Source organism: the organism of the source record quoted next, unplaced genomic scaffold, assembly GCF_019419815.1.
Source record: "Pyrus x bretschneideri cultivar Hongxiangsu unplaced genomic scaffold, Pyrus_bretschneideri_v1 Contig30, whole genome shotgun sequence".
Taxonomy (NCBI): domain Eukaryota; kingdom Viridiplantae; phylum Streptophyta; class Magnoliopsida; order Rosales; family Rosaceae; genus Pyrus; species Pyrus x bretschneideri.
The window spans coordinates 1045607-1117695 of NW_025999613.1; the positions used below are offsets into that span (position 1 = coordinate 1045607).

At 36.9% G+C, this 72089-nt stretch overlaps 4 protein-coding genes, 1 long non-coding RNA gene and 2 pseudogenes across 5 annotated transcripts in view; 3 read left to right on the top strand and 4 right to left on the bottom strand.

Annotated features, from left to right (window-relative positions):
- Positions 1-20253: 20253 nt before the first annotated feature.
- Positions 20254-22075, bottom strand: LOC125479927 (glycine, alanine and asparagine-rich protein-like). Its single transcript, XM_048590092.1, has 2 exons — positions 21970-22075; positions 20254-20471 (listed from the first exon to the last, which is right to left on the bottom strand). The coding sequence occupies exons 1-2, from the start codon at positions 22073-22075 to the stop codon at positions 20254-20256; spliced, it is 324 nt and encodes a 107-aa protein (XP_048446049.1).
- LOC125479912 lies at positions 22065-23122 on the top strand (annotated as a pseudogene).
- A 6162-nt stretch (positions 23123-29284) lies between these two features.
- On the bottom strand, positions 29285-34719 carry LOC125479954. The gene is made up of 8 exons (XM_048590135.1): positions 34450-34719; positions 34333-34354; positions 31911-31967; positions 31735-31816; positions 30261-30356; positions 30013-30137; positions 29910-29928; positions 29285-29794 (listed from the first exon to the last, which is right to left on the bottom strand). The coding sequence occupies exons 1-8, from the start codon at positions 34547-34549 to the stop codon at positions 29504-29506; spliced, it is 792 nt and encodes a 263-aa protein (XP_048446092.1). The 5' UTR covers positions 34550-34719; the 3' UTR covers positions 29285-29503.
- A 1033-nt stretch (positions 34720-35752) lies between these two features.
- On the bottom strand, positions 35753-38445 carry LOC125479982. The gene is made up of 3 exons (XR_007260402.1): positions 38144-38445; positions 37931-38027; positions 35753-36307 (listed from the first exon to the last, which is right to left on the bottom strand). It is a non-coding gene; the product is annotated as an uncharacterized LOC125479982 (long non-coding RNA).
- A 15890-nt stretch (positions 38446-54335) lies between these two features.
- On the bottom strand, positions 54336-55919 carry LOC125479928 (annotated as a pseudogene).
- A 1948-nt stretch (positions 55920-57867) lies between these two features.
- On the top strand, positions 57868-60664 carry LOC125479929. The gene is made up of 4 exons (XM_048590093.1): positions 57868-58099; positions 58208-58444; positions 59855-60018; positions 60557-60664. Exons 1-4 carry the CDS (start codon positions 57868-57870, stop codon positions 60662-60664), a joined length of 741 nt encoding a protein of 246 aa, XP_048446050.1.
- Positions 60665-71725: 11061 nt separating this feature from the next.
- Positions 71726-72089, top strand: part of LOC125479930 — a 1373-nt gene continuing 1009 nt past the window's right edge. The window contains exon 1 of the mRNA XM_048590094.1: positions 71726-72065. Within this exon, the coding sequence (XP_048446051.1) occupies positions 71726-72065 (340 nt within the window). The remainder of the gene's footprint in view (positions 72066-72089) is intronic.

The window sequence follows — 72089 nt, forward strand, 5'->3', positions numbered from 1 at the left end:
CCACATGAAAAGAAAACGTGATTCTGAAATTTACGTCGGACAAAGAACTGACCCTCGTGGACGTACTACACCCTCCATTCCTCGGCGAATCTTTGGAGTACATGCGAGAATTTCACAAAAAACACTCCGCCAATGACTTGTACGGCCTGCCCAAGGCATGCCAAGAAGCTCTAGACTTAGCACTAACTTGTTCCGATGCTAAACAGATTATCTAGAAAACCACTGATCCAGCAATAAAAGCTAAGTTCCAGCATATACGTGAGGCTCGAGTCCTCGGTTTTGAGGTCGACCCATACACAGACATAGATATTGCCGAGCTTATTTTCTCCCTTGAAGATCTTCAGCATTTGTGATATCATTTCAAAGTCTTCTCGCCCATTTAGATACATATTTAGACACAAGCAACGCTCGAATAGCCTATGAAGAACGAGCCCGTAAAATGTTGCAGGAACAAAATCAAACATGAGCAACGAAAATCCCCGAAGACGACAACTATAAAGAACCAGGTCCAGGTGCCATTCCCCAGGAGCAAGCATCTGAGAAGACAGAAGATAATCATGTCAAGAATGCTCAAAAGCATGATAGTGCCCTCGATCACCCGAAGGAAGACGATCAGGACCCGATGGGTCATTCAGTCTTTAAAAATATGGAAATCAGCATGATCCATGTTTTACCCGTTGAATTTCGACCAGCCACACACCAACCAAATTTCTTGGACGGGGACGTGGTTGCCAAGGAAGCAACACAAGTCGATTTCATCACCACCGAAGAGGATGGGCAGGCGAGTAAAGACGACAAACTTAAAGCAGCCCTGGCCTAATTATTTCCCCGCTCATTTTTTGTTAATCTCCAACATCTAAAGCCGTTATACATTACGGCTCATATTGAAGGATACCCCATTTTTAAAGTATTTGTCGATTGTGGAGCCACAGTTAACATCATGCCTCTATCTATCATGAAGGCATTACACCGTTTCGACAATGAACTCATACCGTCAGGGATAACAATGAGCAGCTTCATCGACAGCAAGTCTCAAACCAAATAGGTGCTCCCGTTAGAAGTAAGCGTCGCAGATCGCAACCACATGACTACATTCTTTATAATTGACTCAAAGACTGAATATAATGCATTGCTGGGTTGCGACTGGATCTATCAAACGAGCTACATTCCTTCATCGGTATACCAGGTCCTCATTTTTTGGGATGGCAAATCGGTTGTGGTCCACCCAGCCGATAATCAGCCGTTCGAGACCAACATGATTCAAGCCCGCTATTATGACGATCACGTAGGCTACATTACCCTACAGGGTTTCAACGAGGACGAATGATCGACTCGAATCTCAGTTCAGAAAGCCATCAAGGTAGACGTCGAGACTGTGTACCAAGATTCGGCAAGACTTGGCTTGGCAAACCTAATTACCAACAACGATGACTAACACCCAACAAGAAAGATGTCGGGCATCAATTTCATCCACCATGGAACGTTTGCTGGCTTATTGGTATGTTATTTCCAAACATCCACACTCGGGCATAAACTTAATCGAATTTTTGGCCGAGGGAGACAACGACCCAGTATTATCGTTAGATAAAGTTTAGGCCGCACCGGCCGAACTCGAAGATAGTCGACCCCAAGTCAAGGACCCGTTAGAAGAAATAAATGTTAGAACGGCTGAGGACCCTCGACCGTTATTCATTAGTGCGTTGTTACCTCACTTCATGAAGACCGACCTTTGTTAAATGTTACACGAGTTTAAAGATTGCTTTGCTTGGAGTTACCATGAGATGCCGGGCCTCGATTAAAACCTCGTTGAACATGAATTACTCATCAAAGATGGTTGTAAACCCTTCCGACAGCCCCCTCGCCGTTTCTCGACTGAAGTACAGCTCGGCATAAAAGACGAACTAGTTCGACTTTTAAAAGCTGGGTTTATCCGGATCGCTCGATACGTCGAGTGGCTAGCCAATATCGTCCCAGTGCTCAAGAAGAACGACGCCCTTCGCATTTGTATCAATTACCGTAATTTGAACTTGGCCACTCCTAAAGATGAACACCCGATGCCGATCTCAGATTTGTTAATTGATGCTGCAACCAATCATGAAATATTTTCCTTCATAGATGGCCACGTCAGCTACAATCAGATCTTTATCGCTGAAGTTGACGTTCACAAAACCGTTTTCCATTGCCCGAGAGCACTAGGTACATACGAATGGGTCATCATGCCATTCGGCCTTAAGAACGCCGATACCACATACCAACGAGCTATGAATACGATATTCCATGATTTGATCAGTACGGTCATAGAAGTATATATCGACGATATGGTGGTAAAATCGAAGAGCCGCCGAACGTATCTGGATGATCTTCGGCAAGCATTCCTTCGTATACGCCAGCATAATCTCAAAATGAACTCGGCCAAGTACGCATTCGGTGTATCAGTTGGTAACTTATTGGGTTTTCTCGTGCATCATCGTGGCATCGAAGTCGACAAAAATAAAGCTCACGCAATCATTAGCTCTCCACCCCCAATGACCAAAAAACAACTCCAGTCGTTACTCAAGAAGATAAATTTTCTCCGCCGTTTCATAGTTAATTCGACAGGTAAAATGAAAGCGTTCTCTACGCTCTTGAAACTTAAGGACTCAGATAGATTTGAGTGGCGAGAAGACCATCATGCGGTTTTCACGCAAATCAAGGTCTCCCTTGCAATGCCACTAGCACTCGCACCGCCTCGACGAGGTAGGCCTTTCAAACTGTACATTTCAATGGCCGACAAGTCCATCGGTTGCCTCTTCACGCAAGATAACGATGCTGGGGGCGAACAAGCCATCTTTTATCTCAGCCGGAATCTGAATTTGCCTGACATCAATTATTCACCCGTCGAGAAACTTTGTTTGGCTTTGTTTTTCGCTGCGTCAAAACTTCGACATTACATGCTTCCATCAGTTACCCAGGTCATCGCCCAGACAGATGTTATTCGTTACATGCTTACTCGGCGTATCGTCAAAGACTGAATTGGGAAATAGACAATGGAATTATCAGAGTTCAGTTTGCAATACGTACCTCAAAAAGCCATCAAAGGTCAACCCTTAACCGATTTTTTGGCCCAACACCCCTCTCCTTATGGTTTTGGGAGTAGCGAAGTCAACATCGGTTTAGTCGAAACATGAGACAACTACTGGATGATGCACTTTGATGGTTCTAGCACCTCAACCTCGGCTGAGATTGGCATTGTCATTTAATCTCCGGACCACTACTATTGGTACTTTTTTCTCAAGTTAGACTTTAGCTGTACGAATAACTAGGCCGAATATGAAGCTCTCATCATCGGCCTTCACATCCTTCACAACTTAAGAACAGCTCGTGTCCTCGTCCTTGGTGATTCCGAACTGGTGATTAACCAACTAAACGGCATTTTTCGTTGCATGATTGTACTTTGGCGCCCTATCACATGGTTGCCACCTATTTGGCCGAGTCGTTTGAGGGCATTACATTTGAGCACATGTCGCGTGTTCGAAACACTAACGCAGACGAACTCACCCAAATAGCCTCCGGAGCACAACTTCCGGGGGAGAGCTAGGTCGGGCAACATCGATAGGATGACGATCTTACCTGGCCTTAGTTAATCAGCAAGTTCTCTAGCACAACCATGTAATACACACACGAGTGATGTCTTTACCATCATTACTAGAATGAGGAGACCCTGTATAAGTATGTGCTGTCAAGACATTACCAAACGATTAGAAAATGGTGATTATACAATATCTCGACAACCTCAACGACAAACATGACCGTAGGACAAGAGTCCATGCCACAAACTACATGTCATACCAGAATGAGTTATATCAAAAGGGTAAGGATGGTTTATTGTTATTATGCCTCAGACCATAGGAAGCCGACCAAGAAATTGCCGAGGTTCACGAAGGGATTTGTAGGGCTCACCAATCCAGGCGTAAAATGTGTTGGTTACTTCGCCGACACGGCTATTTCTGGTCAAGTATATTGAAGGATTGCATTGAATACACATGAGGATGCATACAGTGTCAAATTCACAGACCTATACAAAAAGTCCCGGCTAAATTACTCCACTCTATTACCAAACCATGGCCATTCAGAGGATGGGCAATGGACGTAATCGGCAAAGTCACGCCGTCTTTCGGAGTAGCAAAACATGTGTGGATAATAGTGGCAACCGATTACTTCACTAAGGGGGGCGAAGCAAAATCATACGTCGAGTTGACAACCAAAGAAGTTTGCAATTTTGTTAAGGAAAATATTGTGACTAGATTCGGCGTACCAGAAACGATCCTAACTGACAACGGCACAATCTTTACAGTTGATAGGTTTAAGGAGTACACGGCAAATCTAAATATTTGACTCGAGCAATCTACGCCGTATTATCCACAGGCGAATAGGCAGGCCGAAACAAGTAATAAGGTTTTGATTGGCATTCTTGAAAAAATGGTAAGAGAGAAACCTGGTATGTGGCATTTGAAGCTAAATGAAGCATTATGGGCCAATCGGACTTCACCCCGATCAGCCACTGGAATGACTCCATATGCGTTAACCTATGGACACGATGCTATGTTACCGGTTGAACTAAGTATAAACTCATTGCGAGTAATCGAACAAAGTAGGTTTTTTCAGTGCCAAATACAGTCAAGCCATGGGACAAGAGTTGGAAGATTTAGAAGAAATTCAGCTTGACACTTATAACTTATTAGTAACGCAGAAGAATATTGTCGAGCGAGCTTATAATCAACGAGTCAGACAAAAGACGTTCAGCGAATGAAAGTTAGTTTGGCAAACTGTGTTGCCTGTAGAAACTAAAGACCCCAGATTCGGCAAGTAGTCGCTGAATTAGGAAGGGCCATTCATAGTCCATAAAATCCTCGGTAAGGGGCTTACCATCTCAATGATCGAACCGGCTTAATTCACAAACTACCAATCAATAGGAAATTTTTAAAGAAATACTATCAAGTCACATGGGAGATGCAAGAATAAAGATCATTTTATTAAATTTATAAAAAGACGTACAAGTACATTTATAACGGGTTCCTAAAATTCTAGGGGGTCGAGGGGAGAAGAGTTTCAAGAGCGACTTTCAACTCCAGCCACCTTACTTTGCTCAGTATGATCCCGGTTTGCCTTGTCTTCTTGTTAAGTTGGAGCTGCTGGATCTGCTTTATGCCAGCCGCGAAATTTACCAGTCGAGCCTTATTCATCTCCAAATCCCTCTCAAGCTCTAAAGCAATAGCCGACCTTTGTTGTTGAAGCTCGGCAATTTGACGTTGAAGCTTAGAGATTTGGCGGTCAAAACCGGTTAGTTGCGCCTTCTTCGTTTTCCACCTCCGACCAGCTGGCTTCATGAGCAATCTTTTCCGTCTTTAGGTCATCCTCGGCTCGGAGAGCTTGTTCAAAAGTGGTAAAATACTACCAGGTCCACTCTAGAAGATAGACAAATAGACGACATTTTCAGTGCTCAAGAAACTGCAGTCTGCAAGGTCGTTCAGGCATTCCTCTACAGAGTCAAGGCCCTTACACTGAAGGACCTAAGAGGCAGAGAGGGATAGAATTTCTTGTAGCTTGGCAAAAGCACGAGATTTGGCTACGGTCTCCGCAGGCTCAGCCGATGCGGCAAGAGAACCAGCTGCTTCAGAAGTGCTTAGAAGAAGAGCGTTAAGCTCGACCTACCACATAGGCTGCACAGGAAAGGATTTTAAGCAGAAGAAAAGTTATAAGGAACATAGCATAAGGGAATTTTCTTTAAACCTGTCGAGAGAAGACTTTGGCCATGTCCTCTGGTTCATTGCTCGAACCTAGAGAGCTCAATGGCCAAGCCCAGTGTTTAAGGTTGCTCCTCAATTCACGCGGCCGATGGAGGTTATCCACGTTCGACGGCCATTGAGGTGGCCGGGAAATATAGATAACACCTTTCGGTGTGTAGAATTGTCGGTGAAATGAATAGTTGGGCACTTGACATTTAATATTTTCTAGGTTCAGACTTGTTATAGTAAAATTAACAAGAGAAAAGGATTGAGCCTTACAAAAGCCGAAGTGACCTCTTGGGGAGGAACATCGAGGCTTTGATCCTACGGATGGATCAACGTCTCTGCCATCGCTTCAGGCTCGACGAGTGGCCTCTTCCCACGATCCACTGTAGGAAGGTCGATTGGGTCGGCCGCCTCAACCACTAGATGGGGATTAATGGTAAAAGTTTTGATTGGCCGATGATGGTTCGCCGACGGAATTTCGTCAATTTTGTCGTCCTAAAATAAAAAGCTGTTAATATTTGTGAATCTGATGAAATGAAGAAAGTTACTAGCGACATAATCATACCTCTTCCAAGATGATCATCAATTGTTTTTTCGAGAAATTTGTCTCAACGGATGGGGCCATTTCTTCTAGGACGGGCGTAGCTGTCGCCCCCCGAACTGTAGATTCTTCGACCAGCGGAGCAGCCATTGGATCAGCCACGGCCCTAGGGACTGGTCGACTGGCTCCGCGGGTTGATGTTGGCTGTTCTTTCGTCGAGGCTTGGATGATCGGAGCAGGAGGAGAGACACTAGGAGCGGTCGTTCCCGTAGTATGACTAGAGCTTCACCTGCCATCTTGATTTCTAAGGGAGGCTGTTTGCTTTGCGGGGTTTGCACGGCAGCTTTGTTTTTCTTGGAAAGGCAGATTTTTTCCTGGCCGTAGCCGCGGTAATCACATCTGCTTTCTTCAACGCTTGACCATCTAAGAAAGCAAGATTAAATTAGTGAGGTTTAGTGACAATAAAATGGAGAAATAGAGGTAAACCCAGCTGTATACCTGGGGTCGTCAATTTGGATTGGAGGGCCGAAGTTTTCTTGGGTCGATCGCTGAAAATTTTGTTGACGACATCTTCGATCGAAACCCCAAAAAAGGCCTGTGTATACTCTTCCTACCAGTCGCTGAAGGTGTGAGTGCCGAGGGATTCAAGAAAAGTTGATCGGAGGCAGAATATGTTGCACCGTTCCTGAAACTCTTTTTTGTAGTCTCTACACTATTTCTCTGAAGAGCCAGAAAGGCGTTCTCAGCTTAGGAGGGAGTGGGAAGTAAGTAAAGGCACCGGACAACCTTGGAGGTAGCCGAGTTGTCGGGCAGTGAAGTGGGGGTGGTAAACCTCCCAACCCGCTCGGCGAGAGTTGCAACTGAGGGGAAGGTCGCGTGTTAACAACATCGACCCCCAATTTTGACAAAGAACAGCATCTTTACTTTCACTCCATGCTGATGTTGGAAGCCTGATGGAAGAGGGGTACTCTTGCCAGAATGAGAAGTCCCAAAAATAGCTGAGACGTCAAAGATAATGGGGTCGAGAGGGCCGAAGGGAAGGATCATGGTATTGGTGGCCGAGCACCAAAGACTTAGTGCTGCCATAAGAAGTTCCTTGTTCATATCTAGCTTCATGGTCGAGAGTCTAATGGCATCATAGATACCAAGAGCCTTCCACTCTTGCCTGAAGAAGTTTTCCATCCGGACGACCCAGGCTACCCAATTGGCGTTGGTCGTAGGCCAGGCTCCTTGAGGCTTTGTTAAGTCCTATTTTGACCAATCAAATCCTTGCAGCAAGGGTGTCAGGCAGTGAGCCTTGAAGAGCATGGTGATGGACGATGGTACTGCATCCTTGAAGAGTGGCCCCAAGATTTGATGAGTGGTGCTCAGATCACTCTTGAAGTGCAGAGTTTTGATGGCGCTCCGGTCGATGAAGGCTTTGCATTTATTGGCCTCGTCAGAAAGCTGTGAGATGAAAGAAGCCATTGATGAAGATTGAAATTGTTTAGGTTTGAATGAGGGATTACTGGTTTAAGAGACTGAGATTTTCTGGGATTTTGAAGGCAGAAATGGCGAGAGGATTTGCAAAGTTTCTGAAGGTGTAAAATGCAAATCGAAGGGACTCAGGTATTTATAGGCATTTCGAAAGGAAGGTCAAACGTTTGATCTTCAAAAGCATTTGATTTTCAAATTTTAGGGCGAAATCAACCGGGAAATCATTAATCATTATGGATATCTTGGGAATCTAAGAGATAGGATCAAGTTTTTCATGCTTTGAGGGTGCACGATTGTGTGTTGCAGCTAATTTAATGCATTAATGTGGAAGAGACGTTTCGGCTGGTACATGTTTTCGAGGATCATGATTAAAGGCTACAAGGTTTGACACGCGACAAGACGTGCAGAAGGATTTAGATTATGCGATCGGTCTTCATAAATGCGCTTGGTGGATGGGGTATGAGGCTTTTCATTATCCCGTAGTTATCTTGTGGGGTTTAATTTCACTTCTTCAAGGTCGAAAATCGGCTAAGGAGTGTTAGGTCGAGGACCTCAGAAGTGAGGGGGCAATGTTTGGGCCCAAAATAATATTATTGGGCCAATCGTGGATTTATGTTCGGCCCAAGGCTTTTCCAAGTATACTATGGGTTACCTGGTGGTCCTGGGTCGTTCAGTGAAGGTGGTCGAGTCTTGTTGCATGAAGAAGTGATGGGTCGAAGTCCCAGTACGATAAGGGGACCTAATGCAATATGGATTCTTGGCCGGCAATGAATACGACCTGAAAAGGGGGGTGAGTTCAAAGTCCTAATAAGAGTAGGATTGGTTGAGATAGAGTCGGATCAGAATAAGGATTCCTAATCCGAGTGTGGTTTCAACTCGATCGTAAGGAGGGTTTGTTGCTATAAATAAAGATCAGAGTACATCATTCAAAGCCTCTCCAATTTAACACATAATTGCCCTGCGCAAACCTCTAAAACATCTTGAGATTTTTTATTTTCTTTTTCGCCAACACATCTTCAGTTTTGATAAACAGCACTGTGAAGGCAACCGCCGAACATCTTTAGTTTGGATAAACAACACTGTTGCCATAGAATCAGCCGACTGAGGAGCATCTTTAATTTGGATAAACAGCACTGCGTCAAGGCCGATTGGTTATCTATCCAAGTCTCGGTCGAGAAGGGTTTTCGAATCCTTAATGACAGAGGTCATCTTATTAGCCTTCTCGGCGAAGTAAGGTGTTACGAGTTATGACATTCGGCGCATTGAACGCCGAGTGATTTTATGATTGGATACTCACAAGTGAGTTTCAGAGTTCAGCATTCTGACGGCTGAACCACATTTACCATCCAGACATACATCTCCTTTGAGTACTTGTGTACATATAATCTGGTGTCGATTCGACGTGCTTATACTCTTACAAATATAATCACTGTGACCGAATCCAGCGCCGACGATTCGTGAACTTCGCAGAACTAGCAGCCTTGTCTTCATACTCGAGAACCCAAAGGCCGAGATTTGTTCCTTCCTCGGCCGCAATTGTAAGATCAAGGAGTCAGCAGTGCGCTCAACGTAACATCAACAAATTTTACTCCTCAGTCGACGAGTTGGCACGCCCCGTATCAACCGAAGGACGTAGTTAGCTCATTAGTTACTCGACCTGCGCGCCACGTAGGTTTTGTAATTTTTAGGGTCAACAATATCATTTCAACAAACTCTCTCCACTATTATTATATATATTTTTAGAAAAAAATTGCATTCATTTTTGCAATTCAAAATGTGGGGTATTGTTGGAGTTTTGAATGGAAAAAACCATGAGTTTATTTTAATCCGCATTGGTGGATTGATTTTTGCAGATTCAAATTATAAATCTTACACCATTAGACTTAACATATTGAATTAAGTATAGATGAAAAAAGTTTGGTATGAATTAGGATACAACCCATAATTAGAGTAGTTAAGACAAAGACCCGAGCCTTGTGATCTCAAAATTAATCCAACCCTTATATATATGTGTGTGTGTGTGCGCGCGCGCGTATGGATATATATATATATATATATATATATATATATATACATACATATATATATATATGTATATAACTATGGGTTTGAATTCAAATCAGACGTTGCAACTGAAATGATCAGTTATCAATCAAATGACGCAACTACAAAAAGTAGTTGTTCATTCTCGTCCAAAAGGCTTAAACAAGTCTATAAATTTACTAACTCGTTCCATCCAAAATATTAACATTTTCACAACTCAATTTTCATATAACATTAATATATTAGAGAGAAACACTCATTACATTCAATGGAATCAAAGCCCTAGTGTAAGGACTTTGATTGTGATAGTTGAATCATGGTGACAGAAGCCTACAAGAACTATTGCATAAGTGTATAAGCTAAATTTCTATTATAAGGACATTGCAACTATTGGAAACCTTTTAGGTCGAGGTGGACTTGGGCTTTGAGAACGTCCTCTTGTCTCCCTTGGTTCAGATTCGTACCAAGTCCTGGAATATCTCGAAAGAGTTAGTTTGTCTTCGGAAATACCCCAGTGATATCAACGACTAGAAGATAGCATGATTGATCAAGGTAATGACTTGCTCAAGTGAAGTGTGGTGTGAAAGCTAGATGATTTGGGTTTATGGCATTCTTGGCTAGATGATTTGGGTTTTCATAAAGTGATAACAAGGCTTCTAATGGAATAGATGTTTAATGGAAAGCTGTGAAAATTACTACGGTTGCATAAATGATGATTCTTGAGACTTGAAGTATGTTTATAGGCTAAATGGAACTCTCTGGGTTTATTTCCTGGGTGGTTTTCTCTCCCTGCGTTACTTTCTCCTCTTTCTCTAATAGCTTATCTTCCTCATTTTGTAAGTGAATGGTTATATTCTAGGCTTCAAAGGAATCTCCCTTTGTGGCTTGGTCTTCCTTTTCCTTTCTCTCTAGCCTTCATACTATTTCCCTTTTGGTGTAAAATAGTTGTATTGTTGAAGCATGCATTCTGCTTCTTCCTGAGGCTCAACTTTCCCAGGCTAGCTTTCCGTAGGTGCTACTTCTGGTAGCGCGCCTTATGGCTTTCACGCGTTAGTTGTCTATGCAAGCTGGGAAAGGAAAGTCAGCATTAAATGGCTGAATTGCTGGGATTAGCATACATTTCGTGCAGGAATCTAGTTTAGTCTTAACTAAGAGGTTTGGCTTACTAGGGAAAGAGGTAAACTAGACTAGTTCTCTCTCAATGTTGCTTGCATGAAATGCAAAAGATATGGGCTTGGATCTTTGGGCCCCTAAGCGCCCAAAGTCTTCCATAACCCCGATACCGCGTAGGCCCAATAGCCTTCCATAACCATCCATGCCACAATTTAACAAGCCCCAAATATGTGACTTAGGCTTAGCATGAATAGTGACTAGCATGAGGAAGCTTGATGTGATGAATAGGCATGCATGGCGTGCTTTATGTGAATATCTAGTTTAATTACCATGGCATGGTATGTCTGTAAATGTATTTCCTTATCGATCCCACACCCTGGCATATGTTTGGGCTTGAATGAAGGCTTATATGACAATTGGGTCTTGAAACGTAGTTGGATTGGTGTGTGATATTTTTGGGCCCAACAACGACCCTGCAAGCCTCTATCATCCATCTGTTAGTAAATTCTTGCTCATTTAATATTTTTCATTTTTATTTGCATTATCCTTAATATTATTAGTAGTTTGTAATTTCTAATAATGTTATCAACAAATCATATTTTCTGTTTTGTTTCCAATAAGAGGGTGTTTGGTTGAGCCACACAATAGGTAACCTAATTTGATATTGAATTCATCATCCATGAGATTTGTATCTAAGACCCCTCACTTTCAAGTGCAGAGGAATACCACCAGGTTGCAATACTGAGTGGTCTAAACATTTCCATTAGAATTTAATAAAGTCTATCTTTGGAAAAGAAAAATTACAATATGAACAAAACATTACAAATGTCAACTGAAATTCTATTATGAGAAGGTGTTTATATTGTGAAATCATTAATATGTATAATTTAACATTTGAATGTGTTATTAAAAGTTATGGCAACATAAGTTTAAACCAAATACCTTTAACTTTGACAATTTGGCCATAACAATACTTCTACTCTAGTTAAATAAAGAATACTGTAAGATAAATAATTTGTCAAGTTTGAGCTAACAAATTATACTCATGTTTACGAAATTAAATAGTAAGAAATGTTACCTTAATCTTGTGCTTCAACCTTTTCACTCTGAGACGGGTGTGATGCTTGTAGAATTGATAAAAATGGATTTTTTTTTTAATATTTGAAACTTGAATGCAATTTGAATTTATTGTATATTTCCACATGAATAAGAGATTAGTTATCGTATTTAGAAAACTTGTTTGGTCACTTTTACTCTTTTTCCTGCACCCATAAATTTAAAAAAGAAAAAAAAAAATGAAATAGTTAATTTGTAAAATGATATAGAGAATGGCGCATAAAAATAAAAAGGCATGAAATGGTGTGTTGGAGTTGTGCCCTAATAACTATTTACATGGTGTTGTATCTAATTCGTTAGACTTTATTCCAAATCCGTATGATGTGAGGAGTTGTTGAAGGTTTTAGTTCTTCTACAACTTTTTTCGTGCGCCACTTTATATTAAAGGTTTAATCTGGAAATAAGCAAAATGTTTTAAGTGAGTTAATTATGCCTAAAATTTCTAAATCTGTTCCCCGTAATCTTGATTGTATGTCACTAAATTTTCTTGATGCATATCTACAAACTTGTTCATCAAACTTTTGGTGAATTCTTATGCTTTTTCTGGTATAATATTCATGCCCATCATAGTGATGATGCATCTGTTTCAATTATTTTGTAACTATTATCTAATGGGAATGTTAATAGTTTAAGCTTAATAATTTATTGCTTTATAGTTTGAACTAATTTAATATCTTCACTATTAAAATACTTTTGCCCAGTTTAACTAGTTTAATATGTAATACTCCTATTTTTCTTCCTAAATTAGGAATAAAATACAATGTTCATGTAGGATAATAATATACAATGTTCATGCAAGATAAATGAGTGTGTGATATCATTTGTGTTGATGACTTTCATCCTCAAGGTACTTTATTATTATACTTATATCTATTAAAATACTAAACTTGGCTCTGATACTAAATTCAAAGAAAAGACTCGGTTAAATAGTCGGATGACCATTATAACAACTACACATAAAACCAAGTTTGGAACTTGACATGTTTAAGCATGACCACTCACCTGCAAGTATAAGGCTATAAGGCTGTACTCAGAGGTACTCTGGTTAATGTCCAGTTATTTGTATGACAAACATTCAACTATAACAGAATGCTCGAACAAAATATGATCGTCAGTTTAGCAAGTTAATAATATAACTACAATAGTATTTCCATGTTTTGGACGAGAAGTATAATTAAACAAACACACTAAAAGAAAGAAATAAAGAAAACTTACTTAAGATTGAAGAATTCTTGAATATGTAAACTTGCTCTTTTATTGATACTATAAAAATTTACAAAAGATAGAAGTTTACAAAGGATGTTAAAAAACTTGGAAGGTTTGCTCTATATGTTTCTTTGTATGCAGGTGTTATTGTGTCTATTTCAGGAAATGATTGTCAAACTGTTTCTGAATGTGAAATTTCTTTATTTTGGTACCTTTTGCTTTTTCATGGATCACACTTGATGCACGTCTTTTTTCTTTGTCTTCCTGGACCACTTTCTTTAGTGTGAAGAAGATTTTAACTTTACATTTTTATCTAGTGACCTGATGGTCCTGATCATCTCCATGTATATTTTGAAAATTATAATATTTTCATATCTTGATGATTAAAAGTGTATAATTTTAGGTGTTTTTATTGGTTTTCTGAAAAATCAACTGAGTTACGATACCGTTATTGCACCCAAGTTTAATACAAATCCGATATTGCCATATTAGAAGGATGGATATGGCAACAACGATTTGTATGCTTACAACTACGCAGGTAGGACTCTGAAACTCTGACAAACAATTCCAAGCCGCATCGGAATCAAAGTAGTTATTAAATGACATTTCCTGCATGCAAAAACTAAAAGTTTCAAGTAACTTTGCCTGCAACCAATTAACATTCAGAACACCAACCAAAGAATTCCTCCACACATGGTGCTGCGGGGAAAGATCAGAATTCCAAAGAACACCACACACGTATCATTGGAAAGCAAATACTTGCACCAAAAGTTTATATTAAAAAGCAAATATGTGTGGACATCGGGTATGGAGCGCATGGTGAATGAATTGGGCAGGCAGCACGTTGTTTATCACCCATCTAGGAACAAGGCATATTACCAGTGACAAGGAAGGCCTCGAAGCCAACTAAAGGGAAGAAATGCAGACTGAAAGAAAAGTCTAAGCCAACATGGAGTTTGGCCACTTGGCCAAGAATCATTGAGGCCCAATACAATACTCAAGGAACTATGTTTACTAACCATCGAGAACCACAATATGAATGAAGTGATTCTTATTATTATTGTTTACTAGATTTAATGATTCATAATCAAAACAACTTGATCACTAAAAGGCAACAGCAAAAGTAGGAATGAGTAAATAAATTGAAAGATTTTTTACTTAACTTGAATGCACTAAAGCTTTTGCCCATTAGTTTAATGGATATTTTTTTTTATCCAAATGAATTACGTATTGACATACATTCAAACATTACATAGATGACCACTTATTCTTACTTGTCAACAAGGTTTGTTTGGTTAGTATTCAAGCTATCCAATGATCAGAAGCCTATTGTTTATCTTTCTTTTTTTTGTCAAACCACTAATTTTATTAAAAATAAAACACACTAATACAAAGTGAAAAAAGTCCGAAGACAATCCACAACATTGTACCCCATTACAAAAGTAAAGTAAGGAAACAAGTCCCAAAAGTAAGCCCAAAACAATACCTAAACCGAAAATCCTGGATCTCGAACCAAAATAGAGAAGCCTTCTGTTTATCTAAAACCGTCTTTTTCATTGTTTGGTAAGATTAATGATCGCAAGGGGGCGACCACCATTTACTTTAAACCCTGGGTCTAGAAGAACAGTAAACCTACTGGAGCTTCTCGAGTGTAAAGGTACAAGTACTAGAGCTTCTCGAGTTTACAAGAATTTGAGATTCACATGTAGCTAGACGCACAAAAATATTCCTGGAGGATCTGGTCGCTCGCTAGGTTTAGGTACAAGAACACCAGACATGGCCACATGCAAAAATGACCCACCATTGCTGACCACTGTCTCTGCTAATATCGTTATCTTTAGAGTCAGCCATCACAAAGTGTGTCTCAAATCTCCCCTTGGTCGTATTCATTTTATCCTTTCTGCTTCCACCAAACAACCTAACCCTAGAAATCTACTTAATTATTATAATATACAGTAACTAACTAGCTTTGGTAGGCCAAAAAGATTTGCAGCTGAACTTAAGTTCAGGTCACATATCGCTAGCAAGAAAGCCCTCGGCAACAACGAAGTTGATTTCACTATATGTTTTGGTAACTGGTGTGATATTCACACTCTTTCATTTGTCATCTCGACACACTTTAAACTATCAAGATTTTAATTGTTTTTAAGTACTTACACTACAAGAAGTGGTGAATGACAAATTAAGAATGTGTATAGCATTTCTCTTGCTATATTTTGTAGCCAACTACATGAATAGGGTTAAAACCGTTCCTTGGAGTTGGAGTCATATTTCCCTAGTTATAAATAGAACTTGCAACACCGTATGTGTCAAACAAAGGGTATGCATGCTTTTAAACTGAAAAGGAAAAACACAAAAATTATATGATGGTTAGGAGTATAGGATGTGGTTTTCTAACTATTAAATCTTGGTTTAAAGATTTAATAGTTAAAAAATCAAAAATATCTGATACTCTAGAGCATCATAAAAATTCCCAAAAAAACAAGTAAACAGCGGGATGATTGCAGACATCTAATAACATAGAATCATGATGAGCAAAGCGACATTGAGTGAGCAAAACAAACCGAAAGTGAGCTATAGCATTCATGTATATATGAAATAAAAATATTGGTTAGGCACGAAGAAGGTAAAGACTAGACTATATACGAAAGCTCACTAATTATGGTAACTAAACACAATACCGAAGTTCAGGCCATAAAAATTAAGTAACACCAAGATTAACAGCTAGGGTTCCTTCCCCAAGAAATTCTACTAAACTTTACAGGACTTGTACTGTTCCACAACCAAAAAGTGGGTATACAGTTTAAAGCCGTGAGCAACCACAGCTAAAAGCTAAAGCAAACATGGTACAAGCTGTGCTAACTCATCTCTGTCTTTTATAATTAACCAGGACTAATAGTGCAGGACAAGTAGGTTGTTAAGCTAATTAAGTAGCTGGAGGTGAAAAAAGATTTAAAGAAAAAAAAAAAAGATTAGTGGTTTATCACCAAATGTAATCATCACCATACCCTCACATGTCAAATATAACTTGGCCTTGAAGACCATTTTGCAGTTGGCCTTACAATTAAATTAATGCAAGTTGTTGCCAATTGTCTCATTAATTTATATGTTAATCTATGTTAGTCTGTTATGAATCTTAAGACAATATCTGACAAGTAAGGTTGGATATGGAATTTGATATTTAGCTTGCCAGCAGACAAGTTGTGATGCTTGGTTAGACCAAATGGCAGGCAATTGCTGCAGAGATTATCATAGTTTTCAATTTCATATATATTATGGAGCAAGAATTGCACTAACCCCGTACAAATCATGCTTTTTAAACATGCTTCCTGACTGATTAAATAAAAATAATATGCAAGATGGTGCAGTCTTTGCTTGGAAGTACAAGAAGCTTAGAGAGTTAAATTAAGGCTGATCATGGTTGGATTTAGCTGCCCTACCTGTATGTTATTAACAGGGCCAAATTAATGCCAGTGAGCTAGCTCACCAAATTGCCGACTACTATTAGCTAGTGCTTCAACTGCATAGGGTTCTCCCTATTCAAGTTGCACCTTCAACTTTTAGAACTAGTCCTTACGGTTAAAAGTTGAAACGGACATGAAAAGTAAAGCAATATAAAACGCGGTTGCCAAAAAGCAACATATATAAACAAATTCATTTCAGTATTGGGTTGATTCTTACATCTTTCTTGAAGACTACTGAAGTTGCAAAAGCATCCCTAGCACCACAATACAGTCAATGAGGGTTACGTAGTGACACTAAGATGAATATATCTCAAAAGGGTATCTACATAGATCATTTAGTTATAAAAGTGAGCATGAAACGACCTAAACTCAAACGTTCAAGATTTGAACATCCATGCAAATCTTAAAGAGTCAAGCTCTGCTTTCCAATGTACAAACCTTGAGCCTCTCCATACATGCATGTTTAGAATAAAGTTATTCCATCAAATATATAAAGATTGTGAGTTTATAATCATCACTAATTGCTGAAGTCGGATTGATTTTGCGGTTTATTTAATAAAAAAAGAAATCATCGATAATTGATTTTAGGTCAAATGCACTATACTTTTCAGCGAAGACACTCAAATCTAGCTCTTAATCAAGTTCATGCATAACATTTAAAGATATCTCATTGAGATGTAAGGTCACAATCACAAGCAAATTATAAGCCCAATACTTGTGTGTGGGATAATAGACAGATGGTGAGCAAAGGTCAATGTGAGTGTGATATGGCCTAGGACTGAAAGGCATCTTTGGATGCAAAGACAGAGAACGAGACAAATGAAGGGAGCAAAGGTGGTGACTTGGTGTCGGGGTGAGTGAGGAGGGTTGGGCCCCTGCTCTCTCTCTCTCTCTCTCTCTCTCTCTGCATATGAATGTACACGGAGTAGATGATGGGTGGCATATGGAGCTTTGGCTGTGTCTTGGGCCAGAGGTGTCTTGGATGCATCAGACACATGTCAGAGGCAGTTTGGCAAACACAACCCCACCCACTTGGGCTCAATTGTTGCCAGGCCTTTTCTTTTCTTTTTCTTTTTTTTTTTTTTTACCTATCTGCATCTATCCAGATTCCAGCCCATCCTGTTCGGCCGGTTGGGCAGAGCTCCTGCCTCAGCCTCGCCACCACCACCCTCCCCCAACTCTGCTTGCCAGATCCTTTGTCTTCTCTCTCTCTCTCTCTCTCTCTCTCTCACGCACACATGAAAGAGATTTCGAAATCACTTTATACATTAGTGGTCCCTCCAACCAATTATTTACTAAGTATTCTAACAGTGATCAAGGAACCAAAAAGGAATTTTACGGGGCAATTTTTAATTGAACAAAGATTCTCTCCTTTCTTTTTTAATCCAATCCTACTTGGACGCTTTAGAATTTATCTTTGTAAATAAAGATAAAAAGGTCAAAAGTAGAGAGATAAAAAAAAAAAATTAAAAAAAAAAAAAAAAAAACCTGTGAAAAGGGAGGAGAAAAGGAAGAGGAGAGAATCCCCATCCTTTTTGTTTTCAAACAAAAGAATCCCCATCCTTTTTAATCGCGACCAAAGGTCCAAAACCTTTTTCTTGTCCAAGTTTAATCTCATTAAAGATTTTGTTAACCAAATAAGGGAAAAAACTTAGATTTTCCTTTAGCACACGTCATATTTCTTCCGTTCTAAAATTATTTACTAAAAGATAATATTTGACTTTTTATGCCTCTAATACATAAGAGGTATTTGTTAATTTGTCCTCTAAACTTGTATTGTATGCAGCTGCTAATTTTTCTCATGGACTTTAATTTTAGCCGATTACCCTTTAAACTTTTTAAATTAGTTAATTTCCCCCCTTGAACTTTTATTTTAGCTAAATACTCCCTGAACTTTTATAAATAGCCAATTTCTCCATTAGCATTAGATTTTAAAAACTTTCATTCAATTTTTCATCCATCTAATTTTTCATCATTTTTGCTCTCATATGGTTGTCATGTATTATCTCCATGATCAAGATGAATGGAAAATTGGATGTAAACTTTTAAAATCTAACGCACGAGGGAAATTGGCTATTTATAAAAGTTCAGGAGGTAATCGGCTAAAATTAAAGTTCAAGGGGGAAATTGACTATTTATAAAAGTTAAAGAGGGTAATCCTCTAAAATTAAAGTTCATGAGAAAACTGGCAGCTCCATACAACTTTAGGGGGCAAATCGACAAATATGCTAATACATAATTAAGAGAATTAATTGTTCAAATTATGACATTTATGTCATACAACAATATCACATCATCATGTAAGAAAAAATGACTTCCAACGTATTAAGAGTCCATTGGTGTCCTTGACTAATTACCAAATAATGCTACAATCATTTACAGATATAAGTATGCCGAATGTATATGTACTTTTTGTCTGATTCATTTGAATTTATATATTGCATTTCATTTGAGATTGAAAAAAAACATCCTCTAAGAATTCTTATTACTATACTACTAGTTGTATATAACTATATTTATATACAATTGGTCTATCAAGTAGTCTATATCGTGGATAGGTGTGCATTTATGTGTGTGGACGTGAAGAGAGAGAACAAAGTGATGGTTACCTCAAGGTGGTCTCGAATCAAAATCATAAGGCCATTGGATATGTTAGTGGTGCCCCCATTACATCCCATCTAAGTTGGGACAATGCCACCATGATTTGTGAAATATCACCACAACTAGTCCTGAGACTCATGACTAAACATTTCTTATCCCTCTTCACTTGATCTATTTTCCTTTAATGTCTACCCTCTTTTGGGGGCATCTAAATTAAGGGATGGAACTATTAGCCCCACTTTATGTCTAGGGCATTTGAGCACCATGACTCCCCTTCCCTTTTTGGCCCATCACTAATAATTCTTTGATATCATTCCCCTATAATTATCCATTTGCAACTTTCTTCACTCTAACAATCATCGTCAACCATCAAACTATGTTAATTATAATTTCTTATACAATGATTTATTACATCGAACTTGCCATTCACGAATTTTGAACATAAAAAAATCTTCGAGCATCTCCAATGAGGCTACCTAAATGATCTCCTCACCAAAATACGGGGAGATGTTGGAAAATTTTATCTCCAATCACACGATCCCTATTATGTTCCTAAGACAACAAAACTTCTAGGAGCTCCTAAATCTAAGAGTGAGTGAGGAGATCCTAGCAGTAACCGTTATAATTTTAATAATATTTTAAATAAAAATTTAATTTCTATTGGTTGATAATTATTATGACTCTAAATTAGAGAGAATGGTTGAAATTTTTTTTATAGGGAGCTCCTAAAATTACTTTCTATTTTTTTTTAGCTAAAATTTCATTTGAAAATAGAGAGTATGACTGGAGATGGTCTTACAAGTGACGAGAAATAACCACTAAAGAATAAATTTCATGGAACTGCCTCCTTCAAACAGCAAGATTTGTGACTCGTGTGTAAATCATAAAGCAAAGTGACCACCACCACCTATGACTACAAACCCTAACCTCTTACACCACCATTGTCATTACCACTACCATTGTTGCCACCACCACCATTACAACCACCACCACAACCATACTCGCCACCACTACCACTACAACCACAATTGCCACTACTATCGTTGCTAACGTTGCCAACCCCACCACCATCACCACCAAAAACACAACCGCCACCATTGCCACCATCAACATCGTTGTTGTCCGTACCACCATTATTACCTATGCAACACAACCACCATACCCTTTATTGGCACCACCACCATCACAACTATTGTCCTTGCCACCATTATCGAAGTCATCACCTAGACTATCATGTCCCTTTTTGTCCTTATACAATTATATTTGTTACACTAAAATTTACCAAATGCTATTACATTGCTTTTCGTACTCACAACAGTTTTAAAAATATAGTTTATTAAACGCTCAATTTGCAGCTGATTATTCTTAAAGTAAAGCAAAAGCAATTTAAAAAATAATAAATAAATAAATAAATAAGCACAGCAATTCCAAAATGGTCCTTAGAGGTTCTATAAGTATGATATTTAATCTTTCTAATATAAATTATAATAGCACATTGTTGATATAGAACTCGACTAATTCAATTCACTAGAAAATTAACTTTAAAGACAACTTTTATTTTGTTTTTGTTTTTGGTTTTTTTTTTTTTTTTTTTTTTTTTGCCTAAACACCAAGGTTTTAAAAGACGTTAGGCGCTAGTTGGATGGCAGGACAAGGCCTAACGCCTAGGCGGTTAGGCAGGGCCTAGACGGATTTAAGTAAATTTATTATATATTGTATAAATAAGTGCCCATTTATTCTTAAAAAATACGTAACACATAAATTGCAAATAAAATGATATGTAGATTATAAAGTATTAGAACATATTGAAAACATGGGGAACAAGCATATAATAAGTATTCATCCAAGTATTCAACAAGTCTCTAACAAATTATAGAAAAAGTCTAAAATGCAAAATGAAAGTTATTAATTTTCTGTCAAAGTGGAGTTGTGACCTAGGCGGGTACCTAGGCCGGTCTAGGCGGGCGCCTAAGTGGGCTAGGTGAATGCCTAAGCCAATCCAGAAGCCATTTCATAATTTGGAAATGCTTAGGGATTAATCGGGACGGTAGCTAACCACTTAGCGCCTAAGCGAGGAACTAAGCGACGTTAGGCGGAAATTTTTAGAACTGTGAAAAACACAAAGAAGTTGTTGGTCCCACTATTTGGGAGAGTAGAATTAAACAAAACAAAATATAGGATGGATATATTATAGTACAATAAAACCTCTATAAAGTTATACAGTTGCAACCAAACTAATTTTCTATCTTTAAGGAGGTTATTACTTAATTGAGGTGTAGCTAAAAGAAAATAATGTATTGACTTATTTTTTCTTAATGAAGTTATATTTCTAAATAGGATTCCTTGGGATCAAAAAGAAAAAGAATTTCTTGGGCACCTATACATAACTGAAATATTATTTATTGAAAATTATTTACTTAAAAAAGATCAGTCGCATGTACGTGCAAAAATACTAGTAGATTATATAAACCCAAATGTTTTAGTTTTCATATTTCTTCATCTCATGTAAACAACTCCAGTTCCATTTTTTTCACCCTAATGAGAAATGGATTAATTAAAGAGAGGTGAAAATAAAAGGCCAAAAATCTATTTTAACGTATACTATACGTACAAAACAGGCCCTTATAAATGTGAATACAATACACTTTGGTAGCGTGTTGAAGGGCATTAATGCCATTATACACATCGTCAACTCTCTCAATCCTCATCCATGGCCATATAAGCCATCCTCCTCCACTCTCCATGCCCCCTCTCTCACTCTTCCCCTCCCTTCCTCTCTCTTTCTCTCTCTAGAGAACACAGAGAAACTAAACAAAAACCCATTTAATATCTCCAAACTCCATAACCTAATCACAACCCAAAACCTCAAAGTTCGAAGCTTTTTAATGGGGTTCCCAGTTGGGTACACAGAGTTTCTGCTTCCAGAGCTCTTCATCCAAACACTCTCTCTGCTGTGTCTAATCCGAAAACTCATCTCAGCCTTCTTCTCCCTGCTGGGTCTCCAATATTTCATCGAACAGGACAATGCCTGGTCCGACCCGCCGGCCCGATTCCCGGAGCTCTACTCCGTCTCCGCGGTTCTGATCCGGGAAATCCTGCCGCTGGCAAAATTCTCGGACCTGGTGGACCCGCCGGAGTCATGTGCCGTGTGCCTGTACGAGTTCGAGGGCGAGGACGAGATACGACGGCTCACGAATTGTCGTCACGTCTTCCACAAGGGTGCGTGGACCGGTGGGTCGGGTACGACCAGAAGACGTGCCCACTGTGTCGTACGCCGTTCATATCGGAGGATATGCAGGGCGATTTCAATGAGAGGCTTTGGGCCGCTACTGGGATCCCTGATTTTTACGGTGATTATTCTCACACTAATCTTGGCTTTGAATTGTAGCACTGCAAATTCAAAGGTGTTTTACTTTCTTTTTACTTCAAAGAAAAGAAAAATTGAGAAGAGGAGTATGAAAATCGAACTCTCGATTTTGTTGCGAAAGAATCAAACTCTTGTGGTGAATGTAGTGCCTATGATTCTAACGCAGAGTTTGTAAATGTGTAAATACATGATAGTTGGATAAAAGAAAAATAAGAATTGAGTTACAAATGAGATGATCTTGTATAGTTTTTTTTTCTTTTCTTTCTTTGGTTGATAAAAAAATGAGAATTTTGGGTTTTCTATGTTGTAACTCAGATTCCAAAAAAAACAATTAGTTCTTGATTTGCAGATATTTTTTTTTTTTGTAATATTGGAAGAGATCTCAATCTTTGTTAAATGATAACATTTCGATTTTGGTACCTAAGTATTTTGAGTGATGGGTTGTTTTAACTGCTTTGGAGTATTACCTATGGTTTTGTTTTACAAGATACAATTTTGTATTTAAATTCAAATAGCGGGAGTTGTGCGAGCACACTGTACTAATTAATTGACTTAAACTTATAACTATGAGTATTAGATAAGTTAATTAATTGATATAATCCATATTTACGAGTATTATGTGAGTATTATCTTTAGTTAAATTAAAATAAACGGACTTAATTCACATTGACGAGTATTAGTAAAGTTAAAAGTGGTAAAATTGGTGTATGGTTAGTTTGGCTTTTGGCATATATTAGTAACTTGTAAGGTTGGTGATAGGGGTCATTGTTTAATTATGAAATGGAGCGTGACATTGTCAGTTGGTGGGTTCACACTGGACAAATTCTGGAAATGGAAGACATGAATGTCTATGCAAATCCTCCAAGCATTTCAAATGGGCTTTAAATCAGATGGGATCTACCAACTTGAAAAAAGGAAAGAAAGTGAAAAGATGAAAAAGAAAAAGAAAAAAAAAGAGGTGGAGATGATTTTTTATTTTTTTTTATTTTTAACAAACGATAGTATCTACACTAAAAATGAGATGGTGGGGTTAGCCACACAATGTACTAGCAATTCATCTTGGTAAGAATCAAACATAATATCATAGTATTAAATGATCACTATATATGTGCGTTTAATTATATGGGTTTTTGAACCTTAATGTCGAAAAAGATTGAAATTACATTAAAACTTGACGTTGGATTATGTATTGGTTTTAGTCCTTTGATGTGTACATTAATTCTGGTATACGACAGTTCCCACGCATACGAAATTTGATACATTTGAATGAGAGGTCTCCTGCATACGAAAGAGTTGTCACTTGTACTCAATTTTTTTTTTCTGTTTTATTAGGGATGGGTGGATGTGAACTACACTTGTCAGCATATACGAGAAAGATGGAAGATTTAATATGTTCATATGCCTACTAATAGAAAAAAAATCTAGGTTTCCCTGAAATCTTCTCTTTTTCTGCCCTTTTCTTTCGAAACACGTCAAGCATCAATGGCCCGCCAGCCTCAGATTAATTTATGAAATGCTTTCGTGCAATATACATGCAGTGAAATAGTTTATGGGGGCTTGCAACAAACTTTGCCGGCACCAAGAAATATGGTTTTATGAAGAACAAGATGATTAAACAAACGTATGATGATGATGATGTTGCAGCCTCCTTCCTTTCCCAAAAATATCTTGTCTCTTGTTTTGGTTTTGTCGCTGTTAATGAAATAACGTTGAAATTGAACTACAGTCCAATCAGCCAGCCATCTTTCTAGATGATGTTCATGGCAAGTCAACTAATTAAAGAGACAAATATGAATATTCCTAATACACGGTATTTTTTTTTTTTTTGACAAACGATATTATCTACACTAAAAGAAATGAAGTGTATTTAACTTCACAATAGGCTAACAATAATGTGATTAAATTCGCATTTGGCGACAATCGAACCTAATTAAGATCTCTCACTTACAAGTAAAAAAAAAACTACTAGACCGTGTAACACGCGGTATTTAGAGATACATACCTAATTTGGGATATACAACAATCGAACATAAGACCCCTCTTCTAGTTGATCCAATTCCTAAGTTTGGGATATTTCATTACGGGTTTTAGATGTACCATTAAGAATTTTATTTTCTTACAGCAAGTAAATGCATGAGAAGTTATGAATTGAACACTCATTTTGCTTTCTGTTCTCCTTCCTCTTATTAATAGATGAACGAAATCTGTAATTATTCTATCGTTTGTTAAAAAAAATATATATTTTGATCATTTTATTCATTATTCAATTGGTTTACAAATTGTTCTTTGGCAGAAAACGACACAAATTGGATATGATATGCATTCATTGGTGAGATGATTGAAAATTTGAGAGTTGGTTTTCTTGGAGTAGTGATGAAGTTGTATAATTGAAGAGGCAATGACATCTATTGACTCATAAGCCAAGGGGGCAAGGCTGGGAGAAAAAGCCACCACGTGGGGCTAGTTTTCAAACATGCAGAGCCCACATTAGGGTTTCTTAATCAAAATTGATGATATTTTATTTCTTTTTAATAAGAACGCGTAATCCTTCTAGATAAATAATTTTTGAATTTGTTAATTCAAAAGCATTTTGGTCTTTGCTTTCTTTCTTTGTTTGCGCTTTTAGGTGAACCCCACAAATATGTAGAATTTCTGATACAATATTATGACTTTCTTCGAACTACAGGTAAAACATCACCATTTTCAAATCCCTTGTTCTAGAAGAGGAGCATTCCAAACCCTTCCTAGTTGATCGTGGATGATTTTCGCATGCATATCTCACAGTTGCAGGAAACAAGTATTTCACATGTTCCCTGATTTGATTTGAGAATCATCTTAATATTATTTAGGACATGCTGTTTCAAGACTCGTATGTAGTTTAACAAACGATATTATCTACAATAAGGAAGTGAGATAGTGGGATAAATCTCACAATGGACTAAATATAATGTCTAGTTTGTATAATTAAGTTGATTGAATGATATTGATTCTATTAAAAGAAATACGGAATGGATATTTTAAATGAAATTACCTATGTGAAAATTCATAATTTTTTTTTGTGGTAAAAATTCGACAATATAAAGTTTGAATACTTTTATATTTAGAAGAAAATATTATGTTAAAAATATTGTATAATGCCTAAATTTTATTAGTAAAATTAAATGTGCGAAATTAATACCTGAATTTTGATAAATATACAGGATGCATACATATTTTTTCAAAAATACTTAAAGTATGCGTATAGTAGAATTTACAACTAGGTGAGAAATACGTACTAGTCTTCAAATCAAAGTTTTTGACACTCGAGGTTGTTGTTGACACAATTAATATATCATGGGTTGTAGGTAAGATTATCTTTTTAAAAGCATAGACAGAACTAATATTATAGTAATTTGTTCGAATTCCTCCATGGATTTACAAGAAGCTTTTAGGGAAGGGCAATAATTTTTTCTCAATTTTAACGACCAAATGATGTGTGTATGATATGATGAACATAAAAACACGTAAAGCTTAATTACAGATTAGTTACGTATTTTCTGCATTTTATCGTATCCGTACGCACGCAACCTTCTACTAAATATAAAAAAATGCAATAAACTGTATCATATTAATTAGCGTCTGATTCATGTTAATGTTAGATGGTATTTTGCAGTTTCTGGAATAAGGGGAAACCTACACGAAAACTATTAGTTGACAGATTGGCAAATGACAATAAAATCCACACGCACAAAGTTAAAATGGTCTAAAAAATGAAAAATATAATCAAAACATATAAGTACTGCTAAGATTAATTATTTAAATTAGATTATATATAGTTTAATTGTTTGGTCCAAGGAAACTTCGAGGTGGTGATGTTTTTTTTACAAGAAGTGATACAATGGTGGTATTTCACAAAAATTATAGACGCAACAGTCTTATATCAGTGACCACAACAGTCATATACCGGTGACCACATAGATCATCGTGGAAGAACGAAACCACATCAAATTATTACAGAGCGAGACCACATAAATCATCATTAAAAGATAGCTTATATGGTTTGATAGCTGCATCAGCATAAAATCATCGTCCAAGGAAATTTGAGGTGGTTGTGGTTAAGACAAAGTTTATATGGTTTAATTATTTGGTCACCATGCCACGACGTACGTCTAGTTCATACTTGAGAGATTAGATTAAGCGTAAAGCATGAGCTAAAACGATGGATATATATGATTTGATATCTGCATCAGCATCAACTAAGTCATGTGTGTGATCAAGGTTTTGAGTAAGCTCATATGGGTTGGTGGGTTAGGTTGATTTTTTAGGCTGCATACATTGTTACCTAATGATCCATTTACTTGCGGAGAAGAAGAGACGAAAAATCAAAGTCGCACTTGCATTGAGCTCGTGGTTGGCACTTGGCAACTTGACATAATTGTGAGGTTCTATTAAAGAACGCGTTGAGAAAATTTCCCTTTTAAATTTCTCCGTTTTAGTTTTATTTATTGACATAATTGATTATTTAGGATTTTAACTCATTATGTTAAACTTAGATTTAAATGTTTAGTCTCATATTGGTGAATCTTTTAAATTTTTAATCTATATAGAACCATTCTATACCCCAAAATAATCAATCCTCGTTATAAGTAAGATCAAAGTTGAATAAAATTGAGCGCATATGAATTTTTCTCTGACACATCCATCCCTTACGAAGGAACAAAATTCAACAGAAAAAAATCTCCATGCAAGTTAAATAGTAAGTTTCTAATTTTTCTATTTCTGCATAACAGACCATGTGGTTATTGAAAATAGCAAAGTAAATGGATAATTTTCTCAGCACTACAACATGCAACGATTTTCTTGAAACGGGGCGAGGTCCATGGTAGTTGTGGCAGGCTCAACTTGCGTGGAGAGGCTTGAGTCTAATTGGGGTATCATGTGCTTTGTTTGAGTTATGCGGTGCTTTGTTTGGCCATCTATGTCTACTTAATTTAGAGCATCTCAAGTGAGAGGCTCTATATAGAGCTGGAAAAGTGGTGGATATAGTCCATTGTAGAGTTCTGATGATCTTTAAGACTTTATAAAAGAATTTATCCTAATAAGGGACTATATATTTCGGGCTCTATATAGGACTATATATATTTATTTATGTAGTAATTTGAGTAAGCGATGATTTTTTTTTTTTTGTGTTAGCTTTTCTTAAGCTGATTTTTGGACGTGCTATCTTAATTTTTTTTTTTTATGGACCTTTCAACCTAAAAGTTCAAAATGTGACAAAGTTAGATTTAATCACTTATGAATTGTTCATTGGATTATATTCTCTTATCTCAATCTCATATGTTGAAAGAAACAAACCCCCACTTCACCTTCTGAAATAATTTGATTTTCCATAACACAACAATTTACCTAGCACCAATTGGTAAATTAGTATCATACAATTTTGAAAAAAAAATATTTGAAAATTTCATCCACCAATGCCCATGAACATTAAATCAATTTGAAATTTAAATTCTTATGGAATTTAAAACAATCATTAACTAGCCAAATTGCAAGAAAATAATTGAGAAAAAAGAATTAAAAAATAATAATAAAAGGAGAGTATAAGTGTATTTGCAATTGAAGAGAGAGTGATTGAATTTTGCTCATATGGGTTGCTACTTTTTTTGTGGGACCCACTGTTTTTTGGGGCTAGATGTAGCCTGATTTTATGCTATCTAAGAAAGGAAGTTGCTAGCCCCAGTGGTGGATCTAGCCCCATTTTCTGGGTCATTGAGGATGAAATTTCTCGCTAAAGCTTGAAATGTAGTAGCCTCATGAAGGATAGAGCCCCAATTGGGGATGCTCTTACAACTTGTTTTTATGTATATCTCTTATAACATTTTCTTCTATACGATGAAGATTGTGTTTGACAAGAGAAAAATGCAACAATTTAAACCACCCATTTGTAGGTCTTAAATTACAGTAGTCAACAATAACAGCATTGGGATGGGCGGATTGAGAAATGAAATGCTTGCATATAGATTTATGCTCTACATATTTTGATAAGGGTGTGATATCCACACACACACCCCTTATTAATTTATATCATTTGATATTCTTAATTCATTTAATATGACGACAAAAAATTAAAAGAGAGTGAGAACTAAAAAACATGTTTGTGGATAGCACACCCCATTTTGATATTCTGACCATAAATGCTCACATGCACGCGAACGTGTGGTTTGCACATGACCTGTATTGGCAGCGTATCCCATCTTATTAATTTTATAATAACAATACACTATAGTATTAATATGATAGAGATACCTTGTCAATACATTGTCTACCCAGGTCATGCATAAACCATGCACAAAACCAAGTATGAAGGGGAGCAAACACCTGATCTATGACTATGTAACGAAAACCCTAAAAAGAAAGGAAAAGGGTTTAGTAAGCCAACACTCGAATACTCGATAATCGGATTCAGACTCCTTGTTTTGATTCCAATTACGAATAGGTAAACACGCCATAGGTGACAGATGATTTTAGTCTTACAAATCCACCCAAACAACCATGAGAAAGCAAATATGAGAGAGAGACGACAAGATGCTCGCATTTTTATAGAGGGTGAGGAAGTTTGAAGTTTTATATCATAAAAAGCAAAGCACAAAGTTACTGCATACATCAGTAAACCCTCTTGCAAGTAATATTTAAGAAGAGCAAGGTCGAAGATACACAAGTTGGAACTTCAAAGACAATACTTGCAAACCAACACGTAACACGATTGAACAAAACGGCCACCAGAGACTGTAATTGGATGCATAAATCTGTTCAAAATCAGCTAGAATTAATGGCCGGAAGGTGGATAACCGCTAGGTGGATAGCCGCTTGGAGGATAACCGGCTGGCGGGTAGCCTTGAGCTTGTGGAGCTGGTGGGTAGCCTTGAGCTTGTGGAGCAGGTGGATAACCATAGGGCTGACCGTAAGCTGGTTGAGCTGGATATGCTGGTTGAGGTGGATATCCAACTGTGGGAGGAACTTGCTGATCAATGCGAGACATCTGCTGAAACTGAGGAACTGCCATCGGTTGCGGTCCAAACTTGCCATCTCGTTTGTCCATTTCAATCTTGTGCTGTGTCTGCAAAATTAAAAAGTCGGGAGTCAACAGCAAATGAAGTTCATCTAACTTTCGTTCTAGTTTCGCATTTGGGAATTCTTAAGATGAATTCCGAGAGAAAAAACAACTTGCTTACCTGCATACATGCACAGACCCTGCACAAGAAAGCAAATGCAAAATTAGTAACCACGAATCAACGTTGGTTGAGAATGTTCAATGGGTAAAAGAAAAGAACTTACGTGCAGTACACCAAGTCAGCCAAACAATTCAACAACTGAGATGCCTCTGAGATTTCTTCACTTCCAACAATCATCGCAACTATGGAGAAAATACACGCAAGTTGTTGTAGGCAGAACATGAAACCCTGTTAACAAGAGGAAGCATAACTAACAGTTGAATAGAACATTACATTAAATTGGAAACCACAATCGAGCTCTGCTATAAAGATTTTATAAACTAGAATACGGTGTTGCAAGAGAGAGATTACAATGATGCAATTATCACACTGTGTTGTCTGTATATTGAATTCATCTTGCAACAGAAAGCGGGTTGAGGCCACCGAATTCCCAAAACACAGGAAAACCTGGAATGTCAAGCGTAGGATGAAAATTAGAAACTACAGGAAGCGAATCTCTGTGCAGCTTCAGCTTATAGTAACAAAATAATGGCAAGCATGCAACTGACCCTAAACAAGATTGTTTGCGAACACAAAAGAAAGAAAGAGTAAAACGCCTATACAAGTCCTTTGCAGTCTATCCTCTAAAAATTCAACCCCTAAAGCAAATTTGACCTTCAATTACTCTTGTCGTATAATTGATTATTTATGGAAAACTACATGAACTGAAAGCACTACTTAATTGGCCATAAATTACACTACGCTAGAGCCACATTTGAGCAAAGTCATTATATTTATGACCCATGAAATTCAGATAACATATGGATTGGTTTGTTTGTATAGCATTGAACAAGTGAACCAGATTCTGATCAGGATATTGAAAACATCAGGCGCCAAGATACTGCATTGGAACCAAATTTGAGCACCTTGTTATGTATCTGTTTTTTGTACTAATTTCTTATTCTATCATATGATTCTATGTTTCTGGAGCTTAATTAGCCAAACCACATGCACCAAGAGATCTATCAGGTGATGGGATAACAACAGTTTGCTTAGGAAAACAATCAAGGATCTCTAAAAGCCAAAGATTAAACGCATTGGAACACTTCAGTCAAGGTCTTCCCAGTCCAAAGGGAAACGCCCTTGGCAATTAAAAATACAAAAACAGTTCGTCAATTGACATAATTGTTAAATAAAATTTGGATTCAGTCAATTGTTGGAGGTCACTTAAGAGTTAAGGTGTTATTAAGAGCCAATGTATGTGGGATTTTAGAGACTTTATGCTTTTTGAATTTTTTTAAGAGCTTCTACTAGTTAAGAGTAGTATTTCTAGGTCTCGGAAATAAACATAGCAAGGTGTTGTTCAAGGTTTGGTGTGGTTTCATTGATATCTCCTTCTGTACTTCCTCTTTTTTTTTTTTTTCTCTTGCTTATTCTTCTCTCTGCCTATGAATTCTCAAACGTTAAAAAAAAAAAAAAAAACCCTCTTTTTCTCTATACTTCTGCTGATTACTAATACAAACTTTAAGCCTTTTAGCTTGCATGGGATGCAACTAAAATCAAACCATTTTCAGATGCACAAATTTTAGCAGACAAATTCGTTGGGCGACATGGGGATTCCTAGCAGGATTTTCGGACTACCAGAAATACTTAACTAATAGATGATTAGCTATCAATCTGTCCTTTCAATATAAAAGGCATGAAAATAAGATAGTAAGAAACAACCAAGAATGTGGTGAAATCTACTAGAAATAAGGACAAAATTATGCCACAAAAGGCATATAGATGTTAAACCAAGGATTTGAAGAAGGTTACATAAACCATAGTAATTACATTCATTGTATACCTCAGTTGCCAGGCAGAATTCAGGACATTTACTTTCCCCACACCTACCGCTACAAGGCATATAACCAGCACAGCATACATATCTATGACAAACAAAAGCGCAATTATCACTGTATTCAAAACACAGGGTCACATAGTTCAGATTAGGGTTCAAGCAAAATCAAAAGTACAAATCACCTTGACATGTCATTATAAAGTGCTCGTTTCCGGAGCAAGTATGAAGCACATGGTGCACTGAAGGGAAACAAAAGTCAATCAATATCACCACAATGGGAGGAAAACTCAATACCTGATGATCAAATAGTTAATTCATGCACGGGTAAAATTAAAAGTGCGGTTCGAAGTTAGCAACCCAAATAAAATGGACAATGTATAACTAAAAAGGCCCTGCAATATGCATCAAAGCTTACTTGAAATCTAAGCATCCCCTTTCAGTTCATATGATGGAATTCAATCTATTGGGGGTTGCTAATTACTCTACTCTTGTTCATAGCCTCTATCTGGTGCAAAAGAACTTGAGCCACACTATATGTTATAACGATTAACAAGTATTAAAGGAGGGAAAATTTATGATCAAGTTGCGCAATTTTCATCTTGACTGCCACCACTATCGTACACTCTGATGGTTTTGTTCTTAATTTCTCTTTCTTTTTGACAAGTAAACGAAATCTACCCGGAAACAAAAAATAAAAATAGTTAGTTAATGGTATTTCCTTCCATTGCATTGAGAAATCCAGAAAGGAAAAAAAAAAAAAAAAAAAAAATTCAAAGCAGCATCCATTGACACATTGAGTGCACAAAAAAATAGTTTGTTACCTAAAATCAAGTAGGGTTATTTTATCCACACCCCACATTTTGTTGACTACACTCACATAGTAATAAATCCTACATCTACTTTTTAAATTAAAATTTATCTCAGTAGATGTTGGGTTTTTTCAGCCCATGATAAGTTATATACCACTCAAAGAGTTAGAGTGAGAGAATATTGTGAGGGCAAACTGTGTGCTAGATAAAAAAGAGTGATAAGAGTGCATTTCTTGTTCTTGTTCTTTCAGGTTTTTCACAAGTCTTAATCCTAAAGGCTTGGCAAGATTATCCATTGTACTGATTATCGAAATAGTGAAAGATTGTTATTGTTGCTCTGTGGACCTAGGCACATATAGCCAAACCACGTTAATTTTAGCGTTGTTTATCTTGATTATTTTGTTTTCGATTTCCCGAGTTTGTTTTGTCTTTCCCATTCTTAAACTCGATATTCACAACAAGTGGTATCAGAGCCTGATCTGGCTGATATCCGTTTAGAATGGAAGGTGTGACTAGCACTATGATGAAACTCACCCGCTCCAACTGAGTTACATGGAAATCAAGAATAGAGGACATGCTTTATTGTAAAGGTCTCCATGAGGCAATTGAAGGTGTTAAGAGCAAGCTAGCAAGATGTTTGATGCCGATTGGAACAAGATGCAGAAGAGCGATAGTTTCTCACAAAGAAGTCTATAATTGCTTTTGCAATGAGATGAGAGTTCTGATCATGAGAGGCTGGTCAAGGGAAATCTAATATGGAGGAGCTTGGTCAAATAGGAGTTCGATTAGGGAGTCTGATCATGGGTAGTTCAATTAGGGGGAGCCTGGTTACGAGAAGTTCAAATTGGAGTTTGATCAAGATCTTTGCCAATGAAGATGAGAGTTCTGGTCAGCGGGAGTCTGGTCAAGAGAATTCTAGTCCCGAGGAACATAGATTATATTCAAAACCCACTAAATGGGTATATCATAGTCAACATTAATATTTGTTACCTTAAAATCGAAATTTCAAAAATAGATTATACAATATGAAACACAATGATTAAATGGGTACTGGATTGAATCGAAAATGAACCCAAATTGAAATGATATCAAGAGAACAATATTCTAACAAAAGAGAGGGTTAATATTTCATATAAGGTTTCAAAGAGCTTGTTTTTGTATGTGTTTTCCTCATGCACCGATTCTCGACTCGTAAAGCTTCTAGTTCTTCTTTGGGTTTGGAGGTGATGGCACGATGACGGTGGTGGTGACCATTAATTGGCAGAGGCTATGCTTACATGATCTTCTATTGATTTTGGAGACAAAGTAAATTCTAGTTAATTTAATAGATTTTAACTGGGGCTTATCATATGTTACATTTTCAATAGATCGCGTACTTGTTTGGCATGATCAAAAGGGTTGAAACTACTTTGGAATGACACTAAAGGATTTGGGGGTTTTAAATACTTAATCCTAAAAACAATCAATCAAGTATTCAGTTTCTAATTTTAATCCAGAGAAATAAATGGGCTAGGGAAACAAAATTGGTAAACTATATGACATAGTTGTTGATGATTGGATTTTTACTTAAATATTAATTAACGTGCTTATTTTCTATTGATAACATATCAATTGATCTGCAAATTTGGCCTGAAAAGATTGTCTACCTAGCATTCATCGAGATTTAAATTATAGAAATGAAGTCAACGAGTGTCAGACCAAGTCAACGAGGAAAACATGAACAGAAATTGCAAAATCGGCAGGGAAATCAGATCTACTAACAAGCAAAGCAATCAGATCGACGGAGAGAACTCACCAGAACGCCGCAAAGCAGCAATCTGCAACGACAAACATTCACAGTCCCATATCAGACACTAAACCGGTCGAATTTATAGAGAGAGAAAGAAAGAGAGAGAGGGAGAGAGAGTAATACAGCGAGTGTCGGCCTGAATGGTGCCCATGAGGTCGGAGTGCCAGAGATTCCGGTAGTTCTGTCGGACCTGCATCTTGTCCATGTACTCCTGCGACGGCATGGCTGCTGCTGCTGCTCTTCCGTACAGACCTGACTCAGAGAATCGGCGAGGAAGAAGAAGAGGAGGGAGTGGCAGATAAACGGAGGGATCTGGGAAAAAGCAAGGAGCCAATGAAAGGATTGGAAAAATTAGAGAATATGAAGTCTTTGGGGCAGACTTTTATTCCGTTTTAAGAAATGAATGGGACGAGGACAAAGTAAAAGTAGCAATAGAGATTGTATCATTCATACTTAAATTCTAACTCAATTTAAGTAATAGTTCATCATAAAAAATTACAGATATGAGACGAATGATCATTGCTATAATTGAATTAAATTGAGGGATTATTCTTTTAATTGGATAAAGTTGAGTGATCATTTCTCCAATAGATTAAAGTTGAGAGATCATTTCTTTAATTGGGTTAAAGTTAGGGAGTCATTGCTACACTTTTTTCATTTGATTTTTAATATCTTAATTCAGTCTCATGCGTAACTTATTTTGACATAAGTTTTAACGGATTTGACGAAAATAATCATAATTGCACGTTTTAATGAGTTAAGGAACCAATGATCGTGGATTTTGAGTTGAAAAATCATTGCTTAAATTGAATTAAAGTTAAAAGATCATTACTACGGTTTTCTCTAAAATAATATTTTGTTAATTAGTAAAATAATAATTAAATGGATAACCGCGTGATAGTTAATTACGAGGAAATTTCCCATTTTGAAATTCGATGAATCCGGTGAGCGCGGAATACCATGTGTCAAGTGTCAACGCCTTCTCTTACGAATCCGGCCGGTTGAAATAATATTTGAATGTATGGTCCATTACTTGACAGTTGGGCTTTGTATCCTTCGTTAAGTCTCTTTATATGACAAAGTCCATATTTCCTCCTTCATCATCATTACTTTTCTCATGCTTAAACCTGCGGATTCATATCCAACAACACATTAAAGATGCGTTTATTGTACCGGATTATTTCGAACTGAACTAGCTTCAATGACTAAGTTGGACTGGCTTAGACTAGACTAAACTGGACTAATTTAGTGAAGCGTTTGATGCAGTGTCGGACTAAGAAGCAAAATAATGAAAACAGTACTATCACTAGTTTGGTGTTTGCTCGGACTGAGACTAAATTATTATTCTAATTTAATTTCTTTTCATTTAAAGATATTATCAAAATTAATAATATTAGATGAGAGTATGACTCAATAAAAAAATATATAAAAACCAAATTTCTTACCAACAAAAGAAACATACATGATTCTAGTATTGCTCCAAACATCAATATAGCAAAGGTGTTTTCCTAACAATTGACAGGGTTTAGAATGCTTTTCTTAATTATTCACTTTTGATTTGATTGCATTCAATTTCAAGACTACAATGATGTGTGAGGTGCAATGGCAAATGGACAGCCGAGCCTTGATCATTGCTACATTTGGATTCGAGCACGTATACGATAGTACTCCTGCACTGTAGATCCTCTGAATCAACTATTTACGTAAACATACTGTTACAAATAATCAAAATCGATTGAATCAATACTACGCCTTTTGTTGCTCTAGCAAGCAAGTTGGTGCTTGCACATATAACAACTTGTTGCATCAAAACTGCCATTTATGACTCTGCTACAATGGCTGAATCTGATCTCACCGAAGCATCTGTTGGAGCTTTATTACTTCTTGTTGTTGTTCCAGAGACAATGAACTCAGGTTTTTCATGTGTTATGTTCAAAATTTCTTGTAGTAAAGCAGACTCCACCCCAGGTGGAAGCTCAAACTAAGAAAGATTAACCATGATGTCAGATACTCAGATCAAAAGACTGCATGTTGTAAGCATTGGGTAGTAAACAGAACAAAAATTGGTTAAAAATGGATAAAATGCAAATAATCTACAACTACCTCAACCTTGTCTCAACACTACTGCAGACTGTAGTTGGTGGATATGGTTCACACACCATAGCTTAAGTATATTAATTGGAGAACAAATTTGGCAACATCTCAAATACAGTGCTCTTAGAAATCAAGTGAAACTTTTATATCCATAACAAATTGATACAGATGCACATTTGTTTATTTCAGAAATCTCAAAAATGTTTCTGTACCATAGCATCTAGAACATGATTATATGCAAAAACCTGAAAACTCAGCACATTCAAATAAATGGAATCAAGCAATGCATGAACACAACCAAATATGAAAAGCCAGAGAGAGAGGAATCCTCAGTCCGAGGAGGTCCATAGTTTACCCTCAATGCCCTGCCATCAAGTTCCTGCCAAATGCAATGAAGTCTTACTTATATACAATGTTCTAAAAAACGGCCTAGGCAACCGCCTAGGCGCTAGGCGGTGGTGACCCAAGGCGTTTTCTTGTAAATTGATTGGAAAAATCGGTTGGGGTCTAGGTGGCCACCTAGGCAGGTGAGGCGGGCTAGGCGATGCTAGGCAGCTAGGAGGTTTTTTTTTTTTTTTTGAAATTTAAAAAAAAAATCCTACCTACATTACTATATTTCCTTATTTTCCTCCTATTTTGCATTTTGTGTGGTTTAAAATTGGGAACTTATTATACATATGTCATCCTACAATACTCCTCACTATGGTTCTATGACATATATGCTTATTGTGTTTTTAAATTTTGGACTTGTTGGATGCTCTTTTTGCATTTTATTATTCTTTTATTATCTTATCCATGGATTTTGTAAAAGTTTAATTTTTTTATAAGTGTCAATATGCACTTATTTACAAGATATACAAGAAATTTACCTAAATTCGCCTAGACTCCGCCTAGTCGCCTAGGCGCTAGGTGCCAGCCCGCCGCCCGACTAGCGCCTAGCGTTTTTTAGAACCTTGCTGATATACAATATAATCCTTTCTTAGATACGATATACAGGGTTCTCATGAATGCAATACAACCACATGATGGTAAGACTTAGCAAAATAAATACGGAACTCAACCAATCACTACATTAAAAAACCAACATCAAGAAATGCAACACAAAGCTACAAAACAAAACAACCTTTTCAGAATGAAATAAACATCGACCAAGTTTCAAACGTCAATCAATAAAATTGTTTTCACGATAATGCCATAAAACTCTTGCTAACATAGTTATATACAACAAACAGGGTTGTCAACTTGACCTGTAACCAATGACTTCAACTCGGAACAATCAACACGGTAAATCGTAGTAGGTGATCGCAATCGTAACAAAAATAGCACTACGAAAGGCCAGAGACTAAGCTCCATCAAACATTTCTTCAGTAAGACAAATTTCAAGCAAGTTTCAACAAATGAATGTTAATAAATACAATTATAAATAAAGTACCAATTCGCAAAATTCCACAAACTTTTGCATATATAAGAAAATATCAGCAAATGGTCAGACTTAAATATGAAGACTCACATAGCCGTTTAGCTGGTGAGTAGCAGATTCAGCTAACACTTGACATAGTCACAAACCCAAATCCTCTACTTCTTCCGGTCGTCTTATCATATATCACCTGCAAAAAACCCTCAAATTTAACCCATAAAACACTAAACCAGCAACAACCAATTTCACTTTTCACCCAAATTTCAAGTAAAATTTACAAAATTTTGAGTGAAAACAAGGAATTACCTCGACCATTTGGACATTTCCAGTGCTCTCAAAGATACCAGTGAGCTGAGCGCTATCAATGCTGAAGGGAAGGTTACCCATGAAGAGTTTGAGGTTAGGGGAGGCCTTTCCATTATTGCTGAGAACCTCTCGTCCTGCTCAAACTCAGATGAAACAGCAAAGTCGTGAAGGAGATGGGAGATGGCGAAGGTGTGAAGGAGAAGAAGACGGATGGATCAGCTACGAGAGAGGGACTAAGAGTCCGCTCGAAATTGAGGGCTCTTGCTAAGAATGGCTAGCGAGGCATTCAGTCAGGGCGTGTCCCCTTTAGTCTCATTAACTCTTGTCTGTGTAAATAACAAACACCATATTGTACTATCATTTAGTTTTGTCCAGTCCAAAGAATGCTAGTGAAGGCAAACAAACATACCCTAAATGTTGTTTTGGGGTTTATTATTTGAGGCAAGTTTTACTTTCTCGAAAAAAAAAAATTGCTAAGTTTGGTAAAGTTGTAGAGTGGGAAAGTTTAGATTAAACTCATGTATTCTTTTACCACATGTGTCGAAATGTGTTGATTCTTTGCATAACGACATGAGTTCAAATCACGTTGGTGATAATTTAGCATCTAATTTAACAAAATCTACCGTTTGCCAAAAAATATATATATAAATATATACAAAAGTTAGATTAAACATCTTTGACTTCTTCTATCGCTAGCTATTAAATGAGTTTTGGTTTGAATTTAGGATGGGTTTTGACTAAATTTTTTTGTGAATTTTTTTTATCAAACAGTAGATTTGTCATATTAAATGTTAGATTAGAGAGTTGATGGAATTTAAAATCATGCTGTAGTGCATAACACTCCTCACCACTTTAGTAGAGGGCACTTGCAAATTTGTTGTGGAATTTGATTTACTTCTAAAGGTTGGTGCCCCCAAGAAGCCCAAAACCTTTATTACCTTAATCTTCTACATGGGCTTTGTGAATACTTGAATTGGTTGAGTAGTTTCGCACAACGAGCTATTGCATTGCACTGCTTGGGAAATTTTGCAACAACTGAAAGCTTGTAGCACATTGACTTGAAACTTGTTATGCAACGGTTGGTTGAATTTTGATACTTTTAAAATCTTATGAAATGCAAACTACAAAATGAGGCTTTAACCTTCATTGTCGTCATTGATATCACGGTATTGAGTGTCTTTGTATTTTCATAATTGGCAGAAAACTTGATCGTGTAATTGTTTCTTAACTGCCTTTAGTAACTCTTTTGAAATAATGAACATGTTTTCATTCTTGTAGAAACACATATGAAGGGTGATTGGTTCTACTTGTAACTCACACTGTTCTCAAGTCGAGTAGATTTTATCTAGCTCAACTACTCACCTCAAATATCTAGAATATCTCTAGTATCAAGTGCAAAAACTCAAGAAAAATGTTTTTTTTTTTTAACAAACGATATTGTTTACACTAAGGGAGAGGAGGTGGATTAGCCTTATAATGGACTCGCAATAATGTGGTTCAACTTCGCATTTGGTAAGAATCGAACTGAAGACCTCTCACTTATAAGTGAAAAGAATATCACTAAACCGTAGTATTAAGTGGCAAAAAAAATATTATTAGAGTACCACTCTTATGTTGTTAATCATTAAAACCTTTTTATGCTTAAATTGAAATCTTTCAAATTTTGGGTAGTGTTTAGGAGCTAGAAAGTTATACGCATTTGTATTGGTTTGTCTCTTACCTTCATATAAATTTTTTTTGGTTAACTTTTATTGTCATTATACTGAACGTTTTCCTAATAATTTCCTAATTAGCAGAGCTGACTTTATGCTTTAACCGCTTCTTGATGGCCTTGGAGAACACACACAATCATGAGCATGTTGTCATTCTTAAGACGATTCACTGGCGATCGTATCGGGGAGCTAACGTTCTCTCAACTGGTCGAGTGAATCGTATGCTAAATGGACGACACAACATGAAGGGCATAAATTGGTTATACCATCCCTAATTTTTTTTTATCTTTAAATATTTTCATGTGGATATACCTATTTTAACCCAGCCACAGTCCACAACTTTATCCTAACATCCCACTTCCATTAGTGTACATTAGTATAGAATATCCTAACCACCCAAGTTACTTTGTTATCCTGGTTGCGCCCTTGATTATATATACAAAAATACTCTACGTCCTCACATGCCCTGATATGTGGCGAAACTCAAGTACAACATGTAAACAATACGTCAGGTGAAGTGGAGCACACTTAATCATTGAGCTTATATATATTGAAGGAAAGTTGCGGTTCTATACTAAAATTAATTATTGTTGGGGCCCAAAAATGTCACACACCTAGTCCAACCAAGTCTTAACGCCCAATTGTTATGCAAAGCCTACATTCAAGCCCAAACACATGCCAAAGCACGGGATCGACGAGGAATATATTTACCAACATGTCATGCCACGGTGATTAAGATGGATGTTCACGCCATGCTCATGCCTATTCATCATGCCATGCTTCCTTAGTCACTATTCATGCTAAGCCCAAGTCACATATTTGAGGCTTGTCAAGTGGATTGTGGTGTGGGTGATTACAGAAAGTTATCGGGCTTACGTAGAATTGTGGTCATGGAAGACTTTGGGTTGCTTGGGCTCCAAAGATCCAAGCCCAAACCATTTGCATTTCATGCAGGCATCATTGGGAGAGAATTAATCTAGTTTTCCCTTTTCCGTAATAAGGCAACTCCTTCAGTTAGGAACTAAATAGATTCTTCCATTAAATACATGTTAAGCCCAGCAAGTCACGCATTTAATGCTGACTTTCCCTTCCAAGCCTGCACAGACAACCAACGCACGAAAGTCATGAGGCGCGCTACCTAAATTAGCACAGATAACTCTTTTCAATTATTCCTGGGATGGGAGGGAGTAGGTATTGCTTTATATTTGTTAATTCATCTCTGGTTTACACGTCTTCCGGCAGATAAAGCAGCTTGCAAGTCTTAACAGTTCATCTATCTTACACCAAAATGGGAATAATAGGATGGCTAGGGAGAAAGGAGGGGAAAACCAATTCATAATGGGAGATTCTCTTGAAGCCTAAAGAAGAACCCTTCACGTACAAAAAAGGGAGAAAATCCATTAGAATAGAGGATTAAAGTAACAAAGAGAGATAAGACAAATGAGAACCACTTAGGAAATAAGCCTACATAGTTCCAGTTAGCCCAAAAGCATAATCCAAGCCTCAAGCATCACCATTTATGCAACCTTAGCAATTCCCACAGCCTTCCATCAAAATCTCAACCATTAGAAGCCTTGCTATCACCCTAAGAAATCCCAAATCATGCAGTTAAGAATGTTATGCAACCATGCAAACCCTTTCTCTTTCATGTAAACTGATAATCTTCTAGCTTCCACACCATGCTTCACTTGAGCAAGTCATTATCTTGATCATTCATGTTGTCTTCAAGCTGTTGATGTTACCAGGGTATTTCTTAAGACAAGCTCACTCTTTCGAGATATCCTAGGACTTGTTACGAATCCATACCAAGGGAGACAAGAGGATGTTCTCAAAGCCTAAGACCACCTCAACCTAAAAGTCCCCCAACGTAACTTGGCGACTCTGTTGGGGACATGTCACAATCTTAATTCAATGGCTCCAAGATCCATAAGGAACACTACCATGAGTGGCAATGCCTCAAATGTAGGCGAGGTTGCTTCATGGCTCGACGAGTTTCAACGCAAAGGCCAACGCTAGGAAAGCTAGGAAAACTTGGACGAATATGACATGTCGGACATCATCATAGCCATTCATGCCTTGGGTGAAGGCCAAAAAGAAAGTGCTGCATCTGTGAAAGAGTTGAAAAACTCAATCCTGAAACCAAGTGAGAAATCCAGTGATAAGGACTACAGACCTAGGGAAAAGGTTTCTCAAGAGGAGTTAGCCGTTCCAATTGGCAAGGGTCCTAAGAAAACACCATCCTTTGTCACTGAGGAAGATGTCATAGCCATGCTCGAAAATGAGTTACATATGAGTTCAAAGGACTAGAATTATGTTCTTTAGACACCATATCCAACCAGCGTTCTCCACATGCCATATCCTAAAGGATATGAGACTCTCAACCTTTTTATTTTTTACGGGATGAAGGGTAGCCCTAAGGAACATATAAATCATTTCATGAACATATAAGCCGTATCATTGACGCTTTGGGTCTTAATGTCGGCGATTGTAACCTCTGTCTCATGGAGTTCTCAAAAAGTCTAACTGATTGTGCCTATACTTGGTACACCACCCTTGCACCAGGTTCCATTCGGACCTGGGAAATGTTGGTAGGCAACTTCTGTAAAAAATGTTTCCAGCATTAGGAAAGTGTCACGACGACTCAACTACACAACACACAACAAAAGCACGAGAAAGCTCTGATGACTTTTGTTATAAGTTTCTAAGATCTTCCTTTGATTGCTATGATAAAATGGATGAAGAAACCCTCGTAGAGATCTGTATCAGTAACATTATCGCTGACTATAGGGTGTACTTAGAGAACATCGGAATTAGCCAGTTCTCGAGGTTTTTAGAAGTAATAAGACATACCAACTTGTCAGTAGAGCCTTCCACGGGGAAATCTTGGAAGGCTGACAAGAAGAAAGCTTATCATGCCTAGCCGTGGATGACATATCTCACTATAACCCACAGAAATTGAAGGAAAAATGAAAGAACCAACTGGCATACCCAAATCTACCACATCGCTAAACATATCCCGCTAACATAGTAGCCTGTGCTATGTGATTTCCAATGAGGAAGTATGCTTCATGCCATAAAGTAGGGTCCCAAGCTCCTAAAAAATCATTCTGCACGTGAAAGGAGATAAACCTATGAAGCTCACATTGCATCGCCGACACGATTGAATAACCTGCCTAGTGCCTCAGCTAGCCTCGAGTGGACCTTTACTTCCCTAAAGTTAACCTGGGAAGAGAAAGCTTCACCTAAAGGGATCAATTCCTTAATCGAATTTAATACTTTAGCTTCATTGGTGATACTATGCTTGAGCTTCCTGAGAGCCTCATGCCACGATGCTCACTCTTCAATCAATGCCTACTCATCAAGGGAAAGAATCTCCTCAAGAAAAGCTGTAGGCTCGAGAAAAATGTCATTGGGGGCTTGAATAACTCATATAGCCTCTGCAGCACCATCATTCACCTACAAGGAAAGCATGAAAGTATGCACAAGTGAAGGGACAAATCGACAAGTGGAGACACAAAACAACACAGCCTACAGAAGTTATCCAATACGGAATTCCAACAGACCAACATGCTTATAGATGCACATGCAAAAACACGAAGAAAACGTGCTAAGCAAAGTTTAGCTACTTCCTAAATGCATATGCAAGCTTAAGCAAAATTCAAAGACTTAAGGAGAAGGTTGACAATAACAAATTCACACAAGGGAAAACATCAATGAAGAACAGGGATACATACCTTTGTATCTTCCGCTTCCACCTAAACGTCATCATTCAAAAATCAATCAACATTATCAAGATCAACATCCTTTACTGCTTTGCTGTCATCCTTGTCGCTTAGTTCTTTGCTACTATCTTCACCCTCCGTGTCCTTCCCTAAGGAAGCCTGAGGATGTCCTCAACTCCTAGGGTCAGACTTGGCACTTGTATTGTTGCTTCCCTCAGCAGCCAAGCCTTTGTCAACTACCTCATGGCCATTAGTTTCTTCAGCGTTCTATTCTTTCTTAATTGCGGCAGTAATATCGAGGAACTCATGAAGCTTGTGAGTGCTGGAAAAAAAAGATGATGGAGCATTCCCGGTCCTATGAGTAAGGGAAACAGGAGTTTCTTCCTTGGCTATAACAAAAACCATGGTTAGCATACAACCATAAATCAACAAAAGTGAGGAACGGAGGAATAAGATTTATCACCAATCCTTGGCTTTGCTGAGGAACCTTCAATCTTCGATTTCTTTAGGGTGGGGGAAACATCAACCTTCCTGTTGGGAGGACCATAATTCACCACTCGAGGCCTGAAGTGCTTCACTACATCATTTAAGGCATAACATATAAAGCATTAAGGAAAAACATGCAAATGGAAAATTAGCAAAAGAAGTTAAGCCAAGAAAAATACCCTAAGCTGTTTTCTTCCTTTGACCTACAGGATTTCCTTCACCAACACTAGATGCCTTACTCTTTTTGGTACTCCAGGAAGAATCACCTGAAATGTTGTTTTCCTTTTCTGCAATAGGGCATCAGTACTTTGAACTGAAAGTGGTAGCTGTAGGCTCTAACATAAGTTTGGGGTGGCTGACAACGTTAGGAAACAACTGCGACTGCTTATCACCATGGAATTTGGGGATGGCAATGAAACACTTCAACTAATAAGCAATGTAGCCTTTGGAGATATGGTTTACCTGGGTCCGGTTTGTGACATAATGGAAAAGGCGAAGACATTCAGGATGCATATACATAGAACTCCAAAACAAGTGATTGAAATAAGCCTCAGCTTCAGCTGGGGAAGGTCATGGCACCCGTTGGTCAAAGCCTGGCTGATGTCACACTCTGAATGGGGAGTAAACAACACTTATTTCCTCGCTATCCTCTCATAGTAAAGGGATTAAATGAGCCAACAAAGACAACGACTTTTTCAGTGAGTGAAGAAAAATCCAAATTCTGGGAGAGAGGAATCGATGTCACACTTGGATCATCACCACAAACACCATCAGTAAAAAACAATATAGAGGCAAAACCTTCAGGGACTGACATGTACAGACGGAAAACAAAGTTATTCACGTCATCTAAAAGCTCCAAGAAGTCCTGCTTCTTTGTTGGAATCTTCCTGAACCAACGGCAAGCTAGCAGGAGAGTTACGGGCAAGGAAGAGGAAGAGCCAATAACGTAGCGGTTCTTCGCTGCACTAGAAGGGTAAAAGGTTATCTTCAAACCCTTAATACGCTCCCATATGAAGATTTACAGAAAGCTAGCGCATAGGAAACTCTTCAATAGGGCACTACCCACAACCCGCTCTTCAAAATTATGAAGATAATCTAATTCATGGTAGAAAAGCTCAAGGAATAACGAAGCTAACGGAACCACATGGCCACACGCAATCGTCATGGCCTAAGGAATTACTTGGTGGCTGAAAGTATCTTTGTTGTCACAGAAGATAAAGCAGCCTAGCTACAACATAACATGGCCTCAAACCGGTAGTTTGGTTCTTATTTCTTCTACCAAAAATGCTTCATCCACTCGTTGAAGCAAAGAGCCTTGCTCGAAGAAGAAGGGGCACCTTTTTCCAAAACATCAAAAGTATCAGTATCTATAGGAGGAATAACATAACTAAAAGGATCTATATTACCCGTAATCGGAAGGTGCACAATATTGGCAACATCTTCCAGAGTGGGGGTAAACTCTCCTTAGGCACAAATGAAGGTATGGTTCTCTGTACTTCACTTCCTAGCCACGTGGCGCAGAAGTTTGGGCTCGAGGCGAACAACCTGCTTCTTGGTCATAAAGATGGTGTCCAAAACCTTGGCCCTTGTCAAGGTCGCACACTAGTTCACAAAGCCAAGCTTAGTGTCCATTTAATCTGCCCAGCTAGTGGCCTCACTGCAGGAGAACTCAAAGTAAAATGGCATTGTAGGAAACAACCCACAGTCAATGCAGCACTGGGAAATGCGCCTGGGATCGATAAGAGGGACCGAGTTTAACGAGGGCTCCTCTTGCTTGAAAGACTTGTACTAAGCACCAAGAGGAAGTGGTGGCCTGCCTTGTTGAAAATGGTCCTTAGTAGTGAAAGACCCGTCCACTGTAGTTAAACACTTTTGTGATTCCGCAACCATAACATACCTATAGAAAGCAAACGTCAAACCATATATACTACAGGCTAATGCAACATGCATGAAGAAATATACAAGCAGGCAAAGCAAGACATGACAAGGAATTTACCTGGGAAAGCAAGCAAGTGGGCCCTGGGAAAGCAAAATGGTACGTTTATAAAAGTCAAACCCTTTCATGAAAAGTCTAAGACTTTAACATGGGACTATTTTCCCTACATGTAATCACGCAAAACACATGCATCTTTCCTTACACATGCCATGCTATCAAAGCCCTATAAGATCTAGTCAGGGAAAGTATGTTATGCGCATGTCCAAGCAAAAACATGTTATATGCAGTCAAGCTAATTATGCTAAGCAGATTGATGCAATCAATGGTCGATCATGCTCAAGCACGCATCAACATGCAAACAAGCTGGACTAAATGACAATTGCAAAGTATACATGAAAAACAAGAAAGAAATCACAGAAAGCAAACGCATAAGATTTTGAAGCAGTAAGATTACCCAAGGAGTGAAGTTCAATTTCCCGAAAGAAAGAGTTGTACCCCTTGTGAGCCCATGCTAAAACCCCTAAATCTTTGGGACTTGTAATCGAAAAGGAGATATGCATGCCTAATTCATCACTAGGGCAAATAGAGAAGCAAAAAAGAATAAGAAAATTCAAAAGAGGGTGAAGGGAGGAACTTCATTACTTGAGGAAGACTTGTCGCGGAACACGGAGAAGCATGAACGGGATGGTACAACCTAGCGTAGAAAGTAGAGATGAATTCGAAAGAAAAGCAGTTAAGAAAAATTTGAAGAAGGAATGAAAATTAAAGAAGAAGAAGGAAAAGCAAGGACAAATTAAATACTTGTCCTAGGGAGAAGAGCGATCTGTCGGTTACCAAGTAGAGGTGGAGGAATACCCAGAGTTTCTCCATATGATTGGACATGCATGGGAAGCAAGGGAGCACAACAGCAGTTAGTTATCAGATGCCATGCTGGAAGATGACGAGTCCCATCAGGAAGCCTATGTTTAAAAAGGAATCCCTTGGGCTTGGTTTGATTATTTAGCCCACTCAAGGTGTATCACAACCTAAATAATCAAGAGGGCTAATGTTAAGGCCCAAATCACACACCAATCCAACCAAGTCTCAAGACCCAATTGTTATGCAAAGCCTACATTCAAGCCCAAACACATGCCAAGGCGAGAGATCGACGAGGAATATACTTACCAACATGCCATGCCATAGTGATTAAGTCGGATATTCACGCCATGCTCATGCTTATTCATCATGCCATACTTCCTTAGTCACTATCCATGTTACGCCCAAGTCACATATTCGGGGCTTGTTAAGTGGATTGTGGTATGGATGGTTACGGAAGGTTATCAGGCCTACATCGATTCGAGGTCATGGAATACTTTGGGCTGTTTGAGGGCTCAATGATCCAAGCCCATACCTTTTGCATTTCACGCAGGTATGATTGATACAGAATTAGCCTAGTTTACCCCTTTCCCAAGCAAGCCAACTCCGTTTGTTAGGAACTAACTATATTCTTGCATTAAATGCATGTTAAGCCCAGCAAGTCAGGCATTTAATGTTGACTTTCCCTACTCAGCCTGCACAGACAACCAAAACGCGAAACCCATGAGGCGCACTACCAAAAGTAGCGCCTGCGGAAATAAGCCACTAGAAGAGAGGATTAAAGTAATATAGAGAGAGATAGGAGAAACGCAAGAAGAGATAACCACATAGGAAATAAGCCTAGAGAGTTCCAGTTAGCCTAGAAGCATACTCCAAGCCTCAAGCATCACCATCCATGCAACCTTAGTAATTCCCACAACCTTCCATCAAACATCTCAACTACTAGAAGCCTTGCTGTCACCCTAAGAAAGCCCAAATCATGCAGCTAAGAATGCCATGCAACCATGCAAACCCTTTCTCTCTCATGTAAACTGATAATCTTCTAGCTTCCACACCACGCTTCACTTGAGCAAGTCATTATCTTGATCATTCATGCTATCTTCGAGCCATTGATGTTACCGGGGTATTTCCTAAGACAAGCTAACTCTTTCGAGATATCCTGGGACTTATTACAAATCCGTACCAAGGGAGACAAGAGGACGTTCGAAAGCTCAAGTCTACCTCGAGCTAAAAGTCCCCTAACAACTAAAATAACAATTTGACTTAATCCTTACGAGTCATTTTAAAATTTCTTAATTTTTCAATGCGAGAAAACACAACACATCCTCACAAAAAGTTGAATGAATATAAAGTTGATGTATTTCTTAAACATGTCCTAATCAACTAGCTTCACCAATTTGTCCTCATCAAAGTCCAACAACTACATAAACCTAAAAGTTTGGCCAACAAACAAAGAGGGAAACTGTTTAACTAAATTTTTTTTTTTATGGAGAACCCTTTTTTTTTTTTCAAACATGGAGAATCCTTTAATTGTAACAAACAATGGGGGCAAATGAGCAAAATCTAGCCTTTTATATAGCATAACAGAGATGTGGACTGGTCTCTTCCTATGATGTTTGAAAATCATTTTTCAAAAGTTTTAGAGAGAGAGAGAGAGAGAGAGAGAGAGAGAGAGAGAGAGATGTGTGAGAGAGACGAGAACTGGCTTTTGTTTGTCTCCTTGCTTAGTAACTCCCAAAAGGGTTTTAATAATGGGAGCTTTATTGAAAATGGAGAATAAAGAAGAAGAAGAAGATTGTTCTTCGTTTTGAGCCATTACTATTTAAAAAATACATGTGACTCTCCCTTTTAGATAATCTCAACCTTATTTTTCAGACCCCTAATGCCCGAAGCCCAAATCCCCATTTCCTCTTATCCCAATTCCATTTCTCCTTCCATCCCAACCGACTAACCCTCCACCACCACCTAATTTCTTAATTTATTTTCTTTATTTTTGCAAATGTCCTAATGTTTTAATTTGACTAAGGTTTTTAATCTTACCCCAAATTAACAGTTGATGTCTATTGGATGAAAATTTTGAATTTCTAACGAATTATAGTTATTGCTGACCCTAATATATCAATTATGATTTTGACCACTGCAATTTGCAATTGGGAACTGGGGAGGCTTCTATATATAAGTTACAAGTAAATTTACTGTCATCTTTATAGCATCATCCTCGTACTCGTTCAGTTAATTTTGAATTTATTACGTATTGTTGTTTCTTTTGGAACTTGCTTCATAAGATTCAAAGACCTACAGGGACTGAGATGAGATTTTATATCAAATTATATCTTTTTTGCAATTATTTCATAGATAGTGTGTAATTTTGTAGTAGTTCTTGAAATATAATGAGTTATTTTGCTATATTTCTAGAAATAGTATTTATTTTGTTCCATTCCAAAAATAGTGTGGTTATTTTGGTTCAATTTTAGAAATAGTATTAGTTATTTTGCTCTAGTTCTAGAAATAGTGTGGGTTATTTTGGTTTATTTTTAAAAATATTGTTAGTCATCGTTTTCGGCGCAATGGGTGCTTTTACAAGACCAAACAAGGTCTAAGTTTCAAACCTTATGAAACTGAACCAAGAATTAGACACTATTTAGAAAACTTGACCAATAAGTAGACACTATTTATGAAACTGGACCAATAAGTAGACACTATTTATGAAACGAAACTACAAATTAGGCATTATTTCTAAAACTAAACCAATAGGTGGAAACTACTTATGAAATTGGACTAGACCAAGAACTATACACTATTTATGAAACATGACCAAGAACTAGGCACTATTTATGAAAGTGAACCAATAACTAGACACTATTTATGAAACCGGACTAAGAAAGAGACACTACTTATGAAACTGTACCAATTACTATACATTATTTATGAAACTGGACCCAATAACTAGGCATTATTTATGAAACATGACCAAGAACTAGGCACTATATATGAAACTGGACCAAGAACTAGGCACTATTTATGAAACCGGACGTACAGTTCAGTTTCATAAATAGTGTTCAGTTTCATAAATAGTGTTTAGTTTCATAAACAGCGTATGTGATGGACATATGAGTCCCACACGTCAAGTCTTTTTTTGCTTTATACATTACAATTGTGTCCTTTTCATTAACACTACTAACATTCTCAAAGAAAACTGTGAATCCTACTCTTACCCTACACATTGCACACTCTCTGATGTCATATAATTTTACTTTTTAACCAACTAAGTTAAAAGTCTTTATTATTCTAGCCATATTTAAAAGGACAAATTTAGCAAAATTCAGGATATATGTATACTAATAGGATGTCTAGAGGCTTATGTTGTCAAATTGTCAAACGGTACCATTATTGATCATATATTTTTTTTATTAGAGTTTGTCATTCTAATCCTTCTTAAAATAAGGAGACACTATTTATGAAACTGGATCCATAATTAGACAATACTTATGAAACCAAATCAAGAATGAGACACTATTTCTAAAACTAAACCAATATGTGAAAACTATTTAGGAAACTAGACCAAGAAAGAAACATTATTTATAAAACTAGACTTAGAAATAGACACTATTATGAAACTAGACAAAAAATTAGGCACTATTTATGAAACTGGACCAAGAACAAGACCACTATTTATGAAAGTGGACCAAGAACTAGGCACTATTTATGAAATTGAATCAACAACTAGGCCATTATTTATGGAAGTGGAACAAGATCCATGCACTATTTATGAAATTAGACTAATAAGGAGACACTATTTATGAAATTGGACTAATAAGTAGACATTGTTTATAAAACCCAATCAAGAATGAGACTCTATTTCTAAAACTAAACCAATAGGTGGAAACTATTTGTAGTAGTTCAAGGTTCGACATTTCCAGTCTCTTTGTTTCTTCGCCGGATCACATTTCTCAACTCACAATAGTTTTAAGTTCATACTTTGCTAATTACAAAATAATGTAGTCCTAGACGTAGGCAAGTTAACTAGACAGTGTCAACATTCATATTCAAATTCTTTCTTATGTAACAATATTATATTAAAATATCGCTTGAATGGGAAATATTGTTACAAGCAAATCCCACATTTGCGGAGTTTGAGAGAAAAAGATGATTCCACATTTCCATTTGTGCAGCAGAGTCAATGATGATGATATATGTGAAGGAAAATTTATGTCCTTACTAAGAACATGTAAAGAACATTTGAATACATAGGCAAACTATTAACAAATTAAAGTAGGCATGCATCCAAAAACAATTCATAAAACCCATGACTTTCAAAGCCTAGTATATGGTGAACCATAACTCTTTAACAACATTAAAGAGAAGAAAGGATTTAGAGAATCATTACCCTTGTAGCTCATCCTTGATTACACAAGGGATTCACCCAAGTGGAGGGCCTTCAAGTCACCTCCTTTGTTTCCTTGAGGATTTGAGGATATGTTCTCCAAAACACCAAAAGCTTGATGTCTCCAAGTCTCTACACCAAAGATTAATTGTGAAGATAAAAGTGGATGACTTAGGGGAGAGGAAATTGCTAGATTTCCCTCCCTAAGTGGCCGGCCTCCCTTGTTGAAATAGAGAGAATAATTTCATCAAGAAAAACCCTTTTTTACAAAATAAAGTTATAATTTTGAATTTATACTTCATTTCTTGTGAGTGGCAAACTTGTAATTAACACAAGTTTGGTATCCCTCACTATCCATGGCCGGCCTCTCTTAAGTGTTTGGGCTAATTGCCCATTTTGTTTTAGTTGTCATACAACTTAAACATAATGGGCATTGTGGACCAAAACACTTTTGGGCCCCTAAACCCAAAACCAACTTAGAAGTCCAATACGAACGTTTCGTATAATTAATTAACTAATTAATTAACTTTGACCATACTTCAATTAACCATTTAATTGCTTATCCATTTCATTTAATTACCTCACTTTCATCCTTACTCGGTGTACGATCCATTAGGTTCCAATTAGCGAGGCAGTGGGCGATGTTACTCTTAACTATCGATTGTGAATTTAAACCATATTTCAATTCTCCCTTAAGATTAGTGTTTGCTAATCTTTAGGGCTTCCACAAACCATGAGTGACACCTAGCAGCATGTCATGGTTACCCAAGCTAAGTAGAAGTGGTTGGAGAACCTATCTAGTTACAACTACAATGCAATACGGTCTTTCTCTAATACAATACTCTTAATCACATTGTTGAAGTGATAGTCTGTTTCATGTTTACTATCCAATGTGATACTTCCCTATATGATTCGCTTGAATAAGATTTGGAACAAACTTCCTAAGTCATATTCATATGCTTTGGCCAAAGACTCTCGAATCATATCTTAGAGTATTCTCCTTCCACCATGGAAAGTTAGAGATCCCTTGTTGTGCATTCATATGCCTACATGACTAGATAGCTTGACCCCAACCATGCCGTGGACACTCCAAAGGAATGCCATTTGACACGATCAAAGATCAAGGACCTAACCATTAGACATCTATGATGCCTCAGGTCAAAGGACTACTTTGCATATTGTAACCATCGAGTTCTCACATGACATGTATGTTTGAACTCTCTTTTGATCATAGTTCAGTGTACTCGATTACTCTTTCGAGCACCTATGTGTTTGTCTTAGTGTCCAACACTAAATGACTTGAGACTTGTCATATCCATACTTGAGTCGACATAACACATACTAACCTTAGCGGATTGTCAATGCCCAATTGGCAACCCTATGGCTAGGAACGTTTTAGGAATGAACATAAGAGAAAGGTCTCGAAAATCTAACTTATTTAGATCACTTATCTCTTAGATCAAATACATTCCTTGGATTCCCTTATTGCTTAAACACAAGATACAATAAATAGTGATTAACAATAAGCTTTGCCCTCCATTAAACATATAAAAGTTTAATACATTACGTATTCCAAAAAGCTATTACATCAAATGAGTGGCTTTGTGGGTATACTTCCAACAATATGTAATCACCATCATTATTCAGCATTGGTGATTTGGATAATAAAGGCAAATGTAATGGGCAATGTGGTATTGAAACGTATTGAGACACATTTGGCAGCATCTTTCATTTCACTTTAGTGTAGAAAGACTGACTAGTCACCAAAGGCCCTCAGAGACTCCCAGTCACTGAAGAACTCTCATTCTTTGCATGTTTTGTTACCGAAGATAAAAGAAATTTTAAAAAAATATGGGGATCAATCGTTTTCTTCGATCTAATCTTAGAACCCAAGTATGAAATCTTAAATCCCAAACATCCATTTGGTTTCTTTTTTTTTGGATTACATCTTCCTGTATGTGTTTTCTGATTGACAAAGACAGAAGAACAACAGAATATTACAAGCAAGTGCATCATATCGAATGAAAACTCTGTTTTAACTTCTTCCGACTTCTTAATGTCATCCCAAAAATCTAAATTGCACTCTTCATCTGAGGATCGATAAGAGATTTGAATGAACATCCCGTATCTTAGGGGGGGCCAAAAAGAGAGCAGTTTTTAGTAATTAACAAGAATTGAAGAATTGAAAACGATTTCCGGTCTCTTTGTTTCTTCGCTGAAACTTCTTGCCCATTTCTCTGAGATTGTTGTCAACTATCAGCAGTTGGTTCCTTATCGTCATCTTTGCATCTTCTTCTCCCTCCAATGATTCTGTCATCATCTCATCTTCTTCTATGCTTGATTCTTTGAACAGGAACAAGAAAAAAAAACCTAATTTGATCAAGTTCCTAAAGGCCAAAAATCCCTAGCTGGATAACAGAAAGCAATCAAATCAAAACCCTATATTAAAAAATCTGCAAAAGTGAATGATTGGCCTTTATAACTTAGTTCTTCGACATGACTAAACTAATGGAAAACAAAACTAATATAACCCAAAAACGTCTGGGGCAAAATAGAGAAATCAATATGTTATTTTGGTTGGGCCATTTTAATTGGACTTGTTTAATATTGGGTTTTGTACTAACCATTAAATAAAGTTATAAGGTGGCTTTTCATTAAAAGTCAAAGTTTCCAAGTCCTTTTTATTAGTTTTCCTTTTAATAAAACCAGCCCAAATATGTCAGTAGATATTGGTTGTTTCACGACCAAATTCATAAAAAGCAAAGCAAAACCTAATTGCTTCTACTTGTTCCTGTTAACTGCATTGCAATATTTGGGAATTGAAGGAAAAATTAAGAAGAAATGATGAATACAGAGATATTAGAGTGAGAAAGAGAGTTTAGAGAGAGAAAATAGGATTCGTATTAATTGACTGAATGAAGATTACATACTCTGTTTTTATAAGAGAAATCCTAACTACTCTAACCAAAGACTAACAAACTTACTAACTGTATTTTAACTGTATTACTGACTCGTACCCTTAATACTCCCCCTCAATCTCAACTGGGGAAACCCAGTTAGAGATTGGAAGAATACATCTGCAATGACTGCTATGAAACTAGAAAACAAAACACAGAGTTGAACCATCGGCATGTACAATGACAAAATCCCAATCAGTTCCCTAATGCATACCCAAGGTTGAAAGAATTACATCTCGATAAAAGTATTCTACATTGCTAATAATTCCAACTTTAAGACCTTGTTCATGGACCCATCTTAGAAAGAGTTAGGAGTCAGGAAAGATGGAATGAGGAACATAGGAACCAAAGGACGCATATATATGTTAGAACACTTTCTCAAATGTCTCCTCATCGTAATGATATCCGAACCAGGATCCTCTCCTAATCTAAGGATAAGGATCCTCATGACCAAGGGATATGGGCCATTGGATGAAAATCCAACGGCTATAAACAGGGGAGTCCCTTTAAAGTTATAATAATTATAACCGTTGGATTTTCATCCAACGGCCCGCATCCCTTGGTCATGAGGATCCTCATCCTTAGATTAGGAGAGGATCATGATTGATGATATCCAGCCCTTATAAAGGAGTCTCTGACATAAGTTTTCCACCATACGATGTTGGGCATTTTTGCAGCATGCCCGAAACATGGACACTTGGTGGCCATGTCTTTATATGCATATTTGAAGCCCTCATGTACCCTTTTGTAGTCAGGGCATTCCAGCCCTACAGCTTTGGCTGCCATGCAATAGTAGTCCCTAAGCTCCCCCTTGTAAGCTAGCAATGTACTAGTAACATCCACTATAATGCATTGTAACTTTAACAACAATGAAATTGTAAAACTATTTTGTAGTTCGAACCAAAAGACTATTACAAATAACAATCAGATATATATATATATATATTGAGAAAAAAACTAGGATGTTGGAGACAAATTAAGCTACATATGGGCTTCTACTGCATCAGAAGGAAGTGAGATCGACTTGAAATCTCAAGCAAGCAAGGATGACTCTTATGACAGATATAAGCTGCAGAGCAGCAATGACGACGAAACCACAACAGACACATCTCAATATGCCCCAAAGTATTCTTTAAGCTCAGTAGGAAGCACATCCGCGGATGAAGCAGATAACAACAAGATGCCCTTCCACTTTAAATATATTCACTGCCTCACCACAACATACAGACCAAGATCTTAGAAAAGAACTATGCTGAACACATCCAAAAATTCCAATATTCCTTTGCCTTTGACAGGAGCTTCACAAAGAACAACCTTTTATAAAGTTGTAACACACCCTCATGCCGGTTATAACAATTTCTTACGGGATTACCCTTTGTGGGATTTACCGTCAACAATTAACATTGGCATCGGCCTTTAAAACAGAAAATTAATAAACTATAGTGTGGCATCGGCCTTAACTATAGTACCACGGGATCGCCCTTTATGGATTTTACCAAAAAATAACTACTCTTAACAATGGCATCAGCCTTCATAATTTCAACAACAGAAAATCAACATCTATGTAGGATTACCCTTTATGGGATTTACCTACTCACATCACGGAATTACCCTTCGTGGGATTTATCGTTAACAACTTCTTCTACCCTTCGTGGGATTTACCTATTCATATCATAGAATTACCCTTCGTGGGATTTACCATTATCAACTTCTTCAAACTTCATCGTATAACCAGACTTACTGTATATACATTGTTAGATCCCATATTGCTCAGGGGAGTGGATCCTCTATGCCTTATAAGTACATGCCCACCTCCATATAGCACGATGCCTTTTGGGAGCTCACTGGCTTCAGGTTCCATCGAAACTCTGAAGTTAAGTGAGTTCGGGCGAGAGCATTCCCATGATGAGTGACCCACTAGGAAGTTCTCGTGTGAGTTCCCAAAAATAAAACCATGAGGGCGTGGTCGGGGCCCAAAACGGACAATATCATGCTACGGCGGAGTCGAGCCCTATGGTGGAGCCCAGGTCGAGATGTGACATACATGCTAAAACTGAGTTGGTTAGACTTAACATTATTGTCCGTGATAAGAAAAAATACTGCAGAAACTCCTCAATAAGCACTTGAACAATCTTCTCAGACATTACATTTCTCATTTGGCACAAACCATAATCTGAACAACCACAAAATTATACATGCCAAATGCAAGAATTCACACTCATTTCTCCAAATATATCAAGAGTTGCAGAAAGATCAAACCCAATAAACTTGCTAGATATCGGTGAAGCAGAGAAAGAACTGGACACCACCATACAAATTGCACAATCCAGCAATGACCAATATACTTGAATCCAAATATCCGAAATATCACAAACATGGATTATGAAACAATGAAGAATCTTGGAAGCAAATATCACAAACAAGCCATTATCAACTAGAAGAATCTCAACATATCAACTAAATGACTTCATACCCACAACAACAAAATAACTGATTTACAGAATAATGAAAGAATCATAATAAGAAATTCAGAAGAAGTGGCTGAAAAACTTAACCTTCACATGAAAATTCTGAGCTGGGCATTTCATTAAACATTTAGACTACACAAAAGTCTAAACTTTCTTCCACACCAGAGAGCAGAGCATAAATCTAATTCATAGACAATATCGAAGGGCGTGATTATATTCATCTCCCATCCTAATTTTGTCAACACCTCATGCGCCTTTTCAACAATAGATCCCGTCGCAAAGAAATAATCTTCGTCTTCGTGTTGTGACATCGGTAGGAACATCGTCCTCTCCGTCCATGCCTCCAACGATAGGCAGGCCACTGAAAGCAATCTAATTTCAGGCCTTTCTCACCCAAATGCTGCTGTTTTGTTGAGAGCCCCAGTTAGGAATGATCAAAGCTTTATCTCTCTGGAACCTGAATTCGATCTCTATGTGGATTAAGTTGTTGATGTTGTCGTCTGGGTTGCAATTTCTCTTGAAAAAGATGAACTCATATCAAATCGCCAAGCGATTCTCCTTCCTGAGAAGCAATTTGCAGAGATCAAACTGAGCAAGTAACTTAGGGTCTCTGAATCCAACAAGAAATTGGGCCAACCCTTCAAGAAACAGAGCCGCCTAGAACACGTTGGTGGCACCAAGGATCTCCACAAGAACGCTCCTTCTCAGCCGATTCGCATCCACAAAAACTGAGTAAGAAATTGATTTTGGTTCCTTCTTTGATTCGGGGATCAAACAGAAGAAGGAAACACCGAAGAACTTGACGGAAAATTCAAGAAATCTGAAGAGAAAATAAAACTAGAAGATGAAATCTAATAAAAAAGCGGAACCACAAGAATCCATGGCGTGAGGGCGTGAGCTTGGTGGCTCTAATACCATGTTAACTACATTGCAATATTTGGGAATTGAAGGGAAAATTAAGAAGAAAGGATTAACACAGAGATATTAGAGAGAGAGAGAGAGTTTAAAGAGAGAAAATAGGATTTGTATTAATTGATTGAATGAAGATTACCCACTCTGTTTTTGTAAGAGAAATCCTAACTACTCTAACCAAATACTAACTGTATTTCTAACTGTATTACTAACTTGCACCCTTAATACTTCCTACTTCCTAACTTTCCTGGGCAGCTTCCAACTTTTCCATTTTCTTTTGGGGTCTCCAACAATGTCCTCGTCCGGTCTCTACATCGTCAACGACTCATTCTACTGCCACTCCACCACCTCAGAAATGGCGGACCTGCAGTTCTTCTCCAAGAAGCCATTCTCTCCCTTCTCGGACATTGACCTCCTCCAACTCCAAGCAATCTCCAACCAACAAACCTATCAAAACGCAACTGACCAAAACTCTCCGTCTCTCATCTCTTCTTCTTCCCCAAGTTACCAGCTCGAAACATTAAGTCTGCACCAGAAAACCCAGTTGCACCAAATGGAATAAAACTGTCCAAATTTGCCAATTGGGTGGCCGAATTTTTGGCTTTTTGATGCTTTGGAGGTCAAAACTGAAGAATCTCATCAAGCTTTTGAGCTTCACAGCTATGGCGGCGCGGAGAATGCGGCAAAGTTTATGCAGATGAGCTACAGCAGCAACTGCTTTGATGGAAGTAATAACAAGCCTGGTTTTTACTTCCAACCAAGCTTTGATTCTCTCATGGAGTCCCCAAGTTTTCAGAACCAAGCTTCGAGCTTGAGCTCTCCGGAAAGCAGCTTTTTGGACGGTCAAATGAGAAGGGTTTCCAGCACTGGTGATTTACAAATCAGATTACTCTCCAGAATTTTAATTAATCTGCTCTGCGTTTGTTTTGATTTAATCCCTGTTTAATTAAAATCAAAACCCATGTCTTATTTTTTTGGTTTTTTCCAATTTTTTTGTAGAATTTTAGAACAAATCGTGCTCCTAGAGAGAGCTCGGTGATGGAAGAAGCATCTGCGAACTTCAAAACGGGGAGGTATAGTGCAGAAGAGTGGAAAGAGAGAATCTCAAAGTACAGAGCCGTAAGGCCACAGAGAAACTTCAACAAAACATTTAGGGGTTGTAGTCAATTTGGATTTCACAGGATTTTAAAAGATTTTTTTGAAGTGATAGATTTCAAAGGATCGTAGAATCCTTACAACTTTCTAATGGATTTTTAAGGATTCTTATGGATTTTGATTAAAGATTTGAAAGGATTTTTATGGACTTTGATTAAAGATTTGAATGAATTTTCGGAGACTCTTTTGCCATTTTAAAATTTATTTTAAATAAAAAAAGATTAAATTTGAAAGTGAATGAAGAAATGTGCCTAGTTCTCCCAAGTAACCCTTATCCTCCATGTCCATGGTCCTCCACAGCAGAAACCTTCCACCATAATCATTCATTCATGAAAGCGCTTTTGGCTTTTGACTTTTTCTAAAAAGTGATTCCTCTTATTCAAATGGATGCTGCGAAGGTAGGAAAAATGAAGGAATCCATCAGCAAATGCAAGAGAGAAGAATAGATGCTGCAAAGGTAAGAAAAATGAAGGAGACCATCAGCAAATGCAACTCAAACCCTTCAATTATCCACACCCCCTCTCTCGCCTTCTTCAAGTCCTATCTCTAAAGGTATGATCAACTTTGTTATCTTTGTATACGATTGTATACAGTGGTATATTGATTGCATATTGAGAGGATGGGGTGGGTGGCTGAGACGCCAGAAGGAAGGAATGATGAGTTTCTCGGAGAAAATAGAGATTGAGAAATAAAGCTCGAGTTGCAGTGTGGGGAGAGAGAAATAGAAAGTGTGGAGTTGAAAATAAATCCTAGGGGTGGAGGTAGGATTTTGTTATGCTTACCTTTCATTTTCAAATCCTACAAAATCTCTTATTGAAGGAAATCTTTCAAAATGTATTAATTTTTGAATACCTATAGATTTGCATGGTCTCTATAAAAATCCTTTAAAATCCTAGTTGACTACATCAAGATTCTAAAGTCTTTTAAAATCCTTTAATTGACTATCCCTGTATTTGAATGGACTCTTTTAAAATATTGTAAAATTCTAGTTGACTACACCAAGATTCTAAAATCTTTTAAAATTGTTTAAAATCATTCTAAATTAAGATAATTAAACATAATATTATTGCATATATACATTAACTTTTAGGTGTTAAATTAGATTAGTACTGTGTTTAAATCAGTGGGTTGTTGGTTACTCTATGTACATGACGAGTATGCATGTCGAAAAATACTAGCAGACAACCGACCCCGCACACGTGGCAGATTTGCACGCAACGGCGAGACCGGCGAGATTCTTAAAGCCGCATGTTCAAGTACCAGAGAAGAAGACGAAGATGAGCTCTGGGTAAAAATATTTTGTTTTCACATTTCAGTATTTGTTAAATTTCCTCGGTTAACTAGTACCAAGAAGTTTGAACAGCTAAATTTATTTTTTCTTTTAGCTATTAGACAATGACATGGTACTATCCATGTTGTGAGATTGAGAATTTAGACACGTTTGGTTCAAATGTATGGTATTCAGCAAATTTATTTGACAACGCAGGTCTGGCAATATAATATTACCTTGTGTATACTTGTTTAAGCTATATTATGACAACAGGCTAAAAGTTTGACCATATAAACTACTAAGGTAATTAATCATAAACTTACATGATAACATAATGTTGATTATTTAGCTTAAATTATAATTTGTGTGACTAAGAATTTGAACACATTGGTCATGTTACTCTTGCATGAATGTGTGATTTATGTTTATTGTTCACAGTCTACATGTCTAGTAAGAATATTACTCTGTATATACGATTTCGTCACTTTTTTGTATGTTAAATTATACAATTTAAGTTATTGCGATAACGTAGAGTTAATGAGGTTAATTTGTGCAGGTTGAAGGGTTCAATGTAGAAGAGGAAGAGATGAATGCAACAGTAGAAGGAGGAGGACAGTTTATGAACAATTTTGGAGCTACCCAGTTTCAGTACTATGGATTTTGAGTTTTGATAAGTTGAAAACAACAAAAGGATTTTTAGTAGGAGCTTTTCTAGAATATTTAGGTTCGGACCACAACATGACTAAAAAGCCTTTTTGTGTAAAAGCAAAAGAAGAATCAAAGAGTTTCTTTTGCTTTTCCTTCTTTTATTTAGTGAAATAAAACACGTTTTAAGCTTAACGTTGCAGTTGGGTAGTAGTAGGTTGTAGAATATTTCGGTTCGAATCATTTCAAACTCCTCTGTATATATGTGGTAATGAATAATATAATCTAATTGTTTCTGTCAATGTTATGGTAGTTTCCATTCACATGCATGCATATCGTTCTTGTAATCGCTTATTTTAGCTATACCACCTAAAACTCAATGTTGATCCTCATTTTGTGCCCTGTAATTCAAAAGTCATTATTTTACTCATTGAAACTTAAAATTCATTCAACTTTGACTTGTGAACTCTTTCTTCTCCCTGAAACCTATAAGTCGTTTCCTAAAACATATGTGAGACCCAACACCCAATAAGAATATGCCACATTTGTAATAAATTTGATTACAAATCTTCCTTATGCATTAGTATCCAACAATTAGAGAATATTAAGCTTAAAAGAAATTGAATAGATGAAAAAAAATAAAAAAGAATTGTTTAGCTTGGTGCACCCAAATCAAACCCATAAGAGAATAACAAATCTAAGGCAATGTGGGACGAGTTTTGAGTTTTATAAAGACGACTTTCAAGTTTCAAGGGGCAAAATGGAATCAAAATCGAGTTTCAAGAGGCAAAGTGAAATGAACTTTGAGTTCTAGGGAGTAAAGTGACGATTTCCGAGTTATAGGGACTAAAGTGAGATTAAAATTAAGTTCCAAGGGGCGTAGCTAAACATAAACCGTGTATATTTGTTCACTACTTTTTTTTTCTTTTATAAACGATATTATCCACACTATAGGGGGGGGGGGTGGGCTTAGCCTCACAATGGACTAGCGTTTGTTCACTACTTTTTAAGTGATAATGAGAAACACTATAGTGTTGATTATCATCATATGAGTATGATTTAATTTTTCTATGACAAAGATATCCAAATTTTAACTCATTCAACAATATGTGGCCACAGGTCACCACCATCTTCACTGTCCAAAAAGAAGAACTACAAGCTTTACGAGATTGGCGAATGAGGAAATTGCATTAGCAGAAACATGCTCCTTGAAAACCTATCTAAATTCTTAGCCCCTCTTTGTGGGAGATTGCCTTCTTGATGTAAATCAATTTGGATCCATTTTTAATTCAATTTAATACCCTTTTGATCATGGATTTCCGTATTATATAATATATGTTTGAATTTTAGATTCAAAGATAACTAATATTAATGTTGACCTTGAAAACCCCAGTTGACTGGTGGGAGTTGTTGAGAGGTTCCATATTGCCATTTTGAATATAAAGGTTGTGCTGAGATTTCAATGGTAGATGGTGGAGCATGGAGGTGTCGGGGGTTGATTTTTCTCGATTTTCATACTGTTTTAATTTTTCAAGCTATTAATTTTATTATTAGTTTAGTTTCTAACATTGTTCTAAAAATCTCTGCCTAGCACCGCCTAGATTAATGCCTAGACGTTTGAAAATTAAGAAATGACACCTAGACCTGCTGGCGCCCGCCTTAACCGCTTAGGCACCCGCCTAGCCTGCCTAGACTCACCTAGGCACCCGCCTAGGTCACGACTCACTTTGATAGAAAATAGATAACTTTAATTTTGCATTTTATTTTTTTCAATAAATTATAAGAGACTTGTTAAATACTTAAATGAACACATATTATATGTTTGTTCCCCATGTTTTCATTATGTTTCAATACTTCATAATATATATATATATATATATTCAAGTATAAGCAACCACTTATTTATACGAAATATAATAGATTTAATTAAATCTACCTAGTCCGCCTAGGTGCCTACCTAGGCGCTAGACCCCAGTCCACCGCTCGACTAGCGCCTAGCATTTTTTAGAACCTTGGTTTCCAAGTAAGTTAAAAAGTGGACTCATTGTTGCCACATGTACATTTAACGGAAAAATTATATGGGGCTTAATGGATGTAATATTTCCAATAGGTTGAGTGCTTGTTTGGAATGTTTAAAAAATTAAGACCAAATTTGGAATGACACTAAAAAATTGTGATGTTTTAGGTATTTAATCCTTTAATTATTGATATAATTTTTTGTACAAGTTTCCTTTTTTTTTTTTTTTGGAATCTCCATTTTTGTTTTTGTTTATTTATTTTTTCCTTCTAACATTATATTCAACACGAAAATATTTATTCAAACTTATGACATACATTGGAAACATTGTTCATTCTTCTATTGAACTCGACCACCATATCTATTTGCTTTTCAAAATCTTGAACTTTATAAGTCATGACCATCCTTCATCCTTTTTTTTTAGAATAACATAAAAATAAAAAAGACAGTGTAAAAAATATACTTATATAAAAAATAAAAAATTAAAACTATAAATTATTAAAATAATTTTTTTTTTATCAGAAATGTAGATTTTCTAATATTCTAATCAGAATGTTAACGTCCTTGACCAAAATATTGAACAGAAATTTGGGGCCAAAACAACCCCATAAATAAGCCACCTTATTTAAATATGTATGAAGCCACAGAGTATGCTGCTCGATTACCATATTGAGGGACAAACAAAAACTTCACAAATTTAGGTGTTAGATGTGTTCACATAACATCCATAAATAAGCCACCTTATTTAAATATGTATGAAGCCACAAAGTATGCTGCTCGATTACCTTCCTTCTCTCTTCTTGAGAGTCTTTCCCACCATCTGTGTGTGAGTGATTTCCCCACCGTCTAACGTCGTTGTCAACGGCCCTCGCTGTGGCGGGGGTCGGCGGAAAACTTTTCATTTCGCTGTCTGTTTCTTAGTTTTTCAGTTTTTCTCCCTAGTTATTCCTGATTCAACCCAAATGTCTCTACCCAAAGCCTGTCTTCCCCAACTACTTTCAATTTGATATGCAGTCTGATGTTAATGCAAATTTTTGCGATCTTTTGAGAGGGTGCATAGAGCTCTGGTGGACTCATCGGCTCCGGTGTTTACAACACCACCTCCTTCTCTTTGTCTGCCTTCAATGGCACTGTCTTTCGGGGTGTTCCCTCGGACTTCTTCCACTTTCTGGCTGAGATCGGGGCGATCGGGACGGCTTTCGTGGATGGGTTCTGCGGAGTTGCTCGATTGGATTTGGCGTTGGCTGGCGGATTGGTTCTGGGTTGATCAGGAAAACTTTGGAAGTGGTGGATGTTGGGGTCAAGAGACGTCTTTTGTTTTGTCTCTAGTGTTGTGCTCTTTTGTTGAGCTTTGTTGGGCTTGTTGGGAGGTCCCTTTGTGTGTCTGGTACTTTTTGTATGTGGGCCTCTCTTTGTAATCTAGTGTTTGAAATAAAATTGTCTCCTTTCTAAGGAAAGGTTTTCCAAAAAAAAAAAAAAAAAAAGCAAAAAAACAAAAACTTCACAAATTTAGGTGTAAGATATGTTCACATAACATCCACTAAGTGGGAAAGGCAAGGGAAGACAAGTGGAGAATATCGCTAGCATTCCTCATAATCATGTTGTCAAAAGAAATATCAAATGCACGCCTTCATTAAACACAATACAATAGCGAAAGAGTATTAAAACAATAGCTGTATAATAATGAAGGTTTTAAAAGGCACTAGTAGAGTGGCAGGTAAGGCCCTAGAATTTTTTTAATATTAATTATTATAAAGTATTAGAACATATTGAAAATATGGAGAACAAACATATAATGAATGTTCATCTAAGTATTTAACAAGTCTCTTACAATTTATCAAAAAAAAAATAAAAGGCCAAATGAAAGTTATCAATTTTCTGTCTAAGTGAAAATTGCGACCTATGTAAATGCCTAGATGGGTCTAGGCGGGCGCTAGGCATGTCTAGGTGTTCATTGTTAATTCAAATTCCTAGGAATTAATCAAAGACGAAGCCTAGACGAAACTAGACAGGAATTTTTAAAACTGTGGTAATAATTGAACATGATCGTCACTTCTAAATGACATATGTAATTACGGTGGACACATTTTTCTGAATCTTGTATGCCAAATGACCAAAAGTTTCTACTAGTGGCCCATAATTTCACCATTCATATATATATATATACATACATCACATGGCATAGATGCCCTAACCGTCGCCTTTATCCTCACAGTGAGATTTGTTTAAAACTGGCGAAGGGACAAGGAACCCAAATAACTTTACAACTCGTTTACTAATCCGTAATCAAAATAAGAAGCATTGAATTGATAATGAATTGAATTGGTAATTAGAATGTGGAGGAGTCAAAATTGAATTCCTGTCAAAGTTATTTACTATAATGTCCTGAAATTGGAGTTGAAATGATATAAGTTGTTTACCAGTTTACCTGAAATAAAATGTAAATTAATATGATTACTAAAATACCCTTAATCTAAATAATAGAAAAATTCATAACTTTTTAAGACAACTTCACACACACACACACACACATATATATAGTTTTACTAAAATCTTAACAATTCCCATATATTTATTTTTAATAAAACTTGAACCTTTTTTTCTTTATTTCTTAAAGAGTAAAAACCTAATTCAACAAGGAAAAGAAGTAAAAAACTAGAAAAAAAAAAAAAAAAAAAAAAAGGTTCAGGAACCTCTACGGTTCCACGACAACTCTCTCTACTCTCCCCGTCTGCATCCGTATATTGTCTTTGCGATCATCCTCAAGCGCCAACTCTTGCCCATCCTCACCTTGTCGGGTTCTATCGGCCTAAAGATCTCCTTTTGGTGGTAAATCATGAACTCGTTGCCAACGGCCATTCTCAGATTTCTCAACCATTTGTTAGCTGCTCAATGCTTTATGTTATGCTCTCTGTAAAAACATATGCAATCGAAATTCGATCTACAGTGGGTGTCACAAAGTTTTTCTTTTATCTATACTCATCTGCATCTCTCTTTCCCCATCCGAATTTGGATTTGTGGTGTCCCGAGGTTTGTTTGTAGAACTTTTAGGGTGGGCTGGTGATAGGTCTTGGCAGTCTGGGAGGTGGTGCGGTGGTCTGCATTGGTTAAGGGTGGGGATGGGTGTGTGCTTTGGGTGGTTGAATCGTGGGAGGCAGATGGGAGGGGCAGGGCAATTTCCATAGAGAAGTTTGATTTCGGATGTTGGCTTTCTCCCTGAATTCAATTACCACTTTCAAGTCAATATTTGGATTCTGGGGATATCAGGAACCTAATTACTGATTTTGGGTGGAGCACACTAATTTTTTCATTCCCAAAATTTGTTAAATGCCGGAATCACTTGGAGAGGAATTCAATTCCCTTTCTTCTACCTTTATTCTGGTTTGGTAAACACGCCAATAAAGGTGAACATTATTTTTTTTGTTGTCTTTCCCTTCATATTCCACTTTGATTCTACTTGCTTATCCAACAATTTAGAAGGAGTTTTGCTAAGTCATTGGCAGCCATAAAAACCAAGATACCGTTGAATAAGAGTCATCCTTCAACTCTACGAATACTTTTTACAGTCATGCTAAATATTATGAAATTATTCACTTTATCTTTAAATTATTAGAAAAATGAATGGCCTAACGGATCCACCCACAACTGTGGCTGGTTTGGTCAGTTCGACCTTAACCAGTCTAGCTAGTCAGCCATGGTTAGCCAATGTCTTACACTCGTCCAGGTTTCAAAAGAAGAAAAGAACGACAATGTTTACAAAAGAGGAGGGACATTATAGGGAAAACAGAAGTTTATCTTTATGATAGAAGTTGGTAACGTCCGAAAGATTTAGAGAGAAAAGTTTATAAGCGTATTTGATAATCATTTTTTCTTTAAATTTTTATGTTTTTATTTTTATAAATCTAATTTAGTGACCTATTTAAAAAAAGTGGACTATTAATTTCTATCTTAAATCATATTTCTTTAATTTGAAATTTTTTGTAGTTTGGTTATGATATAGGTATATGTTACAGTTGGATTAAATCTAAAAAACAGCTTAAGTTTTTGGACTTAGATCTTTCTCGGTTTTTTGTGTGTGTTAAGATTAGAGAGGAACAAAAAAGGAGCAAACGTGACTAGTTCCACATCAGAAAAAAAATCTAAATAATATAAATAATCTTGAGCATCTCCCTCCTAATTGTCTCCCCACCCTTAATATTTTAGTTTAAAAGCAAGGGACTAAGCAGCTGTTGGGGTCACCCTTTTGGATTAACATTGTGCATTATACATAGCTTCCTTCACTTCACTATAAGATAGTGGACTTCTCGTTCATGTGCGTTAGTTATACCTCAAGCAGCTGTTAAAAACTATACTTTCAATAATTTGGCCGCATATTTGCAAAATCGGTTTCTTTGGAACTTTTTATTTTTATCGAAAAAAAACTTAGGTTGATAATTTAATTCACAACTTGCCACTTGGTCCACGAAGGAAAAAGAAATCTACCTATATAAAGATATAGAGATATATATATATATATATATATATATATATATATATACATTCAGCTCATCGCGAACATGATATTGAGCACTATCACCTTAGAATTATGCAACTTTAAATTTGTGTTTATTCCTTAAACATAATCAAAGAAATAGATTCTTTTTCCCTTGAACCTTGCAGGCATAATACGCATACATTAATTCCAAAATTCATTATTATCTCTTTTTATATATATGATCTTCATATTAAATAATTTGATCGCGACACATGTAAAGCTACACATGCGTCAAGCTGCTGGTTGCTTGGTAGCTCGGTATGCCCACAGAGGGAACCTAATGTTTGCACCTGAGAGAACCCATTATCTATTCTAAAATTGAGGAGCAATTGACTGTTCATTCCGCTACAGTCAATTGTTTGCCTCTTGATTTCATCTTATTTACAATAAAACCATGAGATTTGGGCTGGGTTTGAAGGGTATTTATTTGAACTCAGAAGGGTAATTTTGTCCGGAGGGTTTAGGACAGATTATCCCTTCATTTCACCTTATTTGCAAGAAACCCATTATATGTGGACTAGGTTGGAAGGGCAATTTTGTCCTCTCGGTTTTGAGTGAATTCAGGGGTTGGCGTGTAGAGTTTCATTTGCTGTCCTTCAATGAGGGTTTCGGGGGATGGAAACTCTGACAGAGAGCGGAAGAAACAGAGAGAGAGAGAGAGAGAGAGAGATGCCGATGGGAAGAGAGCGCAGGGGAGAGGTATGGGTGATGGATTTCAAAAGTGGGAAAGTGGGTTTTGTCTTCTCGGTTTTGACTGAATTCGGGGGTTGGTTGTACAGTTTCATTTGCTATCCTTCAATGAGGGTTTTGGGGGGATGGAGACTTTGACAGAGAGAGAGAGAGAGAGAGAGAGAGAGAGAGAGAGAGATGGCGATGGAAAGAAAGCGAAGGGGAGAGGTATGGGTGATGGATTTCAGAAGTGGGAGAGTGGGGATGGTCAGAGAAAACCATACGGGTCGTCCGGATCTACTGCTGCATGCCTGGATTTCGAAAGATAAGTACTTTTTTAAAATTTTTTTTTTTTACTATCAGCTTAGATTGTCATCGTTTCTGCCTTTTTGTTGTGGATTATTTTCGATTTTTTTAGTGTGTTAGGTCAGATTTTGGGGGAATCATCAGAGATATTAATTTCCCTTATTTGTTTTCTTTTCTCTCATTTTGCACATTCATCTCTCTTTCTGCCTGTTTGTTCTTTGTCTTAAGGTCGGTTGTTTTATTTTGGGTTTTTTTGTGTGGCTTTTTTTTTTTTTTTTTTTTTTTTTTTTCCAGGTTATAGATCTGATGCTCTTTTGTATACCAATCTTGGTTTTGTTTTTCTTGGAAAATTGGTTTTATCTGATTGTGGATTCGTGGGTTTTAATTTCTATGGTTTGTTTCAGGTTGCAAAGTAGGAGGTTCTCACCTGAGGATTTAGTTTAAGGTACTATTATTATTATTTTTAGTTCTTATAATTTAATGTTTCGAACTGATATGATGATTTGGTTGTGAAATGTGGGATTTCTGTTCGGCTTTTGTTACGTATGTGATGTTTTTATTGCTAAGTAGAGATTCCATGTATTTTAGGTCTCTAGAAAACACCTCTTTAGTTTCACGGGAGGAACTAAATAACACATTGGTAGACTTGCGGATGCTTTTGGAAATACAAGAATTTTTTTTTAGGACTAAAGTTATATTGGTTTTGAAATGGTCTTGGAAGATGATTGTCTTATTATATAAACTACATATAGTTTGGATATGGTGAGAAAACTAATTAAACTGAATCTTGGTGATGATTTTGTTCTTCGGAAGTTGTTATGAAGCGATTCAATTTAGTTGCTATTTGTGTTTATGCTTCCAAGCTCGGTTTTTGAGAGGCTTTTGGTCACGAAATTATTTTTGTGTTTATGGTTCATGTATGATTAAAGTTTTTGTATAGTTTTATATTGGGTTGCGAATGTTTTTGGAAGTACAAGAATTTGTGCTTTTGTTGATGTGAAGAATTTGTGCGTGCTGAGCTTGATAATGAGTCGCCGATAAATAACAACCCTGAAATTTATCGGAGTTTAGAGTGTGTACATTGAACTCTTTAACTCAAACCCATAGAGATCTCTAAACTCCGCACCAAAATCCAGTGACCATGATATGGACACTTGGACACCTACATGTATGTAATTTATTGTAAATATGTTAGTCATTGTAAATGTGGTTATAAATAGATTTTCACATGTATGTAAATATGTTGGTCATTATAGTTTCTGGTATCATTTTGCTAAAATTGTTTTGGTCCCTCCTACTAAGCTCTGATTTCTGCTATTAATTGCTACTGAAATGTGACTTTTCCTATTAGTTTTTTACCCTTCATATTTATGCTGCTTTTTGATTCCATTCGAATTAAATAATGTAGTTAAACTTGATATGAATTCTCCCTGCAACAATATCCTCAAATTTTGCTATATCCTCAAATTTTTTTATGGTGTTTGTTGTATATTTTGATGCATTTTCTAATTTTTACAATGTTTTATAAACATACAAACAAAAATAAAAGAACAAAAACCAAGCCCATGGATAATCTTTATTTCTCGATTCTTCTAGGCGGAGGACAATAGTGCATAAACTCTTTTTCTAATTATGCTATATATGGAGTCTATTATTAATCGAATTTTTTCTCATGTGCATAATAGTTCACATGCATGGTAATAAAAACAAATGTCATTGCATAAATATTTTTGCCTTTGCATGCCTTGCCTTGCTTCAACTCTGGCTTTGACCATCATCAAACATAAAAAAACTGGCCTGATTCTTGATTCCTAATTTGACATGCATGACAACCATAGGGATGAATGAGAGAACGAAAGGGTCTCATCCTCCTTTAAGTGCTTGAATAAGTGCTATTGATAAGTAGTCTCTCTCAACGAACTACAAATAATTCAGAAAAAAAATTTCGTAACTTACATACTTAATAAAATGAGTATAAGTAGTCTTATAACAAACACAAATTGGTTATTCAAACAGATTTATAAATATTTGTATTCATGTATTCTTTACTTATAAAAAAATAATTGATGTATTTTCTTTGTTGTTTAAGATTTTTAAGATTTTAAACAATGTTGCTCAAGTCTACCAAATTTTTTTTTTAAAAACATTTATTGACATTATATTTAATTTTTGATTCAGAGAAAAAAAAATGGTGAAAGAGATCGATCGAAAAGAACAACAAATTCTAGGAGGGGTTTTGGTAAAAGATTTAAGAAGATTGGTAAAAGCTCGAAAAGAAGAACAACTTCGAGGGACAAAATTGTTTTATTCAGAGACTGCTCCAGGACCCAACACATCAAGAGCACAAAAAATAGAAAAAACAAGAATGGGTTTACGTGTTTATGGAAAAGGTGTCAATCGAAACAAGTTGGTCGTCCACACTATGTATTCACCTACAAATTGTAGTAATCCACCAAAAGAAAATGTTCAAAAGAATTGTTTAGGGTTGTACAATTGGATTTGCAAGTTTAAACGTCCGAAGAAGATTGGGATGCTCCTTCTTTGGTTCATCTCCACTGCAGTGGTTTTTTGGATTTTAAAAAATATGTAGGGATCAGCTGGATTTTCAATTCTGAAAAAGGTTGTGTGAACCTTTTTTGTTGGCTGATAAGTATAACGATGTAAACAACGAAGTGGTTTTTTGAATTGTGAATATGTAAGGATGGTTGACATATAAGTGTAATGATGTAAACAATGAACTCCCTTATCGGTTTAATAATTACGTGTTATTACTACTCATTTACACACTTTTTTAGTTCTCATTAATTCATTTCTGCCTTTAACCAAAAAAAAAAAAAAAATCATTTCTACCTTAATGAAATTTTCTCTAATTTTGCGACTTGATATAATTGATGTTCATATTCCATTTACTATATAACAAAGATAATCACATTATTCAGAAATAATTCATGTTTTGCTTCAACTTTAATTTATCTTTATTTTTATATTGTTTATGTTTATTGGCTGGTTGATCTATTGTTTACCTAGAGTTGTTTTTCTCTTTGTTTATTTCATTGTGTCGTGTATGTGCTTACATTTGTAGTTTTTTTTTGGTTGTTTATCTTTCTATTATCCAGGTTTTTGCAATTAATTGCTCACACTTGCCAGTGATTCCTTTTGCAACTGCAAACTGGTTAGCTTTCTTGCTTTTTACATATGAATTGGTTTTCAAATTAAACTTTCATCTTATTTACTTTCTTTGTTTTCATTTTAGAGAATTAAAAAATGGTTAATTTTGGTAGATGTGGAGAAATGTTTAAGGTCTTAACATAGTTTATATGTGCTTTCTTCGATTTTGCTATTTTGTGCCTAAAACCTTGACAATCTTTGACAAGATCGCTAAAATTAAGCGCTCTTTATATCTGGTGTTAGTCAAATTTAAGTAGGATTTTACTTATGCGATTATATTTTGGGTGTATTTGTGTTTTTAATGCACCCTTCTTTACGTGTGGCGATTTAATTAGCGAGTAAGGTGTAGTCATTCGTATGTTTTTTTTTTTTATTTGCGTAGTGTTATGCCTAGGAAACTCAGAATACTTGGGAAGGTTGCTGAAATTCAGCATGCCAATTTGCGCATCTTTAATGGTGATGTTTATCCAGATGATGTGGTTTTGCAAGATGTCCCAACTTCTTACGATCAAGAATATAACAATGTTTCAAACTCTTTACTATTACATGACAATACGACCAATCCTGTTCAACCATATACATCTGTTTTGAAACAAAATGCATCTGTTGGCGATGGATTCAACTCATCTTCGTTTGTTGCTAGCACTTCACATGAAATCACTGTCCCTGTTTTTCTTGCGAATGATGCCACTTTGCGTGGTATATTGGTCACTGATACTGAAGCTGGTCATTATGTTAGAAGCTCACATG

Coding starts and splice junctions, on each gene's coding strand:
- LOC125479927 (XM_048590092.1), bottom strand. CDS start 22,075: ATGGAGAGTGGAGGAGGATGGCTTATATGGCCATGGATGAGGATTGAG. Junction 20,472..21,969: donor ACACGCTACCAAAGTGTATT/GTATTCACATTT, acceptor TGTGTTGCATAG/GTAATAATGGTGGTACGGAC.
- LOC125479954 (XM_048590135.1), bottom strand. CDS start 34,549: ATGCCGTCGCAGGAGTACATGGACAAGATGCAGGTCCGACAGAACTAC. Junction 31,968..34,332: donor TGCTGCTTTGCGGCGTTCTG/GTGAGTTCTCTC, acceptor GTTTCCCTTCAG/TGCACCATGTGCTTCATACT. Junction 31,817..31,910: donor CTTTATAATGACATGTCAAG/GTGATTTGTACT, acceptor TGTTTGTCATAG/ATATGTATGCTGTGCTGGTT.
- LOC125479929 (XM_048590093.1), top strand. CDS start 57,868: ATGTCCTCGTCCGGTCTCTACATCGTCAACGACTCATTCTACTGCCAC. Junction 58,100..58,207: donor TTACCAGCTCGAAACATTAA/GTCTGCACCAGA, acceptor TCAAAACTGAAG/AATCTCATCAAGCTTTTGAG. Junction 60,019..60,556: donor AAGACGAAGATGAGCTCTGG/GTAAAAATATTT, acceptor TAATTTGTGCAG/GTTGAAGGGTTCAATGTAGA.